The sequence below is a fragment of the Haliotis rubra genome, unplaced genomic scaffold, assembly GCF_003918875.1.
Source record: "Haliotis rubra isolate DU_JTF1 unplaced genomic scaffold, ASM391887v1 Scf18, whole genome shotgun sequence".
Lineage (NCBI taxonomy): Eukaryota > Metazoa > Mollusca > Gastropoda > Lepetellida > Haliotidae > Haliotis > Haliotis rubra.
Window position 1 is genome coordinate 229600 of NW_025765780.1, and position 72089 is coordinate 301688.

General features: G+C 40.8%; 2 protein-coding genes and 1 long non-coding RNA gene across 4 annotated transcripts; 1 reads left to right on the plus strand and 2 right to left on the minus strand.

The window, feature by feature from the left end:
- The first annotated feature begins 12356 nt into the window (after positions 1–12356).
- Positions 12357–23258, plus strand: LOC124273345. Its single transcript, XR_006897621.1, has 3 exons — positions 12357–12367; positions 14241–14245; positions 23153–23258. It is a non-coding gene; the product is annotated as an uncharacterized LOC124273345 (long non-coding RNA).
- On the minus strand, positions 13413–42595 carry LOC124273344. Of its 2 annotated transcripts, none has more exons than XM_046708577.1 (3): positions 42462–42595; positions 14630–14782; positions 13413–14197 (listed from the first exon to the last, which is right to left on the minus strand). In XM_046708577.1, the coding sequence occupies exons 2-3, from the start codon at positions 14723–14725 to the stop codon at positions 13874–13876; spliced, it is 420 nt and encodes a 139-aa protein (XP_046564533.1). In that variant the 5' UTR covers positions 14726–14782; positions 42462–42595; the 3' UTR covers positions 13413–13873. The 2 variants fall into 2 exon arrangements, with proteins under 2 accessions (XP_046564533.1, XP_046564532.1); XM_046708576.1 differs by lacking the exon at positions 42462–42595 and adding an exon at positions 27590–27697.
- A 19721-nt stretch (positions 42596–62316) lies between these two features.
- Positions 62317–62898, minus strand: LOC124273318 (guanine nucleotide exchange factor subunit RIC1-like; the record flags this gene model as incomplete). The annotated part of the gene is made up of 2 exons (XM_046708558.1): positions 62317–62601; positions 62830–62898. Coding segments are annotated over 2 exons (354 nt in total), but the record flags the coding sequence as incomplete, so codon positions are not given.
- Between the last annotated feature and the right edge of the window lie 9191 nt (positions 62899–72089).

A 72089-nucleotide genomic window follows, 5' to 3' on the forward strand; every position in this document is an offset into this window, starting at 1 on the left:
GTGTGTGTGTATCATGACAGAATGGTTGCACTTCTTTATCAATGTGCACACCAGGCCACTGGCCCTGTTTAACAGCCGCATTTCCAACATGCAGGAGGGCTGCAAAACAACCATGTATGTTTTAATCTTAATGAAACGTGTATTACCAGCTTCTACTTTGAGATAAAAGTGTGAATATGAATATGTCAAATGTATTTGTAGTTATTCTAACCTGTATAGTCATGTTTTGTATGCTCTGTAATTTGGTTCATTGTATTCTGAATGCGTATCTAAAACATTTAGGCTTGCATTTCCTTCTGTATTGTTGAGTGAGAAGGGCCTTGTTTGGTTCAGCCCATCGATAGTAATTACTTCTTATGGGTGATCTTCATACAGTATGCAAATAAACGACGTGTGTCGTACGAGCCCGTCCTTTGTCCTTGGGACTAGCCCGCGACACACAGAATGTTGTCAGAGTTTCAGTGTTAGTTCCAGAGGCTCTGAGTGTGGCTGGTGATCACAGTGATTATTGTACACATGTTGTTTGCTGGCAATGTGTTTATGAATCATGTTTTCGTGCTATAATTGCTTGGGCTACTTCTACAGATACACACCTTTTGACGTATTATCTTTATGGAGGTCGATCGTCAGCAATCTTTGTAATGAACTGTTTAGGACGCTAACCTCCTCCCATTAGCTGTGTATGTGTTGCATCCCGTCACCAGACTTCCGTCAGCTCTTACTTATACCCAAGAATCAAACAACCCAGACTGAGATCACCCAAACTTAAAATGGTGTTAGATAAAGAGGACTTTTTTAACTTTTGAGTAAGGTATTCAGAATATCTCCCCTGGATTCGTATTATTGGTAATTATGTAGTGAATGAAATAAGTCCCGTCCGACCGAATGAGACGGGCTAGAATTTTGGAGGACGATGTAAAGTTACAGCTAGCCAGCCCGATGGTCTGGTAACAAGTTTAGATAACATATTCCATCCCTTCGACTCTGGGTCTTTGAGTCGGATTTCTCTGAAAATGACTGTTGTGAGTAGACTGTTACAGTAAATACATGCCCCAGGCTCATTATTCATTGTAACCGAAAGTTGAGTTATTTTCTTTGGATTGTCTGGTCTGGTTAAGTCCATTTTGGGCTGGTAACATTTTGAAGTTACCAGCCCTGATGTCTGGCTGGGTATTTGGCTTATTTCATACAATGAATTATGCCTTTATGGTTCTACAAGTTAGAATGTTTTAACGCATTAGGAAGATAGTCTGAATTACGTTTGAAATTCGTCCCACGATTGCTTGTAGGTGTAAAATTAATTCCTCGATTTCGGAGAAAACACCGAGGCTCACGTTTTGTGTACAGTCGTTTTGATCTAGTCAAAGTGTGACTTACTGACGACACTCTTTCTGACAGTCTCAAAACTTTTGAATTTTCTGCTGATGAATCCATTTAATATCATCATTCATTTTTTTTCAAAAACTTGTGAACCAAACTTACCAATGTTATTAGACAAGCACTCGTTCCTTTTCTCTCCTAATCTAAGAAGCAACCGTACCCGCTCCCAGTCTACGTCAAGCAACTGTCGAGCGGCATTGCTGTCCCCGCTTTAACTTGTCCAAACATAGAGTAGTGCATCCAGTCACGTGCCATTTTGTGTCGGTCGTCTTAACTTCCTTTCGAACCCCCTAAGCCTATAACTGAATCTTTTTTTTAACATGAAAGTGTCGACTTACGTTTACAGCTTCTGATTTCTTGTCGAATCGACCATTTTTGGTCCGCGGTTAATTCTTAGTCATGGGGGTTGCCATATTGTTGTAGGCAGAGACGTGCGCTACGATAGTGATAAACGATCTCTTCGAGGAAATCTCCTCTTGCAAAAACATAATTTCCGGACAATGACTCTCTTTGGGTCTGCACCGGAACCATTAAAATAGCTAATAAGCTATATTCAGGAACCTCACTTATCTCAGTACAAGCACTAACAGGCGAAATTCCATTAGAACTAAGATGAGAACAGTTAACTATAAACCTCTGGGCATCGACCCAAACAAACCCCTTAATGAAACAACTTATAAATACCAGTATAAGCCCCAAACTGCAAGCGCTTGCTCGCAAACGCCTTTTTCTAACCCCAATATGGCAACCCATAAGAAACCTCAAAACAGTATCTTCACACCTAAACTAACAATTCCCAAAATAAACACAAAACTCTCCTCACAAACAAACAAACCGAAACATCGCAAAATAACCCAGGACTAGCTTACATTCATGAACGCTGGCCAAACGTACAAGTTTCGGTACCTACATATCACAACTCTTCAGACAAACTAAATCATACAGATTCCCTGACAGCCAATCAATATTCACGGCATAATTAACGGGCATAGTAACAGCACTCCATGACCCGCTCGTCAAATAACACAATACAATTTCAATTCTAACAGATTCACTCAGCGGGCTTCAAGCAAACAACAACAACAACAAACCCAAATTACCAGTTCATGTTGGATCCCTGCCAATGTTGGTGTGTTTAGCAACGAACATACTGACAAAGCAGCCAAAGCGGCACTTAAACTTCCAGAAGTTAACTTAAACATACTATTATCTAAAACCGAAATCAAAAGCCTATCAAAACAAATCAATCTTCCAAAAGTGGAAAAGTAAATACCAAAATTCAAATTCTAAACAAAAGAAATCAACTCCAAAAATAATTTTAAAATACCATCATCAATCTAAAAATATACTGAACATCACTGAAAACGCACCACTTATAAAAGTTCAGATTATTAAAGGCACGTGTAAGGAATTGATATTTTTTGAGTGGATAATAACAGATGGACGACTGACAAAAACAACAACACAGAAAAGACGCTAACTCACTGAAACGTTCCACAGTCAGAAAGGATCAAACACACGTGGGGTCAAATCGAGAAGTAAATACCGCGTGTGGGCGCCATTTGCATTGACACATGCAGTTCAACGTATCCTCATTGAGTCAATAAGCGTCCGAATAGAGTTCTTGAGGATGGCATTCCACTTCTGCAGTAGTGCAGCCTCAAGTTCCCGGATGTTTCGCATCTGTTGCCACGAAAGACTTTGACCAATTTCGTCCCACAAGTGCTCCAGTGATGTGTTGCTGGGCCATGCCAGATACTGCATGGAAAGTCTTCTTGTGTTGTGCGCGTGTGTTGTCCTGTTGAAAAGTATGGACATCTTGGTGGTGATTGAAGACAGATACGATGTGATTCTGAAGAATCTGCTCACGGTAATAAAGGACATTAACTCCCCCTTAACAGACAGGAAGACACTCCTGTGATTGTAATTTATTCCACCCCAGACCATGACACTCCCACCACCCAAAGGTCTGTCTGAACCACACACTCATCAGCATAACGTTCACCACGTCTACGCCAAACACGTAATCGGCCGTCAGCATTACGTAAATGAAGACGTGACTCGTCAGTGACTACCACACCATGCCATTGTTGTAACCTTTACTGGAAATGCCTGCTAGCCCATTGTATACGCTCATTACGGTGTCTGTCAGTCAGAATTGGTCCAACGTAAGGACGTCGAGCATGGAGCCCTGTAGCGTGTAGACGTACGACGTCGCATGGAGTCAGCGCTGATGACACCCACGTCAACCTTGAACCAGTGCAGCAGTGCTGGCAGTCGGCAGTGTTCAATCACTGATATGGACAAGGTCAATATGGCGATCCTGATGGAGCGTCGTAACACGTTGTTGCCAAGGTCATTGAAGGTCACGGGTGCTGCCTGTCTACTGATTTCGTCTATGAAGCCTAACGATGGTGGAGTGGCCAAGTCCTAGTTGTCGAGCAATATCCCTGCTGCTGGTGCCAGCCTGAATCATGCCTAGTGCACGTTCTTTCGTGAGGTGTTAACCTCGGCATCTCTGTCCTCGTTTCACAATCGTTAGTGAAGCAATGAGAATCGGTTCTCATACACCTGCTTTTAATGTCACAGTCAGTGTGACTTCAGAATGAATTTCTTCATTGCGTGGCTGCTTGTTGATGGATTTTGGAATTAAGAGTCATACTGTGGACAGGAATTTGTTTCTAAAGCATTTTTTCAACTGGACACGCCCTTCGACGTCATGTTAGTTATATTCATTGATCATTGTCATGCTGAAATCCATCTTGATGAAAATATGGACAATTTTAGACTGGTGCGTTTTCAGTGATGTTCAGTATATATATTAACAGGGCGATGACCAAATCACAAACAGGCAAACATTCCACACAAAATCACATTCCCATCTACATAAAACAAAAAACAACACCAGGAAACAGACAAATGCACACACTGCAACGAAACAGAAACGCCTGAACACGTCCTATTACACTGCAAACACTACCAACAACACAAAATAATGATGAAGAGTTTACTGGTCACGAAGACACATACAATAATACAAACACTCCTAATCCCACTAAAAAGCACCCCCACACTTCAAAGCCGGAGGTATATATCTTATCAAAACTGGCCTTCTCGGTCGCATATAATACCACATAGCGAAATTGTGCTATCATAAGAAAAACATACAAAAAGAAAACACCTAAACAATCAAAACAGGTACCAAACAAACCATCCCGTAGCACATCCTCCCTTAAACTTCTGGCAAATTTCCAAAAAAAAACTTCATACAGATTTAATCATGCAACCTTAACGCCCCATTCAGGTTACCATTTCTTTCGGTCAAATCGCCCCTCTTTCCATCAAACACTAAATGGCCTGGCGGGCCCGTGTCGGAAAGCGCACGCCAAATCTCCAAATCATCATCCTCACTGCAGAACTTCATTCTTGTGGTATAAGGTTCTACACTGATATGTGGCATCATAACTGAATAGAGAAGATGGCGTCCATAAAATATATCTGGGATTTTACTGTCATTTTGAGAATGATACCTCTCGCCAGTATCAGAATGATATGTTTCTTTTGAAGAAGTATTGTGAACTGCTCCAGCCTCTGTGCATCTGAACAAGTGGTGTCATTTTCCTTTCCATGATAGTTTTCTGTACATCAGTGGTGACCATGGCTTCATCCCTGCAGTCCCTGCAGAAGAGGACAACCTTACTGATCTATAACGCTGATGGCCCAGGTCACTAGAAATAATCACGGAAACACTCAGCTGAAACAACCAACTAATCAAGACAGTTTGAAACATTAAGCTCACAAATAGACTGAATAATTTTGTGGAAGCTGCGGTGTCCGAGTGGGTTACATGAATGACCAAGTGTTCTGGCGATTAGGCGCCTGAATCTGAGAGTGTGAGTTCGAATATACCGGATGGAACTCAACCCATCAACATTACTAGAATCTGTACTTTTCAGAGAAAGTGTAATCCCCAATATAGCTTGTGTTATAGATAATTCATATGTGTTCCCAATGTTCATTTATTTCTTCGTTTGCCGTCATGCCTTGTATATTTTTAAATACGAATTAGTGGAGCACGCAAACTATAAAACCTCCAGGCGATCACCGATCAGTTGATCTGGACACACGACTACACGCCAACAAACACACCCCTTCCCCAACACACATCCACACATTCGCATTGCACTATTAACCCCCACAACAGACACAGACAACCTGATCGATAGACAGACGTAATTACATGTCTTCAGTTAGCCACCTCAAGCATTTTGTGATATCACTACTATTGTTCCCCCACGATCCTGTAAACCCCGACCTGTGGATACGTCAATGAAACTTTGTGTTTGGATCTGTTGCTTCAGGAAAATATATAATCTTAAGTGACTGTTACAGGGCCCTTTGATATCTAATATATCAAGTCAAGCCCATTGACGTAGTGAAGTCGTCATGTCGAACACATGTCTGGATACTTCCAGGGTGATGTAAACAAGCAATTAGTCCCTGAGCCAGAACTTGAAAATATAGAGTTGACTACCAAATTGTGGGCAAACAGCCACTGTGATTTTCATATAGCTCAAGGTATGTAGTTTATGGAATTACGTGATGGGTACCCCCCATGCCCAGCTATGTGGGTTTTTGGGCGGCCATTTTTAAAGATGGCCGCCATTTTCTTGAATCCGACTATCTGTCTACAAAAGCTGTGCTACAGCTAAAACTGTAAGCATTAGACATATAAATGTGGGTGAAATATGATCAGTATTCAATTTCCCACAGTTTGATATGTGACCTGTGAGGGTTCGGCATGATTTTTCTTTTAAATTGGGAAAAATGTATGACAAAATACGATTTCCCCCTAAAAATGCAGATAATTTGTTAATTTCTGGAAAAATAATGATAACAGAGAGGAGAACTTACATAATTTAGAACGCCTATGCCTCTAAGTATACATTTGTTCCATTTCATATTTAAATCTAAATTAAACTAGAATGTTAATCAGGTTTAGAACGCAGGTCCCATTTTTCACTAAATAGTGTCCTTTCAGTACAAATTGACCATCACTCTCTGAAAACAATGACCAAGCTCAAATTGTAAGCTTGAAGTTAGGATAAAATATGTTCAGTATGGATTTTTTTGATATGTAGTTTGTGTGGTTCAGCATGATTATTTTTTTTTAAATTGGGGAAGGTGTATGAAAAAATACGATTTCCCCCTAAAATGCAGATGGTCTATTGCTCAAGATATCATCACAGGTGTCAGTATGGGGAAAACAGTTGACAGCAAAACACATACTACTTCCTGGGACTACCAAAACTCTCACAGGCAATATTGAATTAATGAAGATGAATAATTCTGGACATTCCAGTTCCTATTCAGCTTTAGAAGAAATTGATTAAGCATAAACAAACTCCAGCAAGTTTACTGTTTGGGCATTTGACAACATTGATAGACAAAAGGAAGTTCTATCTGGAGCAGGAACAACGCATCGTGTGAATGCAGTAATTGTCCAGCCACTAGCTATGTCATGCACACACCCAAGACCTGTACCAATCATTCAACAAGAGAGTGAACAGGCGTAATATTTAGCCTTCTAACAAGCTTCTACCCATCTACACTGTTGGGAAAAAAGAAGTGACCCCCTCCCGTGAAACCTGATTCCAATCTTTCTCAAACTCTCCATAACTCAACCATCTCAGCACAACAACACAATCTGCTATGGATCCTTGATAGAAACTTTGAACCGTCTGATCAGGTGTTAAAGCCATGGACTGGCTTCAATATATTGTGTAGAGAGGAACCTGATGTGACAGCTGACAATTAAGGCAATTTACCTACAATCAATGCTCCAGCAACAGAAATCTCGACAGTGCAAGAGATTCTTCGACAGTCCATTGCTATTCAGACTCCGCTTGAGTTGCAGAAACTTGCAGTGGTTTTGGATCAAGCTCTATTTGCAAAGGCTACTGAGACAGTATGGAGAGACAATGGACGCTTCAGAAAGGTTGTGCTAATGATGGGCAACTTTCACACAGTTTGGAATTTGATGTCAATTATTGGGAAGAAGTTTGGTGATGCTGGACCTTGCTGTAGAGTCAGAAATAGTTTCTGAAGGATCGATCAAGAAAGTATTGGAAGGCAAGCACTACAACCGAGCTGATGTGAAGATGTCTTCACAAACTTACTTATGAAGCAATGATGAGATATGATGAGATTGATTTGGCTGGTATTTGTGAAATTGCTTCAGCAAACATAGCCAAATATCCAACAACTTGACCTTTTCTTTGATGAGATATGTGAGCTCCATCAATGTTTAAGTCATGAAACCCAAAGAGAAATGCCTTGAGAGCAGTTCCCGGATGGAAATCTGCAAATTGTTTTGCGCCCTGAAAGGTGACACCTCGCAGCTTTTTTGATGACCTATTTAAGATTTGGTTGAAATCTTGCTTGGGCTCATATGTGCAGATAGAGAAGACAATTGTTACATCCACCTCGCTTGTATTCGTGACTTGATACCTTGGTGCTTTGCCACAAACTATGACAAACTATGCAAGATACCTTCCTGTTTAAAATACACAGATGACTCGGCTCCAAGAAGCATCTCCAGAATTGCACAACCATGTTCATAACAAAGGATTTTCAGTTCAGTTTAGCAATACAGATGCTTTAGGACAAATTGCTGTTGACCAAGCCACAGAGAAAACGGTAAACAAAGATACACAAATGGCCGGTGGATCTCCAGGCTTCAGCATGAAACCAGGAACCGTGTTTCGATACTACCTGACAGCAGAGCACAGAGCTACAGCCCTGCGGCAACGTCATCATGAAGTGTCTTTCAAATCGCTGTGCCATGCTGACCTGGATAAAACATGAACACAGGAGGACAAATGTGACGTCCAAACACTTGTTGACATTCTCTATAGTATTTGTTGGAAATCATATAGAACTGATATATATATATCATCAGGGATTGCGGATACATCTCACGTATCATTTGATCTTTTGACTGCACACCAGAAAGGACTAGACACATACAACAAATTCCAGGATAAACTAGAGAAGGGGGGGGGGGGGAGGCTTTCATGACACAATGAAGAAACACAACTTGAAAACATTCACTGAAATGAAGAACAAATCACCAAAAGTTCCTGACAAACACATCGTGTGGAAAGCAGACGAGATAATTTGGAAATATGGGGCTAATTGCCCAAGACCGAAATGGAACATGAGAAAAGTCCTCTGTCATCCTTTAGGACCATTGCAATGGTCAATGGCGAATGGTGATGAAACACTAAAAAGACCAACAAAGCCATGCTAGCAAGCCATCTTGAAAGCAAAGTATCTTCAGCTGAAACCACTCCAAAACAAAGAACTGCGCTTCTTGATGCCATGGCAATCCTCCAGAAGCTTCATGGCGACAACCATACTGTAGATGAGATCTCGGATGCTGCTCTGTCACACATGCTGCGTGCTGGTGTAGACTGTACATGTCAGATGTTGTGTTTGATATTTACAGAGAGAAAACAATTAGGTCTACAGAACGCAATATTCGCTGCTCAAGAGAAGGAATTTTGTTCACTAAAATAAAACCATAATCATTGTTTGTCACCTATGGCAATCATTGCATCAATCTGACAAAAGATGAGCACCAAGTTGTTGAAGATCTTGAATGCAGCCATGAGGAAGCTGATACTCGATTAGCTTTATACATTAAACATGCCGCTGAAGACAATTCCACACTTTTTGTGTGTAGTGGATGATACTGATGTCTTGATCATATTTCTCATTCTGGCAACAATCAGCAGCAGCAAAGCCTTCATCAGACGTGGAACCAGAGCTCGTATCAGACTGGTGGATGTAAGCAAATTTGCTCCTGCTCTAGGGGTTGAGGTGTGTTGTGTTCTAGTTGGATTGCATGCATGGACCGGTTGTGACCCAGTAAGTGCTTTGTCTGTATAAAGAAATCTCAAGGCTTTGAAAATGATTCTCCAGTATCAAAGGTTTATGAGAGTATGTGTGGAACTTGGAAGCACCTGGAATCTGACAATGGAAAACTTTGATGAAGTTCAAGCTTTTCGCATGCCAGCTGTACTGTAGAAACGCCAAAGTAAATAGAGTCAAAGAACTTCGCTATCTCATGTTTCATTATAGAGAAGGTGATGCTGATTCAGGACAGTTGCCATCTTGTGTTGATGCTGTCCTCCGTCCAAACTATCAAGCAGCCATTTGGAGAAACAGTCTCGAGAGGAATACAAGCGTTCCACATTCCACAGATGGACATGGCTAGGAGAAGGATACCAGTGGGAATTTACTGTTCAGCAGTTGGCAGACTGCTCCGATATGTCAAATTGTAATGACAACCATGATGACAACAACAATAATGATGATGATAACTGCAGTGATGATGATGATAATGATGATGATGATGATGATGATTATAGTCGTTAACCACTGGTGACAATCAGAAATATAAAATCAATGTGTAAGGCTTATTACATTGTAAACATCTCATTGACTCAAACCACTTGTTGTGATTTTGTGACGATTTGGTATTTAGAGAAAGGTATTTGGAAGGAAGCACAATCCATTGAAAAACATTTAAACTTTAAGACAGAACCATAATCATGTTTCTCTGTTCATCTCTCTAAACATAATGTTTGAATGTAATGTACAAAAATAAATTGTGTATGTCTAAGTTATTGGTATGTCTATTTTTGTAACATTTTTTCAAAATAAAAATATACAATGATGTACAAATCCTTGCAATTAGATATAAAAATGTGTGAAATTCAATACTGAACAGATTTTATCCTAACAGAACCTACTTCAAGCTTATAGTTTGACCTGGGTCATTGTTTTTAGAGGCTGATGGTCAAATTTGACTGAAAGGACGCCATTTAGTGAAGACTGGGACCTGCGTTATGAACCTGATAAAAAGTATGTTTTAAATTAGATTTAAATATCAAATGGAACCAAATGTATACTTAGGCTTTCTAAATTATTTTAGTTCTCTCTGTTATCAATGTTTTCCAAGAAATTAACAAATTATCTGCATTTTTAGGGGAAAATCGTATTTTGTCATACATTTTTCCCAATTTTAAAAACAATAATCATGCCGAACCCTCACAGATTACATATCAAAATATGGGAAATTGAATACTGATCATATTTCACCCCACATTTATATGTCTAATGCTTATAGTTTAAGCATAGATTTTTTACACAAATGGTCAGATTCAAGAAAAGGGCGGCTTTCTATAAAAATGGCCGCCCAATACCCATTTAGCTGGGCATGTGGGATGTCCATCACGTGATTCCATAAACTACATACCTTAAGCTATATGAAAACCATAGTGGCTGTTTGCCCCACAATTTGGTAGTGAAATCTCATCTGGCTCATTGACTAAATTAAAAATCACTGACTCCCGTGCTTGATGTTTGTCCCTACTCATCTAAGGTCTGTATTCCAGAAAGTGTTTAAGTAATATGAGATGCCTACACATTTGTTATTCTAAAGTTTTCTCAAATAACACGAAATTCCTACTAGGAAATCCCACAAAGAAAACTGAAGGAGAACCTTTGCAATAAGACCTCACCGGAATATGACAACATTCTCAAACCTTCTCTGGTTCATGTTTTATGGGCCGGTTACATCACGTGTGCGCTGTTTGAAGCATGGCAGAGAGTCTTGTACTGTGGTGTCGGGTAGTGGAATGACACACTGTATGACACATGTTTCTGGAACCTAAATTGCTGCAGATTGAACATTTTGGAATTGTAGTCCTATCTTCCCGAGGGACATATATTTGCTGCAGATTATCAGGCTATCTAAAGTTTAGACTTAGCTCACCATAACGTTTAGGCGCAATGACCTATTATATGTTATATACTCTGCAAAAAACGTAACGAAAAAGTAGTTTACAGATGTATAATTAATGTATGATATAATTAATAAACAGATCATTGTAAATTGTTCAGCTATCATGAGTTAAGTCATTTGCGAGTCCCCTGTTCTCAATATCAGAGTCAAGAACTGCCTGGTATAGTCGCCCTATGGAATCAGTCAGATTACGAATTGTGTGAAGGGGAATGATCAACCACTCTTCCTGCAACGCTTGTGCCAACTGGTGGAGGTTCCCAGATATGTTCGATGAGGTTTAGATCTGGAGACCTTAGTGCTTTCATTTTCGATTCCTTAGAAACGCCGTTGTCAGTCTTGCCTTGGGCGTCAAGTGTTGTGTTGAAGCATTATATGTGTTTGTTGCATAATGGGAAGGGCTTCTGGACGAAAAGCTTCATCTGTGCAACGTTGTGCCATTAATTTGCCCTGTACGTGTAGCACGCGTGTTCTACCTGTCGGTAAGATGGCGGCCCAAATCGTCACCAAATCTGAGACAGTTCTTGAATGCAGTTTTGAATATAACGTTCCCCACAACCACTGTAAACACACGACCCATAACTAAACAAAACAAGTCCCCGTCGCTGTTGTGGCCATACTCTGTGTCTTTGACACCATTGGCGTCAAAGACGACGATGCTGATCTGGATCCCGGATCTGGGTAGGTTGTTAACGTGATGGTGCTTGGCGATACGTGGAACAACCTGACTACGACCGCAACCAAGTCGCCTGTCTTCAGTCGACCGAAGGTGTTGTTGCATTGAGCTTCTGTCAGTTTTGGCATGCTTCCACTTTCGATTTGCGATACTGTGATGACAGACAAATACAAATAGAAATCTATCGTTTCCATAGCCCAACAATTCATGTTGCACGGGTTAACTGAGTCTCACGAATGTCTAAGGTGGTCGAAGTGAACTTCTTCAAAGATAACGCGTTGGGATACTTTATCAGTAACACGAAAGCATACGGTATACTATAAATGAAACATTGGATACTCTACTTTCAGGAACTCTACTTGTTACTACCGTTGCCCCTTTTGATGAACATATCAAAGAAATATAAAGAAGTTGCTAGGTGATACAAACGAACGGAACAAGTAACTTTGCTTCATGCAATTTAAGCATTCTCTTGAAAATGACAACATCATATCTGATCAATGGTATGATTAATGTTTTATCGTCCTGATGACAAGAACATGGACAAATCCCATAGCTAGTACCTGGAGACAGAGTTGCATGCCCTAAAATAAGTGTTACAAGCAAGTTGACTATATGACCATCATTTTCCCGTATTCGGGAGTCTCATCTCAGATGTGCAGTTAAACTAAGCAAGATGTGGCATAGGGGCAAAATAATACGTTCAGCTGGAAGTCAGATGTTGAACTGCCTCAATCGGCTAAGTACGGTTCTACCACTAACTGATAACTGTAGGTTTGAACCCATTTTCGCCGGATCAGAAGCTGCCGAATTTCCCCACTTTCCAAAATTGAAGAAAGAATTGTATGACAAACTTTTAAAAAATGATGCATTTTCTGCTTTGGATTTTTCTAACGCAAAGGTGGAAGCTTTCTACACCAGTGGGTCCCAGCATACGGGCGTACAGGCCCGATCAGTTGGGCTTATGTTGAACTATAATCAACACAGTCAAACTTCAGAACTCCAATATATGTGCAGCTGGTGCTTGATTTATCGAACGTACTGTTATGGTGAGTTGGTTCATGGCCAATATATGTTACAGACGGAGCTTAATGGCAAATGGTATCTCCCTTCTATGTATGTAATTTCCATTATTTAGCATATTGTATAAGAATGGGAAAAACATCGTGTCATCAGTCACGATCTCTGCTCAATGATCACCAAATGGACCACAACCCGTGTCCACGATATATATACACGTGGAACATTGATAATTATGTTCTGTTCATATTCGTCTCTCCGGTGTCAATGTTATGGTTGTTACAGTAGTTGGTTCTGTTTGGCTTCACCTTTCTACACATATCCGGATTAGAGGTAATCGATGTGATGACTCAGCGTATTAAACAACCACCTTATCTAATCGCTACAATCCTACATGACGCTGTTTGCTGCTCCTATTTGCTTTAGGTATCTTCAATGACTTGGAAAAATAATATGAGGGCATCAAACCTTACTAAAATAGTGCTTTATTGTTCACAACAATATGAGTGAATGTACAGTTTTCGAAGATCAGTTCCGACTGTTTAAAACTTTGAGAATGGTTAAAAGTCTACAATAAGTGCATTCAGCTGAGTAGATGAAGGTTTCACTAAGCGAAATTGATCACACATTAACCCCTTTTGTTACACGAAATACTTGTACAAACAAATGTTGTGCTTATGCATTATTATTTTCCTAACTACAAAATGAAATATACGGAGTCCTTATGTGATCAAATATCGACATTTGAATGGATGCTTGTATTGACAGTTCATGCACAGTGTTTTGTTGAATTTTGCATATTGCCATCAGTAAAACCTTTGGCAGGAAAAGGTGATATCTACAGAAAGTGGTACAAAATGAATTTTTCATTTTTTTCATTCCATTGTATCTCCTGCACAGTCTATTTCAAAGAAAGTCCATGATATCTAACCAAACCGGGCAAACATGCCATAACCTATGGGGTCAAACTGCCTCTTCTGTGCCTCTGGAACGCGTTTATATTGGCCTTGGCGAACCCTTGCCACAGCCAACACCTGTTTGAGAAGGTCCGCGATGTTGCCACCATCTATGGCCTTCTGAGCGTCCATTTGCCCTTTGTAACCCAATACACGGTACGGGTTGTATCGTTTTCCGAAACTGCCAAAGTTACTTGCAGCCTCGATGGGATCAAATATTCGTTTCGCGACAAGTTGATCTGACGATTCTTTGTCAGAAAGGCCCGAGTCTGAATCCGCAGAATATTCCTTGTCCTGTAAAGAACAACATATTATGTCATGTGTTTGTGTTATAAAGCAAGCGTCTTCGTAAAAGAAATTGACCCACAAACAATGTTTGCGAAACACACATAAGACCCAATCAGTGAGTATAGTGATTTCCTCACTTAATCAGACACTCGCCGTTACTTTCATATATATTTGTGTTACGCTGGATAGGTTAAGACGTGCACATTATCCGTGCTTGCCATATTCAATATCGGTCATTTACTGTCATCCATAACCTAGTCAACCAAGAAATGCAATCTAGCCATATTATTAAAATAGGACCGACAGGAATTGTGTGTCGCGGGCGGCTTTGGCTCGCTTATGGATCATCCGGGTTAGCAGTAGTCGAAAGTAGATTGACTTATATGATGTCTGGATGACTCCCCCAGCCATGAGAGCAGTTTATGCTTTATTACACACCTTTGCATCCAACATTGGGTATCCCGCCACAGTGTTCACTAAGCATAATGCCGCCGCGCCGACCATCAGAGATGAATAAATAAAACTGAGACCCATTTTACTTTCTTGCTTGCTTCTTTGAACCTTTTGTCGGTTGTTTCGGCAGCTATTTGTCTGAAACAGAAAAATAAAGAATCCAACAAAAGGTATTTAATAGCAAATCTTAAAGGCAATAGTATAATGCCATATAAACATCCATTGCGAAAACGAAGATGTTTTTGTCTTAAAGCTCTCAGAAATAATCTTTGTCATTTTCCGTTAGTTGAAAGATATGATCGGAAGTTTGGCGGTCGCTATAGTCTTAGCCACAGGCTTTTCATCTTTTTTTTGACCAACTGAGAGAGAGAAGTGCTAAAAGCAACTGATAACAACGATCTTTAGTTTCAAAGAGTACAATGACGTTTTGGCTATTCCACGTTTCAGGACACGACTTTGAAACGTGATACTTTTAAATGGCTGATTACATACGCTTAAAGCCTGATTACTATGATGAAGACCGTCTTTTGATGTGAAACTTCAAGTCCATTGGTGTGAATTTAATTTGGACTCATTGTATGTCTCATGAAAGATTGTTATGCAAGGCTCGTATCGTGCTGTGCGTCGTGCAAATCTTTTAGAATGGACAATTTTGATCTCATCCATTTCAAGCAGCACATGCTTCCTGGTTGCTTCATGATTATATATGCATTCATGCATGTTGTTTTAAATGCCAATAATATTAGAACTCTGGATTCGAAAAGGTGTCTAGCAGGTTCGGACAGACTGTATGTATCCTTTGTCTCCTTGTATACCAGCTGTGTGATCCAGTGAACAGAGCGTCTCTCCGGTGAGAGGAAGGTGGTAGGGTCGTCAACGTCCTCGCCTTATGGTACTTGTTGACAGCTCGGCTCGGAGTCAGAATACACTGTGTCTTAGTGGAATGTTCACATGAAAGCATGTTTTAATTGAGTGGGCTGGCTTTATAAAACTGGTAATAGTAGGGGCGAGTGCAACCACGCAGATGTATCAGAGCTAACTGTCAATCAGATCCTGTTCAAATCTTGGGTTGATTCAAATTGTTTAGTGCTAAACATGCTGCTTGTATTGTATATTCCCCTTACAGTAAAGACGATCGGGATATTGAAAGGGTATTTCCTAAATACAGCATCTCTGATCAGTACCATGATTCGGTTACGTACTCCAGGAATCCAAGTACTATGTTTTGTATAAAGGTAGTATGATAAGATCTTAGTTCTAAGGAACCTTCATATTCAGTGCAGCGTCAATCATGGAATAAGTGCATAAGCCACAGTGATAAAATAGAAGTGGGACCAATCATGTCCTTCCAGTGTCAAAAGATAAATAGATAAATGTTTACAATACGGACATATGCCAAGACACAAGACATCCATCAACGACATCCCCGCCATGTGGCTATAAAATACGACACTAGTGAACAGACAACAAGTTCTTTACCACAGAGCACACGTGAACAGACAGAACATACCTAAACAACAAGGCACACGTGAACAGACTATTACAATATAACTATGCTACAAGGTACACGTGTACAGACTATTGCAATATAACTATACTATAATCAATCAGTATCCTGACAACAGACGTTGACAAGAGTGTAACTCGTCACAGCAAGAACATAAACTAACTTCACGCTACAATGAACGTCAATCTAACTTGTGTGAACAAACTTTTAAGAGAAAGAAGCAGTCAGGTAAAAGAATGTGCCTGACAAAACCTTACTCTGTATGCAAAAACTGAACACAATTGGAAGTGTTGAAGTACCCAACTTTAATCTATGCAAGAACCAGTAAAACATCTTGAAAAACCGACGTTGTGATGAACCTTCGTATGGAACTAGTGACGAAGCAGACGTAAAAGAAAGAGGAAATAATACAAACATAACTGTCCAACTCTAGCTGTCCATATTGTTAGAAGTAATTACAGGGGTAAAGGCGTGATAGAAGTATGCCTCACACTATCGGCCCGTTTTTCAATTATTTTGTGTCAGCATCAAACCATAACATACTTGAATAGATACATGTACCGATGCCGGGACTAATTCAATTCTGCCAAGAAGCGGTAAGACTTAACCAACAGACACCACCTGCAGATTCTGCTAAACATCCCCCCGATGATCAACACCGAGACGTTTGTTCACAATAAGAAAAAGGGATGGTGATTACTGAAGTTACTGAATGGTGTTAAATTTTCCCTTCTCCCAAATATCTGACGGTCACGAAGCCCAATGGACTCTATATTCAATAACGTAAGGCAGCACCTGCGGCGACTTGTGGTTTAAGGCCAAGTTAAGACACGTTCTCTGTAACTACATGTAATTAGACACACGCTTATTAGACATTGTTATTGTCCTTTTAAAGCGATTATGTGAGTTCCGTTCTCACTGTAACTTAAGCTCTTAAGTGGTAAGAGGGATAATACGATTAGCTACGATTGGCTAACTCCCCTGTACTAAAATAGCCATGTCTACTGAGATGCTACACACTTTTGTTGTGCATGAACTTGATGTATCGACAGTCCGCCTTAATCTTCTCGTAGTTCACCAACATAGACCTTAAATGTTTGCACAATCTTTGTAATATTCAAACTCTCTAATCCATGTTGATTTAAGTTTTGTTTCTGTCCGAGTGTTCAGTGTTCAGCTCTTATGATCTTGTGTTAACACATTCCATGCTTGTTATTCTGAAGTATCTACGTTGTCCCATCAAAGGCAAACAATTGTTCCATATTTACTTTGCTGCACAATGATGAATTTCGACCGTATCACTTCAAACACAGTACCTCAGGGTAGCCTTTGGCGAGTTACAGCCAAGTGATATCACAATTTGGTTGGAGGAAGATTTCCTTCAAAATCACGCCGATTTAAAGTACACCTCCCACTGTCATTTACCCCAAGCTATATCAACTGTTGACTTGTATACTAGAGAATCGGCTGCTCAACCCAGCGGAACCCATCAAGAGACATTCACCGGTACACTACACACAGTCACTGTACACGGATTTGAAACTTTGTTTCTTCTTCACATATTTCTACATGAAAATCATTTCGATGAGTATTTGCCAAACAAATCCATCTGTGTATCACGTGACGGGATTATCATATTGTCCTTGTATCATACTTCACATCTGTTTTCTTCAGGGGGAGATGCCCATCGGGTATTACACAGATCTTAATTTGTTTAAATGATGTTGAAACAAACAACCGGAAAGATTTCTAGAGGAATTTAGAGATGCTATTGCTATTAGCAACACGACCTCCGGAATTACGCCCACAAGTGGAAGCAATAGAAAGCGAAGTTGAAACCATCAGCTCTAAATGCAACCATCTTGAACATGAATTGTGGCAATACGATCTGATTGTCGGACCGGTTAAGTCAGTGTCATATGAAGTGGTGTAATTCTTGTTACTGAAACTAAGAACACAACGTTTAGTCATTAGCCTGGTCAGTGTCACAACAAATTCATTGACGAAAAGCACTGGTACCTTTTAACAGGACAAAGAGAGACACGCCCTATAAGAGTGTCACAACTCAGGAATCTGTGTAACCGAGTGTGTGACCCCACCTGCCTTGTCCCAAGTGTCAGCCAAAGATTGGCACAACTAACTTTACCGTTGGTTCTGGTCCAGTGGTATGACTCGGCCAGTGTCACGCAAGACGTATAGGGGAGACGTGTGTAGACGAAACAGTCCCTGACAGTACCGTTACGGTGTGATGTTAGTTAGTATCTATCCCAACATGTATCGTTTGTGAGCAAGCGTTTATCTGGCTGCAAAGTGGCATTAAATCCTTGCGTTCCACAGATATTAGAACATTTACTTAAACGGCGACGTCCCTGTACCGCCCGTCATTTATATTGTCTTTTACTATTATCAGTTATGTTTTCCTGTGAGTTGTGAAGCCACGCAATACCGTTACACAAACGTCGCACAATGCTCACGTGGACGTGAGTGGACCCTTGCACGTCCACCAGAGCTGTCCAGGCGAAACCTTTACTTATCTGTGAACAGTGGACTGCCTAGGCTATGAAAATGCTATCTACACCAAGCTAGACTTGCCGAATCATGACGTTGACCTTAGCGTATCGATAAAGCCCAGGTGATGTGCTCCCTTACCCGGTCGCCTACAGTTCTTTGCCCAGTTGTGCCACGAGTCGGCGAACTATTAATTTGGTAGTTTACTATAGATTCCGTAGATGCACTAGTAGATGGTTGTGCTGCGTACATGGTGTCACGACCCCTGACAAATATAGATGGTGTTCACATGGTAGCACAGGGGCAGGTTTCATGCTCCCAACACACACACAAACGCCCCCGGGAATATTTATGTTTAAATAATAACATTATAGTCTGGGTAATGTCTTTATGAATATGTATTGATGGGTGCACAATTAGACATTAAGATCTATTTTATTGAACACCATATATAGCACAAATCTATTTTCCGTTCGTGCGAATGATATGAAACTTACGAACTGGATGCCGGTAATCAGGCCGACTGTGTGAGCGCCAGTGACAGGGGACATATCATAATTTACTTTGTTATGTTTCAATGTGACCACAAATGTTAAAGACAATGATTTAATTTCTTATCTAAGTCGACTGCAGCGTCATGTGCAACAACCTTGCAACAACACTCATCCCCTCCGTCCCATTACAACCCCCCTACTACAACATCCATCCCCTCCGCCCCATTACAACCCCCCTACAACACCGCCCACCCCGTCCGTCCCAATACAGTATCCCTAAAACACCACCCATCCCCTCCGCCCCATTACGACAACAATACTACACCAACCATCCAACAACCCAACAACAACACTCGTTCCCTCCGCCCCATCATGGCAACAACCCTTTAACACCACCCACCCCCTCTGTCCCATCACGGCAACAACCCTTTAACACAACACACCCCTCCGCCCCATCACGGCAACAACCTTTAACACAACACACCCCTCCGCCCCATCACGGCAACAACCTTTAACACAACACACACCCTCCGCCCCATCACGGCAACAACCTTTAACACCACACCCACCCTCCGCCCCATCACGGCAACAACCTTTTAACACCACCCCCCCTCCGCCCCATCACGGCAACAACCCTTTAACACAACACACCCTCCGCCCCATCACGGCAACAACCTTTAACACAACACACACCCTCCGCCCCATCACGGCAACAACCTTTAACACCACCCACCCCCTCCGCCCCATCACGGCAACAACCTTTTAACACCACCACCCCCTCCGCCCCATCACGGCAACAACCCTTTAACACAACACACACCCTCCGCCCCATCACGGCAACAACCTTTAACACAACACACCCTCTGTCCCATCACGGCAACAACCCTTTAACACAACACACCCCTCCGCCCCATCACGGCAACAACCTTTAACACCACCACCCCCCTCCGCCCCATCACGGCAACAACCTTTTAACACCACCACCCCCTCCGCCCCATCACGGCAACAACCCTTTAACACAACACACCCCTCCGCCCCATCACGGCAACAACCTTTAACACAACACACCCCTCTGTCCCATCACGGCAACAACCCTTTAACACAACACACCCCTCTGCCCCATCACGGCAACAACCTTTAACACAACACACCCCTCTGTCCCATCACGGCAACAACCTTTAACACCACCCACCCCTCCGCCCCATCACGGAAACAACCTTTAACATCCCCCTCCGCCCCATCACGGCAACAACCCTTTAACACCACCCACCCCTCCGTCCCATCACGGCAAAACCCCACAACAACACCCATTCCCTCCGCCCCATCATGGCAACAACCCTTTAACACCACCCACCCCCTCCGTCCCATCACGGCAACAACCCCACAACAACACCCATCCCCTCCGCCCATAACGGCAACAACCCCACAACAACATCACTCATCCTCTCTGCCCAATCACGGCATGTTCAGCCCTACAACGTATTCTGCTGTTGCTGATGACAGCTCGCAGACTGACTGAGCGACCTCCATATCGATCATGCGGTGCTTTGTTACACTACTTGTAGTGTTCTTGATCACACGAATAAGGTCTTCGAAGGAAGCTCGATGCGTCAGTGAATGTGGTCATGCTAACAGCGCATGTTTGTGAAGAGCAAACATCAACGTGCCATTCATGTAGCGATTACTTTATCGTGCACTTTTCAACATAATGCAACCAGCTGCTTCACTTGGCCACCAATGGGTGTTGGTTTTAAACGTCAACGCTTAACGATAATCTGTATTTTACACTTTAAGCTGCGATGCTATCTCAAGGCTTGCCTACCAGTGCAATTCCTTTGTCCGTTTGTCACACAGATCACTTAATTTGTCGCGACTTTTACACACCTCCGTGACTGACTGAGGTTCCCGGCTATGATGCACTACTGACATGATAGTTATGTGTAATAGAGCAACAGTGTCTTTCCTACAGTGCACTACATGCATATGTATGAGTGACAGACCCCCTCCCCTACACATCGATCTTTTTCCGTCTTACTACACTTGGACAACAGGGTATTTAAGCTGAAACAATGTATGTCTGTAATTACCATTTTTTATACACTGTTTTCTGTCTTCAGGCAGTAACAATGTAAACTTTACGTATAAGTACAACACAGGGATAGCACTTTCCAATTATCATCCATTCCGACCATTAGACTTGATTGCATCACAGGCAATCACTTTTTGTTATTTTTAAGAATATATAGTTAGTGATGTCAGTTTTGTTATAACGTTACTGCACATACTACGAAAGCTGTTGAACACTGATATCAACAGCTGCATTACGGTAAGTGTGGAAGAGTGTCTGTGAGATGGTAATTTGTCTTATATCATGTTGGCAAGTGTGAAGTTGAACTTCACTGAACATAGCACAGGAATATTTGTTGCAGCAAGCTGGACCATGATGTTTCTAACCTACAAATGGTTTACAATGAGCCAAATACACAATCAAATGGTGAGCGTGGCGAGGATGATTGTGACATCTGGATGGACAAAAGCCACATCACAGATATTCCCTCGATGATGACCTCTGGTCAGTGAAACCCTCCAGGATGACAAATCCAGAAATACCAGGTGATGTGGGAACAGAGGATGATGAATGGTGGCCAGGTTAAGTTAGATTCATTTAGTAGCATTCCTGCCATCATTCATCAACACTTATGTTGATCTAAGGTTCGAGCACGATTGGTTCTTGACCCTAAAACTATACCACCTCGACTGACGGGTGCACTGCACTCGGATGTAAGAACGTAATTATCACGATGCCAATAATGGGCGATGAAAGGCTGGTTTGTCAGAGAAGCCAAGAGGAGATATTTCGGACCCACCCCACAGCTGGGAGGACTAATATCGATTCGTTTACGTGGTAGATCATACCAAAATACTGGTATGGTGCAGGCAATGCACACAAAACGCAGCAGGATATTGAAAAAATGGCACACTGCTCTTGGAGCATAGTGTGCACAACTTGCTGTAAGGGTATGATGTTTCGAACAGTTAAGATATCCCTTTTCAGACCCAGACCCTCACCCCCATGTGACTATGTCGGCAACTCTGTTAGTGTGTGCTGCAGGGACAACGTTATGCAGATCTTGCTTTGAAATCTTCCTTTGAGGACTGGTTTGGGCACAGTCAGACTGCTGTGTTACAACCATTCCATATCCTTTTCAATGGAGGAGTACTTGAAAGATGCATGTCAGTTGATATTTATTTGAATCATTTTGTGTTTGCTTGAATATTAAAAAATGATGGTTCTCAGTATTGCAGTACGTCCAATGGTGGCTCTCAATATTACAGTGGGTTAGTATGTCTACAATTCCTCAGGACACAATACATTCAAATGTCTAATGAATCATTTAACATAAAGCGCGCCTTCGGGACATATAAGCTATAATAACCAGGCTTGGGACATTAAAAGTAGAGGCACTCATGCTCCAAACAACATGTCGCAAATATACTACTCACACTTTGCTAAGGATCACAAAATTCCCATCTTTACTTAAACATAGATTTATAATTTGAAATTGTATCCATTTAAACTAGATAAATAATTATATGGTAACTCCGCTTTAGGCAAACATCCACTTTAATCTAACCTTATGCACTTGATACATGAGTAACCATAAAAATGTTTTTTATGGCACCAATCAACCATTTTGTAAATGATGGAACGAGTCACTGGCAAGTACACAACACCTGTGAATAGCAGGTATATGATCCACAAGATGCAGTGACATATTGAAACCTAGGATTCATGCTTACAATAAGCTTAGATATTTAAACCAAATTAGACCCCACATCATAGTTTTCTGTTCAATCAATGATCCTTAGCAAAGTGCATATATAGAGCAAAGTCAATAGATTTCTGGAGAAATACCATAGGAAGTCTGAACATGTGTTTTATATGTTCGACGGATGTTCCAAAAGTTTCCGGCCTCACAATGAATGGATAGCAAGAAGTGAACAAAACTCGCCATGTTTCTAGAACAGTGTCTTAGCATGTGCTTGACATGCACAACATGAAATCCATGTGCTATAATGTGCTGTATATAGCTGTCAACCAGCATGTCCCTACTATTTGCTGGCAAAATGGAGAGAACCGAATGCAGGGGTTTTATGAAGTATCTCCGTTTAAAAAAGATTTACGCCAATTACATGACACAAACTTTAGGTGACAATGCTCCTTCATATAGCACGGTCAAACAGTGATGTGCTGACTACACAGGGGGTAGGCGCAGCACCGAAGACGAACCACGGTCTTGTCACCCTCGTGAATGACTACCAAAGATCCAATTGTTGTTGTTCTCGACACAGTAATGCAGGACAGGCGAGTAACTGTTAGACATTTAGCTACTGCACATGACGTTAGCAAAACATCAGTGGAACGTATAATCCATGAACATTTGCACATGAACAAGGTGTCTGCCCGTTGGGTGCCAAGACTGTTATCTGAAGAGAGTCATGATGTGTCGTCAGGTCTCGAGGACTACCGGAGAGATCCACGTGCTTTCATGGGTCATATTGTCACCTGGATTCATCACTTTAACCCAGAGACAGCGAATTATGCTGTGGAAGCACGTGACGTCACCAACGCCCAAATAGTTTAAATGAACGTCTTCCAGTGGAAAAGTCATGGCCTCCGTTTCCGGGACTTTGAGGACATTAATAATGATAGACTACTTAAAGAAGGGCTCCATCGTAAAAGGTGCATATTACGCCGATGTACTGTACAGGTTACGTGATCAGATCAGAGAAAACTTCAAGGTAAATTTCGTCGATTTGTCTGGCTTTAGTTCACAGTGACAGTGAGTGCTGCGCAGGGCTGTGGCTTCAAGATCCTCCCTTACCTAGCATATTCTCCAGATCTTGCCCCTTCTGACTCCTTCCTCTTCCCTCAACTCAAATCAGTCCCCAGGGGCCGCAGATTTGAGACGGATGAGGAAGTCATCACTGCTGTGGAGGAGTCGTTAGGGTCACGTGACAAACACTTTTTTTCAGAAGGGTTAAATATTCTGGATAAACGTTGGAACAAGTGCATTGAACTGAAGTGAGTGAGTGAGATTAGGTTTACGCCGCTTTAAGCAATATTCTAGCAATATCACGGCGGGGACACCATAAAATGGACTTCACAAATCGTACACATGTGGGGAATCGAACCCGGGTCTTCAGCGTGACGAGCGAACGCTTCAACCACTAGGTTACCCCAGTGAAGTGAAGGGGGATTTTGTTGAAAAATAAGCACAACAATTTTCATATAGATCGCATATTAGTTAGGGAGGCCGGAAACTTTTGGGACACCCCTCGTATAATATATATACGTGAGTGGCTGCATCTAGTAAACACATATTAATAGTTTCTTTGAAAGTGGAAATCATTAACTTGAGTTAAGACACCTCTAAATCAAACATGTTTTTCCAAGCGCCACAAGAATAAAGGTCTGAGGGTTGACACGCTTTTATTTAAAATGGGAGAAATTAGAAGGATTCCCAATCATACTTGTGTTGCTGTTGGTCGTGGGAGTAACTACACAACGCTCAAGAAAGATGACATATATGTGATCCTCTCATTAGCGGCTTAGACAGAGAGGTTGCTCCGATTTACTCAAATGAAATGTTCCATGGACCAAAAGGGTTTCCATCTGCGTGACTGATTAGAATTTTGAAATTCCTGATGTCCTATAACAAGGGAGTTGATTTACTGTTGGTGACCTGGAAGTTGGAGAAATATGTGCCTAATTATCACACGACATGGGCAGCTCTGGTGGTCAGCTATCATATCGATTGGTCATTGATTTGTAATAAGGTGAGTTAAAACTGTAACAGTTATCTATGGGATAGGTCAACACTTTTCTGAAAGTATAATACAGTGAATTTGCCATTATGAAGCTGCATTTCAAAAGATAATTACGAATACCCACGGTCCTAATTGAGACCCGTGGAGATCAGGGTTAGAACAGGTCTTCGGTAACCCATGTTTGTCGTAAGAGGCGACTAACGGGATCGGGTGGTCAGGCCGACATGGCTGACACATGTCATTGTATCCCATTTGCGAAGATCGATGCTCATGCTGTTGATTACTGGATTGTCTGATCCAGATTCGATTATTTACAGACCGCCACCATACAGCTTGAATATTAGTGGGTGCAACATTAAACAACCATGATTAAACATGAAATGCTCACAATCAATCTCCTGTCAAAAACGATTATTTTAGTAAAATCTGAAACAATCACTGGTGAAAGTACAGATCAATTCAAAATGGAATGTTTGATAATTATGTCATCTGGAACAAAATGTTCTCCCTGAAACACATCAATGTCCATGATCATAAAGTAGAGTGCCGAGTTAAGACATGACATCATGCTCGGTTTTAGGTTATTATTGTTATTCTTGATCTAATATAACTGATGAATCACAATCATTGACTTGTGCCCTTTGATTGTGCTTTTGCACCTGACAACGACAGATTGTAAATTAACAATTAACAATATGGCTTCAGCGGCCTTCGTCGACAGTTATGAACCAGGTCACGTATGCGATGACTAGGCTAACACTGCAGTGTTTTAGTGTATGTGTTTTTCTTTTTCCACTGGAAGTTCCAGCCTGGCATCTCATGTAGTGATGTGTAGATAGAATAGTCAAGGCATTGTATGTTAATACCCAAAAAGGCATCATAAAACATGGTCTTATGTCATCTGATATATATTTATTACAACGAAATAAAATGTTTGATGAAAACTGTGATTTACTTAATGTAGAATCGCTTCAGGTGCGCATGCTATTTGCGGCTCAGCATATTATACATATATTTGAGGTAAAATACTCAAGACATGACTATAAGGTGATTTTGACCAGTGGTTATTCGAGACACGTCAAATGCGACAAAGTCACGTGTACTGCCATACAATTGCCGTGCCTCCTTCTGTGGAACTGAAAGAGATTGTGGTATTAAATGCCATGCCATCATCACCCCACCCCTTGTATAGTTGAACGAGGTCTCCAACTGCCATACTATATCCGCGCCACGCCCCTATAACCGCTACTTAGCTAATGGCCTGTATATACCCTTATCATCTTTCCTGTGCACACCTTATTTGTTCAGAAGCTGCGGCAGATGTTTTGTATTTCCATGCTGTATCATGTCTGCAAATCTCATCCTATTCGGAAGTGAATTCTGTCAGAATAATATATTGTAGTTGGTGCTGGGAAGGGGATTATCGCTCTAAATTTAAGACACTGTATTGTCACTGTCAAAAGAATGAACAGAAAGCACATCGCGTTGCTGGGCTGGAGAATTCGTAGCTGAATGGTGGAGACCCGTTGGCTCTATAGCTGTCACAGCTGACTCCAAATTGAAAGTAGGCCGATAGTCAAAACTCATATTAAAGTTCGGAACGGGTGTTGACAATGTGTGATCTGACTGATTATGACTCATCGTGACGCCATGTACCTGGCGGAGACTATTATTTACATAGGACAGGAAGATTGCCGCACATCCACTCACTTATCTGTGTATACATGTAGGTTTAAAAAACAAGTGGCCGAGCTATAGAGAACAATTCATAATCATATGAACTTGTATTTCCTCACTTTTTAATGTCTTATTGGAGACGTATACAGGAGCACATCAGAAAGGTATCACAGCATAGCTACTGGATAGAATTTGAATTTCAAAACTGGATCTAAAATCTTGTGAAGACTAAAACGTTCATATTCAACCAAATCGAAAACTAGCACACATATTATATGTTGTACAATAACTGTTAAACTTTCTTTCTGTGGAATTCAAATATTCAGTTTAGATATCAGTGTCAGATATGTATTGCCTTCAAGTGGAAAGTGTAGTATTTAAGGACTCGTTAGAGGTTATACAAGTCAGTGACTGCGCCCAGTCCAGTCTGTTGGTTTAAGAAGGAGTGGAATAGCACATCCTTATTTAGGAAATCATCGGTACTTGTACTTGTCATTGTCTAAAATGGTAAAATGTTTTATTTCTTAATCACTAAATGAACTTAATAGTTTGATCTTTTTGGTTTGTATTATTCTAACAACAACATGTGAATCATAACCAAGAAATGGAAGACGTAATGACGGACCTGAATAACCATGACGTTTATCGCTACCTGAAAGTGGTTAGCATGATTGCCAATATAGCGAGTGTCAGTAATATCCGTGACAACACTCACCAAAATAAATAGTGAGAACATTAATGACATATGACGAATAACTAGCAGAGCATGAGGTTTACGTTTACAGATGTGAAGTTAACAGGCAACAATTTTGAAAACATCCAAAGACAAAAAACGATTAGAAAGCACCTGTAAAGGTACATGTAGAGCACATAACTGAAATATGTGAAGGCTCCCGTGGGCAATAATCTGAGAAAAACTCAACTTACTGATACCATGGGCTGGACTGCAAGAACCAGCGTTAACGATATTGGTTTCTCCTCTCGCGCTCAGTTGACAGATGAAACAAGGATTTACTGGCACTATATTGATTCTTAAATACTAAGCTCATATCAACTGAGCCCCATTAGTGAAAGACTTCTCTCTCCCCACTCCCCGCTGAAGAACCACGTCACTGATGGCGTTTTGATTAGCATTTCTGATCACTCATTTGAGACGTTGATGACATGGGTGCTTGTAATGGGAGGACGTTTGTGTGTGGGTAGGTCGCCCAGCACAGTGAATACATTACTAGCTCCGCCCAGAGCCCACAATCTTACAACACCCGTGTATTGGGGACGATACACTAACACAGTCACTGTATGCAATCACGACATGAATCGACCATGACTAATTGACTAAAGGAACGTCAGTTTGAGAATGTCAATTATCCCATAGAAAAAGATGACAGCACACGTACATTTTCCTTTTACGTGAATATTCATAGTTGAAATGGTCAAATTACCTAATAGTTTTATGGCCTCAATTGTATCATAATTTTACGAGAATTTTGCACGTGTAGGATATGCTTACAGAAAAAAATTGGTACTGCAACACCATTCATTTGCGAGGTTACATATGTGTAGTCAGTATCCATATTCTTGCACTCATTTGTTCAAGTTCATCAGTTTTGAAGCCGCTGCATATGCCACTGATAATTTGTCCGTATCCCGTAAATATGATTTATACCTTTTCCTAAAAGAGGCTATTACAACTGCCGACCGAAGCACATCCCCTCAAACAACTCGTCGCTGTGCGAGGAAATGTCTTCTCACAGGGCACGAAACACAAGACAGTACCAGTGTTGAGCCTCTTGACCAATCGTTCAGTTAGTGAGTTCTGTATGTCAGCACATGACTTCAATGAGAATCTTGCCGAAGAGGTAATCCGATTTTTTATTATCCAGGCAACTGTTGTTACGCGGTAGTACAGTAGCTTGGAATGTAACTATTTCATTTCTTTGAACCTGATTTCCTTTGTATAAGTCTGTCTCCAGGGCGTCATCAATATAGCGTCTGGCAGTAGAGGGGAAGGTACGTGGTTCAATCACTCACTAAAAGACTTTTTAAAATGCAACTTGTTCTTACCCTGCCTGACGGTCAGGAGGTAAAACTAAGACTAGGACTCTGAGTACATATAGTTGTCTATGTGAGGGGATAAAAATCCACGTGCACACACATAAACACACGGACGCGACGTTAAATCCCATTCGACCTCACATAACATTCCCAACAAGTAGCAAGAGACAGAACCATCAACCTCATTGCAAACAATCCCTCCCTCTCTCCCTCTCTCTCTCTCTCACTCTCTCTCTCACACACTCTCTCTCTCTCTCTCTCTCTCTCTCTTCCTCTCTCTCTCTCTCTCTCTCTCTCTCTCCATATATATATATATATATGTCCAAGTGTGTCAGACACACATCGGCCGTACGTCACTGCACGTGTATTGTCATGTTTGACAATCACATATCCGTCTAACTGTTGACAACTCACAGATATTGTCACGTGTGTTAATCACATACCACATACAAGTGGCTGTCACATATCAGTCTAGATGTCAGCACTGTACATTGTCAAGTGACTGTCACACATCAGTCTAGATGTCAACACTGTACATTGTCAAGTGACTGTCACACGTCAGTCTAGATGTCAACACTGTACATTGTCAAGTGACTGTCACACATCAGTCTAGATGTCAACACTGTACATTGTCAAGTGACTGTCACACATCAGTCTAGATGTCAACACTGTACATTGTCAAGTGACTCTCACCCGTCAGTCTAGATGTCAACACTGTACATTGTCAAGTGACTCTCACTCGTCAGTCTAGATGTCAACACTGTACATTGTCAAGTGACTGTCACACGTCAGTCTAGATGTCAACACTGTACATTGTCAAGTGACTGTCACACATCAGTCTAGATGTCAACACTGTACATTGTCAAGGGACTGTCACACGTCAGTCTAGATGTCAACACTTTACATTGTCAAGTGACTGTCACACATCAGTCTAGATGTCAACACTGTACATTGTCAAGTGACTGTCACACGTCAGTCTAGATGTCAACACTGTACATTGTCAAGTGACTGTCACACGTCAGTCTAGATGTCAATACTGTACATTGTCAAGTGACTGTCACACGTCAGTCTAGATGTCAACACTGTACATTGTCAAGTGACTGTCACACAGGTGCTGTCTCAACAGATAGTTTGCTTAAACCCAACGCTAAAGATTAGGGAAGCCTGTTGTGTTTAAAGATTGGCAATGTTTTGTTTGAACAGTTCACAGCCATAGAGATCACACTGTAACCCTCCAAAAGGACAGGAATGATAGTGAAATAAGTGAAATAAGTGTTTGTTGTCACGTGGATCGTAATGCGTCGATCAATATGTGTTTCCCTGAAAACATATGCTGTGATTACCTATCCCTGAGTCAATGAAGTCGTCGGCATCTAAAACCTGACATAAAAGTTTTGTCATGTGATATCTGCTACCAAAACTTAAAAAAATGAAGGTGTGAGTGAGCTTTGTGTTATGCCGTTTGGGTTTTATTACATGAACGCGTAGTATATGGGCTTTTCACATTATTCCCATGGTAATGTGAGGAGCCCACTCTTCAACCCCTAGGCAGTCCCTTCTTTAACAGGGTACGCGGAACTGCTATGGTTCTTAAACACAGAGCTATACGTGTGCAATATACTATGTGGAATTCGTCGACAAATCGTACTGAAGAAGCTTCACAAATGACAAAATTACAAAGCGTGTTCGAAGATTGTGGAATACATCAAACTGGTCCGGAAATTCTTTTAAGATGAATAGCAATATCAACCTTTTACAGACATTGGCTGATGTCTTTTAGACCATAACTTAGATGGTATTACATAATTGAATACAATATGAACTTCGGGATCAAAGCGCGTCTTTCAGGAAAACCGCCGCGTAAAATACGTGCGAGGATTTTCATTGAGCCTTTGATGTCGTGTGCAGTGAAGGAAACAAGATGCTAATTCTTGTTTATTCTTTTGCAACGGAAGTAATCAGATTTAAAAAATGCCAGGTACTTCACAGTATACCTTTCTATGTTTTTAACCACTTTATTCTTTGTCCCTTTGACCAAAGTTTGTGATCGGTATTTGAGTGTTTATTTAGTTTTCTTCTGAACTGGAGTTCAAGAAAAGTGTATATGATTTCTTAACAGTACCCTACGTGTCAAAGAAAAATTAATGTTGCACACCATTGTGCGAAGTTCAAGTAATATGTACGTCACTCACTTTGTATACTCTTATAAGCTACCAAGCTTGCGTAAATATGAGTGAGTGAGTCAGTGAGTGAGTCAGTGAGTGAGTGAGTGAGTGAGTGAGTGAGTATGTCGCTGGATAGGTAGGTAGATCTGAATTGTAAATTGTAACCTCCAGATACCGCAGCCTAGCAGCCTATTAGTCAGCCACCAAGCGCAAATTCACGGGGGAACCTAATATTAACTCCGACTGACTACTCTCCAGGGCTAACTTAAAGATTCTCACAGCGCCACATGTAGGTTCTTGTTTTAAGTGCTACGTTTGACGTCTGTGCGCTGCTAAGCTTAAGAGCCGGCATTTATGATGTCAAGTGATCGGTGTTCTGAAATCAGGGATGTTTACTTAGTCTTGTCACTGATAGGAAAATTACATTTCAAGGGAAACCTTTAAGGTTATGACTAAATTAAAACCGAATTCAAATCACTTGCGACAAATTCAACTTGCGGAAATGATCTCTCGACAAATGCTGTTTTCCTGAAGTATGCTTGTCAGTTTCACATCAATGCATTCAGTTTCTTTGATCATCTGCCAGTCAAACGTCAACATTGGTATGGAAGTTATAGGATTTTTTTCAACGTCTCCAGACCAGTTACGTTCTATTACAAAATTTATGTTTGTATTTAATGCTGTTGTGTAACCATTAATTCCCTGAAAGTACCTACATGCCAACATATTGGATGGTAGTGCCAATAATGCTGTCCACAATTAACATAAATGATAAATATCAGGTTCCATTTCTTGGATGGGTAGCTTGGCATTGTTTCCGGCAGTAGCTGGTGGAGTAGAACTATTTCAGCATGACATCACTACTCTGCTACATGGTGGCGTGATATGATTGCACTGTAACTACATCATCGGTTCAAAACGTGCATGAAGGAATGACGTCGACCTTCCAACTTCCCCTTTATGTCCAGCAACATTCAAGCAGTTTTAGACTTCGTTGTCTATATTTAACAACATTTTAGGATTAATCGAGCACGATTATCCCACGAAACTTTCAAAGAGAGTGATACGAATATTCCTGAAAAATGTTTGAACAAGTTTATCACGCCCAAGGCCTCAGTCTAGCTTCCATAATGCTTTATGGCAGACACGAGGCTGACATTTCCAAATTTGACAAAAATGTGCTGTCCGATTCAGTTCCCGTGTTTGATTTATAACATACGTTCTATGACTTTTCAGGTGTATATTGACATATGTTTGAATGTGCCTGTGAGCGGTGCAGCCGGCGGGCAGAATACCTTCACTTTTCACACATGTCACCACGATGGAAGCATTCTCATGGTATTTTCTCGGCTTTGCCAGAGATTCCTTATGAATATGCAAAGGGTTTGCATTGGTAGCTTTCATTTTTCCGTTAGCATAAAACATCTATAACTTGCATTTATGGAAGTTAATTTTCGTATTCCTTAGGGAACATAGGTTTGTTAAATTAGGCCAAGGCTGGATATCCAGGGTGCAAATAGCGACCTGTACAAATTGCTGGGCTTAATGTGTAATGTGAGATGACAAAAGCAAGTGCATGCCTATGTATATAGTCTAGCAACCATCTAGAAAGTTCTATCACATGCTTGATAACCTAGCTGTTCTAGCACCTTCCAGAATACTCTTCACTCCTAGTCTAAATACATTAATTGACTAGCACTGCTCCCTACTGAAACAATACAATACCAATACACAATAAATTACACTTCGTACTATGACGTTACTGCGAGCTCTACCTAGATTGGTGAACTTACGTTAAGTCGTTATGGCAATATTGGTTACAGAAAACAGGTGTTAGATAAGGCTCCACTGTAATAATGTTGATTCATTGATCTAATTTACGTCAAAGCTACACTGCGGTTGGGCATGAATTAACTTTTGCAATTTCCCTTAGAACTGAACTGTTTTTACTTTGCATGTATACACAAGACACATGTGGTGTTCGATGGCAGTGATCATGCCGTCTAATTATTATGCATTTCAGTTGCTGGAAGACATCGCTTTTTATCCTTTCCTTATATCTGTGTTCCTTATAGTGCATGTTGTTTCCTCGACACATCACAGCACCTTGGCTTGTTTGTGAATAATTCGGAAGTAGAGGGATAGTTTCAGTATAAAACCCGAGGCATGACCATGACTGTTTATGTTCACTCAGCGTGTTGGAAAGAAGCCATGTTGTTAATTTCCTGAATCTTATGGGGATGACATTAATGTTAGTTAATGTCCTCTAGCGTAAATAACAATGTTCTATCATTATTCATTTCTATGATACGCGTGGCTCTTTAGATTATATTTTTCCTAAATAGTCTCGGAAATAACAATATGGCTCAGTGTTGATAAAATGGCATAAACACGTATTGCATACCTGTGTAAGTGAGTCTGACTAATGTGCATTTCTAGATCATTTCAGTTGGAAGCACAACTGGATCAGCCTTATGAATGAATGAATATAAGCATCAGCTGTGCAAGTGCATATACTTCATCACCTATGTACACAAATGAGAAATATTGCGATGCAGCAGATGTAATGTGAAATTAATAGATAAGTAAAGGGTGATACGGTTTAGAAATGACAGAGGTTGTGATTGAACCAGGGAAACAGAACACAGACAAATCTGTAATATTCAATCATATATTGCACAAACAATAAACAAGGCTACAGTGAATGACAGGGCACATTTCTAATACAATACTATTGAAATATTGGGTCACAAAATATTAAATCAGCAAAGTATTGATATTCCGATATTCCCAGTTAAGAACCGATGTACTTATTGATGGTTGTTGACAGCTGGGAAAGTTCAATGTAGACGAGTGGTAGGTCTCTTGAGTGGAGAAACATATATGTTAGCAGGCAGATGAGCGTAAATCCAAAGCAGTAGTCCTTCATCTCATAGACCATCCCTCATATACCTATTATACCATTCTAGACTTTCTAGCGAAATTCACGCCACGCCACGCTACAACCATTTAGATCACACTACGACCATTTAGAAATTACAGGAACCCGACTGTCTTCCGCCGGACGTAAAACAAAGGGAAGTAACTCTAACTCACTCTTAACAGGTAAAACTACATAGCTTGAGTTCAAGATGCAAGGGCAAATCCATCAATATTAACTAAAAGTTAATTAGTGAGACATTTTAATTCACAAAAACACATCCTCGTAACAAAGGTAAGGTTTATTTACAGTTTTATATAAATGATGCGCTTTCCCACTTACTCTGATTGACAATTCCCGATTGTGTTTGATTTTGATCCTCAGAACAATGCAAGCATATCAGTTTCTTCCATAACTCTTTCAAATGTGAAGCATGATTGTTTATTGTTTGGTTTGATCTTTTTGAAGGTAGACCACAATGATGAGAGATTCAGCCTTGCAGACCGATGTCATACATTTTCCAGCTGATGGAAAAAACATTCCCTTCTTTGGTTCTCATGGCGTCAAATGTTTTACACAACAGTTTCGATTGCTGTCTGCACTCAAGTTAGAAGTGATGAACCTCGGGTTTCTTTCATAGTCACAAATCGTTGCAAGAACCATTCTGGATCAGCTTCAAGCAGAGCATTATTATCACGAGGCGTGTTCCTGATGCCGTAGATATCCGATGGTTTTGACACCAAAGAGCTGACACTTTCTTCAGTGCCATTGTAACTGCAATGTATTCTGCAAGGCTAATGGAATGTGCTCTCTATTGATAGAGACTACCTACACTAGCAATATGCCGTCATTCGCTAATTTTATCGTTGATTCAGTGGGGATATGATCTCAAGGAATTCCTGTTTGAGAGTTCGTATTCAACCCTCTCACTTCCACGCATACCGACTGCTGCCAACAGTCGTACGGTGGCATAGGAAAGGGCGTCCTTACGAAGTCTTGTTACGCCCCTTTGTAAGTACTTTATCAAAGGATATTCCCCACGTTTTTCAGCTTTCCAATGCGCACAGACATCTACCTATTAATCCATTTGGATACTTTCCCACAGAAGATGAAAACAGTCTGAAGTCTGGAAACAGCAGAAGACCAGTGTCGTTCCTGCTGAAGGCTGATCGTTGAGCCAAGTCTTCGTGACTTGAATATTGCCAAACTAAGTATCCTGGAGCAGGTTTCATAATGTAACTATCTACATCTTATCTTGACGCTGTGTCATATAGCGCACAGGAGCATAGTGATTAACGATGATGGCATTCCATTACTGTAAGGGTATGTGAGTGAAGCACCTACATTTACATACAGCAGTTCTTAGTGTTTTGCGATGATATGTATTCCAATAACAAGATATCTAATCAGATGAGTTATATTATAAACAAATTATGCGATAACCCTTTAACATGGTAGTGTTGGTTCGCGTGTTTTTCCCTTAATTCTATGTGTTTCTGTTTCTATTTTGCCAGGTAAAGATGGGAATTACATAGATAAATATGCTGATTTCTTTGCAGAATATCGTCAAATTTGATACATTTATAAAATCAAAATATATTAATGGACATAACTGAAATAACATTTTGGTTAACTTTATAAAGCAACAACATTATGTTTCACACAAACTACAGGCCTTGAGTTTTACTTTATCTGCACTTCACATACTGTTTATTGTAGAAATATACTTATGCAGATATAACGCTTGATTAAAGTCTTATTCGGTATTGTACAGAGTAGTAGCTAATAATGAGTAGATGTGTGAACAATATCGGGGATAATGTGTACGTTTCCCAGAGTGAAACTCAAACGCAATGAAAAATATACAAGTAGTTTAAACGTTGGCTCAAAAGAATATTCGCACTATGTACTGGAAGCATTAGAACTGATTCATAATCCTGAATGTTGTGCATAATAACAACTCCGTTTCGGACACTAGTGTACCACGTTCCTTCCATCAACACGTATTAGATGACGCTTTTTGCAGTTATTGCAAAATATGAAGCTTACCTAACCGCTACACGATATATATTTTAGATTTATACATCTCATATATTATGGCATGCTGTCTATGTAAGGTACGTTGCACTATTCTACGTGACAAATATTCGAGTAGTTGCAGATAGAGCACTGCAGGGTGTGTGTCCAAATCGGGCATTTTTCAAAATACTGTTTGAGCTACTAATATATCTTCCTGACGCAATGTATCTGCAAAAAGTAAAAGTAATAGATGAGCACATGGAGAACTGAAAACAAAATGACCTAAAGAGGTATTGTATAATGCAGTGAATTTGTGTCTGTAAATGCTAACAATAACGATCGTCAAAGAAACAGGATTGTGAGAACTTCGGATGTATTACAAAATGCAAGAATAGAAATCATGGTTACCCCATCGCTGGATTATAGTTAGTGAAATCTTACTGGACCATTCAAAATAACGTCGGTAAGAAACAATGACGCCCACCGTCAAAGAAAAGAGAGTGTTAAATCCACACCGAATGTGTAAACATGTCAAACGACTGACCAAATCATTGTGTGACAGGGCCATACATCAATCTTACCATTATTTTTATTTAACAAGTCATCCGTCAGTGGTCTCGAATCATTCCCCGCTCGAAACCGTGTTGACAGCACGCCGCTACAGTGCCACCAAGTTCTTTCAATTTCATTGATTTCAACTCGTTTCTTCTGGTGTAATGAATTAGCAATTGTTGGTCAGTGACAATTGGACACATCCACGGTACTTTATTTATATATTGCAGCTGTGGAATGAAGTCATGTCATCAGTTCTTGACGAAATCATCGCGATGTCGTGAAGAACAGTGAACCAATCGAAGGTTTGACAGAGCCGTTCCACCTCCCCGTCAAAGATCTCTCAAAATTACAGCCAAATTGTAATGTCATCACAATGAACGTGATATTGTATTGCTACATGTATGCTTACTTTACATGATGCATATTCATTATATTGTCACATGAGCATTATAATACTATCATTATACGTGTGGCGTTGTATTCATATTTTTGTTACTATTTTGTTCAAAAGTGTATTGCTTTGTTATGTGTTGTACTATCATTAGACATTCTGATTGTATTGCCTTTACACGTGATGGACTGTATTCTTATGTGTTGTACTGGCGTTGTACCTTTCGCATTGTAATGCTATTGGTAGTTCTATCATCAAACACGTCGCAGTGTAGTATTGCTTGAAGCTGCTATTGTCTGCCATGACATCTACGTTCTTCAATGTCCATAGTTAGCAAAACGAGCGCACAAAGTCATTATTGAGAACCATGGTGATTATTGTTATCTATCATACCTTAATAGTCGATTTCTATGATGAAAAATGTTTGCCCGAGCGAAGAGTGTTACCAACACACCACAAAACGTATTCTTTTACATCATCACCTGATAATGACTGATTAATGAAATTCCCATTTACGTGGTGACGTAAAGTCAGGGACCTAATAATTTCTTTACCAATTTAGCAATGTTGTTCTTTCACTGTTACAAACCTTAGCACAGTTTGCGCCTTGATGAGGCGGTGCAGTTTTTTAGAAGATCGATAAACCACGGTATCATCATTTACCTTGCGTCTTTGATGTTGTATTCAAAAGCTTGTGTCCGTGGGTAGAATGTATGGAGTGTTGTCGCGTGGTCTGTTGGAGTTTATCACTTGCAGACTGAGTACCATAAAATCAACTTGCCTTTGATAATGCACAAGCTAAATGGACGACCTGCACATTGTTCTAATTCCCTTCCTGTTTAGAATGAAACATGAATTTGTAAACGCCAAATGGTCTTTTGGCCGTATACTCTCCGTATCACAACGTCCAGATGTACTCATTGTCCCTCTGTTAGTCATGTCAACAAGTTGATGCGCTTATGGGGATGGAGTGCTGAGGATACATATAGATGGAACTACTTTCACAAAACAGGAGCATTGATCAAAGTCATGCATTCCCTTCTCTCTCTCCCTCATGCTTCTGTTTATGACCACGGTGACCACCACACAAAATCTGATCTAAGGTCATCTTCGTATTGTAACTATTGATACCACAATTCTTTCAATTAGCTCTGTCCATGTATCTGATTAATATCTCTTTTGGAAAATAGTCATTATTCACATTACGTTGACAAACAACAGACAAATGCTAGCATATTGTTCGACTTAATCCTCTGATTGAGATCAATGATGCTTTGCGGGCAGAGATTTAACGATAATTGTATAAATCGTTACTGGCAGATGAACTCAACAAGCCATTTGCTTCCGTAGCAAGATAAGACGAAGGTCCTAAAGCTGTCATTACAATCCTTGCATTATCCCGTACAGAGAGTACTGTAAATTACTGGGTCTTGTTGGATGAAGTAAAATGTCAGAATAATTGTATTGAGGGAGTCAGTGAGGTCGTTGTTGTCGCTTTAATGAATGAAACATCGTATCCATCATTTCCCATACAGCATGCATGGGATGTCGTTATGTAGGATGATGCAGAATTTGTAGTATCAGTGAAGACGTTCAGTGTATGGACATAACAACTGCGCATGTGATTGATTAACGGTACCGCTGTCTGAAACACCACATTAACATTAAGAATGTGACATCCGGAAGTAATACATCAGCGTGTGAAGTCTCACATGTTCGTAATTGGTAATGAGAACAATTGGTTTAACAAGGACTGGAAAGAAACAATAATGCGTAAATGAATATTCATTTCAGGCATCAGAATGTTTCCCTAACCTGAGGTTTAGTACGTTTTGAAAAGTCTCGGTTGCCCCACATATTTGTTGAAGTATATATGGCATGTGCTTTACATGCAGCCATATGCCCCGACGTGACGTCACTGAAAAAAAGGTCACTTCAAGGGTAGTGAAATATAGAGGCGACTTTGCTACACATGAAACTCGTCAACACCTCTTCCTTCCAGTGAGATCATCAGCAAATATTTAGAATATTATCTGTTTAATTGCTACACACAGCAGAGATAAATAACGATCTAAATGCGACCAACCATGTAGTCACTTAAATAATGGATCGCAGACTCTCGTAAAAGGACAACAAAGGTATTGCTTACCCCAAAGTTTTGCATTATCTGCATTAAGTTCATCGAATACATTATACTACTGATGCTTTATATGAAGATAATATTTGTAGTAGTGCACTCTCTCTAAAATACCTAGGGAGCACTTGAACTAATCGAATCGGTCGGTACATGCATGAAGTCATATGGTAAAGGGAAATGTGCTAATGAAGATCGTCTATATATCTATGCTACAAGAGATTATCATGATACATAACTATCGATAATAACGAATCCCGCAATATACAAGCTGCCAGTGTTGTGGGACACAAAAATGGTCTAATGGCAGCTGACGTAATATGCAAGATGCCAGTACTGTGGGATACAAAGATGGGTTACTGGCAGCTGACGTAATATGCAAGTTGCCAGTATTGTCGGACACAAAGATGGTTTACTGGCATCTGACGCAATATGCAAGTTGCCAGCATTGTGGGACACAGAAATGGTCTAATGGCAGCTGACGTAATATGCAAGTTGCTCGTATTGTGGGACACAAAGATGGTCTAATGCCATCTGACGCAATATGCAAGTTGCCAGTATTGTTGGACACAAAGATGGTCTAATGGCAGCTGACGTAATATGCAAGCTGCCAGTATTGTCGGACACAAAGATGGTCTAATGGCAGCTGACACAATGTGCAGGTTGCCAGTATTGTCGGACACAAAGATGGTCTAATGGCAGCTGACGTAATATGCAAGTTGCTAGTATTGAGGGATACAAAGATGGGTTACTGGCATCTGACGCAATATGCAAGTTGCCAGTCTTGTAGGACACAACGATGGTCTACTGGCAGCTGACGCCATTTGCAAGCTGCCAGTGTTGTGGGACACAAAAATGGTCTAATGGCAGCTGACGTAATATGCAAGCTGCCAGTATTCTCGGACACAAAGATGGTCTACTGGCAGCTGACACAATATGCAAGTTGCCAGTATTGTCGGACACAAAGATGGTCTACTGGCAGCTGACGTAAAATACAAGTTGCCAGTATTGTGGGACACAAAAATGGTCTAATGGCAGCTGACGTAATATGCAAGCTGCCAGTGTTGTGGGACACAACGATGGTCTAATGGCAGCTGACGTAATATGCAAGTTGCCAGTGTTGTTGGACACAAAGATGGGTTACTGGCAGCTGACGTAATATGCAAGCTGCCAGTATTGCGGGACACAAAGATGGTCTAATGGCAGCTGACGTAAAATACAAGTTGCCAGTATTGTGGGACACAAAAATGGTCTAATGGCAGCTGACGTAATATGCAAGTTGCCAGTGTTGTGGGACACAAAGATGGGTTACTGGCAGCTGACGTAATATGCAAGCTGCTCGTATTGTGGGACACAAAGATGGTCTAATGGCAGCTGACGCAATATGCAAGTTGTTAGTATTGTCGGACACAAAGATGGTTTACTGGCATCTGACGCAATATGCAAGCTGCTAGTATTGTGGGACACAAGAATGGGTTACTGGCAGCTGACGTAATATGCAAGTTTCCAGTATTGTGGGACACAAAGATGGTCTAATGGCAGCTGACGCAATATGCAAGTTGCCAGTATTGTGGGACACAAAGATGGTCTAATGGCAGCTGACGCAATATGCAAGTTGCCAGTATTGTGGGACACAAAGATGGTCTACTGGCAGCTGACGTAATATGCAAGTTGCCAGTACTGTGGGACACAAAGATGGGTCAACCCATGGGCGCGTATATATAGATGACGCTAGCACTGTGTCACACACATGTAACATCGAGTCGTCTGAAGAGTGAATACATGCTTGCCGCCTGCCATGGGTACACGAAAATATAATGCTTAAACTATGAAATCACTACCAATGCTGCCAGTACCATGGTACATAAACAAAGGTTAACCAAGTCCGTCATTATACCAATGCTGCCAGTACCATGAAACATAAATACATAAACATTGGTTAGCCCAATCCGTAATTATACCAATGCTGCCAGTACCTTGTTACATGAACATGGGTTAACCAAACCCGTATTCAGATCAATGTTGCCAGTACCATGGTATATAAACATTTGTTAACCCAGTCCGTAAAATTTATACCAATGCTGCCAGTACCTTGGTACATAAACATGGGTTACCCAAGTCCCTAATCAGATCAATGTTGGCAGTACCTTGGTATATAAAGATGGGTTAACTCAGTCCGTAATTATACCAATGCTGCCAGTACCATGGTACACGGACATGGGTTAACCCATCCCGTGTTTCTTTCTATGTTTTACTGTATCATGGAACACAAGGATGAACTAACCCAGATCGTCTGTATATGAATACTGACTGACTGTCAGTATAAAGGAGCAGGAACAGATTAATGACGGTTGTCTTGTATACGAAAACTTCTTTACCACCTTGGATCAATCAGTGTTGCCTCAATATACAAACTGTCAGAAACATGGCTAAATAGAGACGTTAATTACCACAGCCACGATCTCATTGACGAACATACGTCGCTATAGAGATATATGCGGCTAGAAAAAGATGGATGCTAATGGATTTCCCAGCACTCGTACCTCACATGGGCCATTCCAGCAGGTACAAAACAATCGCTGCGTCAACTTAACAGAGGAAATAGGTCGAACACATTGTCGCCTACTTAGTATACCATTCTAATTAGGGGAATTGGTGAACTATTGACAATGATCACGCTACTCAGCGCGTGTCCTAACAGGGATTGGTCCCTTCCTTCTTTTTAGTAGTCAGTAATGAGTCAATTTTCTTACTTTACACAGCCGGATTTCTTTTCAACCACACAGTTTTGTAACGATTCTAATGACAGAGTTATATATGAAACAGCTATCAAAACAAAACGAGCTTGATAATACAACGACAGTTTCATATTAAATACCCAGAGGTTAAATGGTTCAAAATGATTTCTCCTGTTTGTCCTATTTTAGCATTTAAGTAATGCGATGAGACAATATCTATATGAAGTCATCAGCGGACTTGAACAGAAGGTGAGCGTATTTCCGGTGTGTGTTCCATGTGCTTGGACGTCCTTTATACTCAGTGTTCAGACCACAAACTGTCAGATACAATGACCCCCGGATATCCCACCATCCCTAATTCCGCAGTACTGTGATGAAGTACAGACACGGTTACTGTGAATAGTACTGTAGAAGATGAAACCAAAAGATCAAACTTTATCAAATATACATAAGTAATCTTATCATTACTTATCCAGGCAGGTCAATATTTCAACGTTGATAAATAGTGTATCATAGGTACAAACATCCACATTCTTTACTCATGAACCGAACCACAAAAATATACTTCAGTTATGATAAAAGTGCGAATTGATCGATTTGTTATGCCAGGATTTGCGATTGATGAAAGTCAACCCGATATGAACTAAATGTAATATGAAAACTTTCCCACTTGTCTATGTTGCTTATCGCTACAGGTAAACAAGCCTGACCAAACTGCTTGACGAGATAACCATACGATATAACGATATAACAAGGGAGTAATGCCTCACACATCAACACAGTTCTCTAATACAACAGCGCGTAACAGTGAAAGTTTCTCACCTGGGTGCGTGCACAGATCTCGGCGTTAGAGACACTTGATTGGAGCAAAGGTTCGCTTGGAATGGTCGCAGCTAGAGAGGTTCTCAATTTAAGTCTTTGAATAATCAGCTTGTTCACGTCGGAGGTAGGCTAAAATCGATGATGCTAATTGGCTGTATATTAAACTAACCGACCATGTGTACGGGTGTTTAACTTCGACGGGCCTACGAGCACTTTCCATAAATGGGCATCATCTTCATGCGTAAGCAGGGAAGTCGCCAAGCCTTGTCGAGATAGCAATTCTCTGGGTTATCGTTTTGCATCAGATTGCTACCAATTCGCAGAGTGACAGCAGGTTGAGTGCCTGGAAACAACATTAATGGTTTGTGACGTGAGAGAGGTACTATATGATTTACCATGCAGGGGTGGTGTGTTAACACAGTGCCACGAGATATCGATAATGACAATTTTCTGGCTTATTAGCAACTACTCAAGCAACTGTTCGTCAGAAACTGATATCTGTCAGTACCTTTTCAATGTCTCAGCATTTTCTAGTTCATGTATTGCAGTACAACCAAAACCCCAACTATTCAGTACTTCAGCGACATGTGTGAGATGCCATGTAATAGTGTATCCATGACAGTTCTATTAATATTCTTCATTGTATGTTTGGATTATTTCTATTAAGTGTTTCACTGTACATTGTTATTTTTCATGCCCGCTGTAGTGTTAAACTATGGGAAACACAATGTCAATTCCAGTCATCTGATTGTTGTAGAAAGCAAACTCTTTGGTTGCCAATACAACACACGTAAAATTCCTCGACACGTGGTTCGAATGAGAATATTGTCTTTCCGTGATTCTGCTAATCTGGTCTGCTTGGAACTGAGCTATTGACACAGGACAGAAACACCCCAGGCGGCGGTACTCCGTGATCATGTTTTCTTCATTCACGTTTCTATACATGACAATATTCACAGTGCCTTGATGTTGAAGATGTTGTCCCTGAGCCATATACACTTTGCCATTCTGGTATGTCTTCAACTGTGCCAATTTGTTGAACCATAGTATAATAGGATATTATGATGTGAAAATGGGGGATGGTTATTTAAATGTGTAAAGATCAAATTGGAGCTGGGTTCCTATTGACACTTCGCCTAGTAGCCGTGGGGGTAAATCTATCTGTCCTGCAAATCAATACTAAAAGAGATTTAACGGATCAGATTCCTATCCAATATTTTCTTCACTTTCTTAACACTGAGTGAAGACAGGCGGAAAATACAGTAATTTTATCTCAGTTACACAAAATCAAATTTCTCCAAATAATAATGTTTTTTGGCTTGATGACATCATGATACGTTTTTTGTCTAATTATTTTCAAAGAACTCGGGAGAAAATCTGTAACTTCATGTGTTGGATTCAGTAATTGTCCGTAAGGGAAATCGATGTTTTGTATGCAGCAAGAAGACTGAAATTTACTTCGTGCTCTCAGGAAGGTGAAGCCAGCGACCTCTGTACAAACAGTACTGCACTGACGGTAGCCTGTATATATGTTTTACTACAAGCCGTGTCATAGCGGGTTTTCACTGGAACCGTATTGGATAAAACACACGAACCAACTTAGCTTAACAAACAAGGCATCCAGACCTAAATGTAGTGCCAACAAACCATCCCATCTAATCATGGCCTGATTCCTCATTCCGTATGGAGATATGTGATGGCCATGAGGCGTGATTAGCTAGGTCCCTATCACAGCGAGGGGTGTCATTCACTGACTCTCCCTTTAGAACTGTGCTATTACACTGCATCACAAATACCGCTTGTCGCTCGGGTAGGATCCCAGATTTGGTCAATTATGATCATCTAACGGTGATCACCATATCCGTCCTAGTCAGTTCCAAATTGAAAAAAGGGTATCTTGCAAAAACGTCGTTAATATCATCAGAACAGTTCATACAATTAACAAAAACTATTTTTTGTTTGCTTTAAAACTGTGTATTGTATTCACAAAACACGTGGGTTTAATCTTTACTACTTTATAACTATATCGAGGTGTAAAGATACCTCGTTTACCACTCACGAGAACTGAGTGGTTAGCACACGTTTTCTCCCTTCACTTTAGTCTTAAAGCTATACTATTATCTGCTAACTCGCAATCATTCTACAAATTTAGCTGCCTACACATTTTGGTTTAACGTTGCACGCTCAGGTTTACTGCCACAAACTGCTTACTGAATAGTGCATTTATATTCGAAGTGCGAGCATACATATCGATACATTTATCTGGTATCACAGTATCAACAGTGACTGTAAGCAACAAGATTGACAACAACAAAATACAAAGATGATGAAATGATTCCCTCTACTGAATCATATAGGATATTGGCATTTACACATGACCTCTAGCACATTGTACGTGTGGAACATATGTTCCTACATCAATCATGTTTGCTGTAGGGAAGCACATGGCATATGTTTGGGTTTTTTCAACGGTAGCATGAGCTTATGTTAATGAGGTTCTCGGTGAGGATATATTTATTCTGTTTTCAGGATTTCTTGAAATCATTACTTCAGCATCATTTGAACTTTCAGTTAGTATACTGCACCCACCTAAGATGAGAGGTACCAATCCGGTCGGGACTTAACAATCAATATACCGGGTTTTTATTGCGACCACCAGGCACTGTGGGATCCATAAATGCCTGTGGCATGTCTGCTGTGGGAGCATTAGTTAAGTACATCATAATTAATTAGGATTTCTCAGAACACCTGTCTTCACATTGCAGGACAATTGCAGCTACGTATGATAATTCGATATTTCACATTAATAACAACGTCGCCCATGTACAAATACGTAGTGAAATTCATCGCTTGCTGAAAAGTGCACATACTTCTAGTATACAGGAAAGCTAGGTACACAGTCATTTCGTGCTGGAGACGTGATCAATTGTTTCGAAAGGAATACCACTGATGTGAACGCAAGGCTTTTGTTCAAACGAATGCATACGTGAAAATTACCGTTGGAATGATCAGTTCTGTCATGACAGCAGGCTTATCGATAAGTGGAGTTTCACACTATCATTTGAAAGGACCATTGCCTGTCATAAGCACGTTATCAAACAACAAGATTCCATGCTAAACTTAATCTGTTTTGAGTCATTATGACAATACATATATATTTGACATTGTAAAGACAGTGTGATAAATTCGTCCAGCAAACTCTCCTTGGACCTGTTACCGTTATGGTATGAAACACGCAATGACACTGTCCTTAACAGTAAGAACAGTCGCGGTGTTCTACCAAACGTTCTATGCGCCGTAAAACATGGGTACTGTGTCTAAAATAGAAAAATAACTTAAAAACATTTCATGAAAGTTTCCGAGACAACATACATTACTAAACCACCAATTCTAAAACCGTACCTGAACTAAAGCCATCAAATGATGACACGAAAGTACTTGCCAGCAGAGCCTTTGTTATGACAATCTGCACACTTGACAACATTTATGGTAAAACTTCTTTGATGGGCATTCTTAGAAATTGTAGAGTCAGATAAAGACAAACCATATGGATAAACAACTTCTTTATTCAGGCGACGCGACGTTTCTATACAGATCACTGGATCATTGTCAAGCATTTATTCCAAACATAAACTCAAAGACGTTCTTAATACATCAAATCGAAAATTAGCTATCCTGCTGTTATAAAGTTAACCTTTAACTTCCAACTGTACACACCAATGTTCACAATGTTAGAAAGATGCTGTATGCAAGTCAGTCTGAACACGAAAGAAACCTTAAGTCTTAAACTGTAGAAAAACTTTTACAATACTGGGCATTCATATTGGATTCAATATCATTCAAATATAACTCAGATGAAACTGTTTTGTCCCAGCGGATCCCATTTGCATAGCCCATATGCCCTGAAATATCTAAACGTAAAACCGAACCTAACACAAACATTGCACGTGGACCATGTAAAGGTCGGTAGGGTTGAGGTCGTTGTTCATTTTCGGACCGGTGAAAGGTCGTGAAAGCGCTCTGAGCCATTGGTATTGTAGTTTTTCATTACCTATAGTAACACGTAAGCTCTCTCGTCTTGCTTTAATGTGGTATTTACCATCAGAATGGGAGAGCGTCGTCTACAACGTGGTGAACGCCTATGGGCTATTGGCGTGCTTCAGAATGAGGGGACTCGGCGTTCGGGAGGCAATATGTTCAATGTGTCTCAGTCTGTGATTTCCAGACTTTAGAACAGGTTTCTGTTGACACAAAATGTTAATGATCGGTCAATGACACAAGTCAAGAATCAATAATCAGAAACCAGTCTTTACGAAATCGACTAAAATCGCTTTTCACTTGCGCCAGGACGCTGGAGTTCACGTTACCGACCACAATGTTAGAAATTGTCTGCGTGACCGGTGACCATGTGTTGTACGGTTGTTCCACCGTTAACAAATCAACATGTTCTAGCCTGATGATAATGGCGTTTTAAGCATAGAAACTAAGGGACGGTCGGATGCATTTATACCTCTTAATTAAGTCATAACAAGCTTGAACGTCATATTGTTTGTCCCATCACCTGATGTTGGAGAGAATGGTATGCCTTCTGTTTCTTTTCTCAAATAAACACGTATCTGATATTCGCAGATAAGTACAAATATTATTTTTCCAAACTAATACTATCTTTACGTTGGTAAAGCAAGTATATGTATCGATTATACGTGATACATACCTAAAGGCTTTCCCTAATACAATGTCTATTAAGAAACAAACAGGAAACATCCCTCTTGGTTAAATATATTTTTGACCTTTATGCTCTTTTTAAAAAATACACATTCAACCGAATATGCTGGCTTTCTACGGTACATACTGATACATATGTGTGAAGTAAAACTAGTCACTTACATTTATTTGACCTCGGAAAGATTGGATAAAAAGAGATTGGACAGAAGGTGAGCGAAAAAAAAATAACACATACAGTAATGATTCATTTATCTATTTTCTCAACTTCAATCATTTGAGGCAGGTCGTCATCTCACCTGCGGAATGTCAAGCGGATTGTCAGTATGGAACAGCGTACTTTAGGGTTCATCTGTTATGTTAGTGCGTGGGAATGGCATTCTAATACTGTTACAAGACCAACAACAGCTAAGGTGTTACTGTGTGCGAGTGGTTGTAACTGAGGAATTGTCTGCTTCACGGTATGTTTCATGTGTGTTCTGTGTGACAGTAACATTCACAGACTCGGTCACAAGAATTCTCCCCCGTTTCGGTTATATCTAGCGACGTATCATCGTCTTGTCACCAATGCTGTTGCCTCCCGGACAGGTTAGAGTGAGTGAGTTAAGTTTTACGCCGCACTGAGCAATATTCTAGCTACATGGAGGCGGTCTGTAAATAATCGAGTCTGGACCTGACAATCCAGTGATCAACAGCATGAGCATCGATCTACGCAATTGGGAATCGATGACATGTGTCAACCAAGTCAGCAAGCCTGACCAACAGATCCCGTTAGTCGCCTCTTACGACAAACATAGGTTACTGAAGATCAGTTCTAACCCGGATATTCGCTGGTAGGCTAGAGTGAATCGTGAAGATACCCATGTATGTAACTCGCTTCCCCGCAGGAAAGAGCGTCATTTTCGGTCCTCAAGGTTGAAGGCTTACATGACTGGGGAGGGTCACATGTGTCTTTCTGTTATAGATGGATGTGACGGATAAATGTTAAAGTCCACACAGATAATAACACTGGATATTTAAAGGTATTCCAAGTGGGAGACGTGGCCGTATCGGGAACCTGTAGTCGACAGTTCCAATCCCACAGTTGACCTGAATATGCTGCATGAACTCTCCGCTTTTCACCCGCACATTCTGGCTTTACCAAAGTGTTAAACTTCTGTAACCGGCGTCACATTGAGAATTCATTATCCAACAAAATGACGCCCGTGATGTGATGAAAGACAAGGTAAATAATATCGATACTTTAAATATAGGCCCCACGCTCCAAACGAATATGTATACGTACATGTTCACGAAAAGTATGCTCTTATTTCAAGCATATAATGACATAGAATAGGAATCGAAATACTATTTTCAGCTGAAATGAGCAAATAATGACACTGAATCAATAAATAGCTAAAATATCTCACAGCGATGTCATCCATCACACTCCCCTGTACTGCTGTGCTGCTCTTGGGGTTTGCACAAACCACACTTTGACACACACAGATGTGTCTGTTGGGAAGAAAATAGTCTTTCCTTTTTTTTGTATTCTTAAAAAAGCCAGATCTTGCTCATCACTCAACACTGATTGGCAAGAACATATTGTGTTTATATAGGAGTAGGTTGTATCTAACTGTTTCGCAACATAAACATGGTAGCAGAAAATTTCAATTCTATTTAGAAAGGACATTTGTCCCAGATAGGTTGACACCGTGAGGTCAGAGGATTCACGACACTCTGCGTCTTGCTGTTGTATTCCAATGTTGATTTTAATGATGTCTCCGTGAGATTCCTCATTGTACAGTAATATGATGGACTGAATAACAAATACCATAATTCAATAGGTTGAGAAGTTGATTATTTACAACTAAGCTGGAAATAATAATATCTTAATGTATGTTTTATAAATGACCAAACGTTCCGTTCCATATATTTAGTATTTTCGACGACAGAAAAGAGCTTCATACAGTCTACCTTTCTGGGCATCGAACCCAGAACTACAACGTAAGGAACCGAGTAAATGATATCATGTCCTTAATAACACATGACCTTTAACGTGCGTGTGGAACAAAAGGTTAGCACATCTCACTATGTCTTAAGTGAACTCCTATGATTCAATTGTTAATACCATAACTCACTCGACAGAGTTACGTGAAATATACAAGCACCGTCAGGATCAGTGGAGGAGGAGTACCATCATAACGATATTAGAAAGCGTGAATGTCATGCCATTTATTCTGGGACATCGTTACATAATCACTTTGTAGTCATGTGTGCGAAGTACTTTGTGTGTACGAGTTTGAAATTTGTGCAATTACTGAAGGCGTTATTGTGGTGGCATCGTATGCCTGTCTGAATCAATCTTACGTACATTTTTTCCATCACAAGGGATAAACATTTTAATGTTACAACTGTGAAGGATCTTGTTAGTAAAATTAACTATCATTTAATCATTGAGTGTTTAAACGAAATAGAATTTATTGATAAATTTTGATTTAAATGTTTGTGAATAGATAAATGATATTTTATAATCGGTAGAATAAATTAGCAACTAAGATAGTTAGTGGCTGTATCCTCGAAGGGGGTTAAAGTACTGTAAAATTATTGTCCTCCTGAGAGGGTACGTAAGTCCCAAAACTTCCCAAGTCAATTTAGTTCTACACACCTTTTTAATCGTAGAATATTTGTTGTTTTATTATGGCTAAATATCAGTACAGTCGCCAGTGGCTGAAGGGATGGTATAAATCCAGCTTGGGTCCATGCAGGTAGCCAAAGTACTGTAAGTCCCCATTGTCCCTAGAGTGGTGATCTACCTTCAGTTGTTGACGATCCTCAGCCTTATTTTATATTGTATTGTCCTAATTTGAAATCCTATTTGAGAGACATACGCTGGTTTTATTTCCTATTACTGTGATATACTAATTGGTTTTACTGTCCTTCGTTGACAGGTTTTTAAAATTTGCGCATTTGTCATGAATTTATAACTGTCTTAAGTCATGATATGGCTGAAATACTGCCGCTGTGATTATAAACTTTAACTTACTCACTCACTCTTACGTACATCTTACCTGCCTTGGCTCATCGTGATAATGAAGTCATGACTATTCTGACAAAACATGTAACAAAAGGGTTACTTCGGTGTCGTATGATCGCTATACGATATGTCTGCAATATGAATAATATCATCGGAAGACGAACAGTCGGTATATCAGTTAGTCCGACACAGTGACATTGTGACATAACTCACTTGACGTACATAAAGGTGGTGTCCAAATACAGAGGCAGTGGCCCCGACAGGCCGCAGTAATACGTTACTGCACGTATCACCCCTGGTGAATACTGGCTGATACACGAGCCTTAGTCATTACCATGTGTGTATCCAGTAGGAGCTGAAAGTATCGGTACAGAGTATATATCTTGTGTATGTGCTATGCCATGGAAGAGAGTCGTGTATCTTGTGTATTGATTATATATTACACAGGCATAGGTACTCTCCAAGACATGTCTGCAGTGTAGGATCATGCCGTGCTTACTGTCTTCATGCATCCAACAGGGTGTTTGCTTTCAACTCGACGTTAATGTTGTAAACCGCATTCCCTCACGTAATTACGCCTGCACAAACTTTATACAGAGTTTATACAGAACTCTTACAACACTAGTAAGGTTTATATTGTTGATCTCAGTGGCATGAAATATATGGCTTTTACGACTGGTTGGTGTATCACTTCTCAGTTTGATGACAGCGACCACATCAGTGTCTGCACCTAATACCTCACCTCCACATCAACATGATTTATTACCACTGACGTCAAGTACGTTTTTCTCTATTTTGACAATACATCACCTTCAGTAATCCCCCAAACCAATCTAATCACAACTAATTTGCCAACGGCAGCTTAAGTGGGACTAAACACTGACCATTATCCAGGCTAATAAAATGAACAATATTTCTTCCGCGTTATTAGCCCTATGCGAAATTGACAAGTATAACTGACGGGTTGAGCACTGTCACGTAACACGGTCTCTAGGTAAATAGAGAAATTTACAACCAGTGATCAATAGACAGCAGTTAGATCAAACACAGACATACTTTAATACATTGTTTCCTTCTGTGACACAAGTACCATCCTGGTTAAGTGTTAGGTCCACCTAAGCCGGGACCACGTGTGGGCAATACTCAAATCAATAGCCCAGGGAATCCGGAGCAATTGCCTGTCAAATATGTTTGTTATAGCAAATAATGTGTCACTCATGTGGAATTGCATGTTAATCTTGTCGATAAATTGAGGTAATTTGGCTGGACACAACGTGGTGAACGTTTAATAAAATCACATCCTTTATCCAATACAGCAAAATTGTTTCATTAGTTCAAATTTGGATTTATTTTGTTTTTCTAATAGGGGGATTGTGTTTTATAGGTTTGTTTCAATAAACACTTACACGGGCACACATTCTTACACATCACACTATTTTTGTTTGAATCGAAATGTGCGTTTCAGCTGTTCGGCGGCGTTACGGACAAGCCAAAGGGTTATCTCGGAGGACAGTATTATGTTTCAAAATATACTTTGTGTTCAATTTATTTGAACTTTGAAGGTATATGACAATGAGTAATTTTAGACACATTTCATTCAGCACCTCAAAATATGAAAGTCCTTGCTCCTTCCCTTCGATAAGTGCAATATCTGCTTGTTGTGTTTGACCAGAGTAATTACTGCACTGGTCAAACATCGGTGAATTGATGAATATGGTTTAACCTGAAACTGAAAGAAAGTTCATGCATTACGCGGTTGTCTGAAAACGCGGGTTTGGAGTGGATAGAGAAGAGGAAGACCACACTAGAGAGAAGGTGAGAGTGAGAATATTCATTCATCGAACTAACGTAATTATATTGTGAAGGTACACATTTTACACGTATCTGTAATGAAACCATACAAATAGAAACTCTCATGCTCACATAATGATTTAATGGTGTTTCTGGTTTTACTTTGTTCGTTCCCAGTATCAAAGGCGCAGGGCACACATCATAGTTATTGTGCGGCCAAAAAGTCAAACACACCTCCTTAATTACGGAGCACGACTGTCAACACGTGTCAATAACACTCACAAACTTGTAAATAACACATATCCCCAAGAACACATCTTTGCACTCTATTTCGATTGGTATTCTTTTCACAACAGTCCGACGAGAGCAAATAGCACTGTTTGTTCGGAAATGAGTGAAAATAAAACCGCGTGTCAGACTCACACGGCGTGAGGCAAAGTCGCATGTTGATTCCAAAGGGATCCCGATATCCCTTTCAGACTCAATGGCATTAGCCTGATAAATCCGTTAGCTCTGCACGGTGGCAATGTTAATAAAAGCACAAGAGCACAGAGAGATAATCGGCATCTGAGGATCTGACCAAGGGTATATATTCAAGGATGTCAGTGTGAATGTTGTACAATGTGCATCTGCTTACCCAGCAATCTATTCAATGATGCCACTTTCTTCACATGTACATGTGGAGACATGTATAGCATGAACATAAAGACAAATGGTTTATTGATGGATTTTAGACACAAAACATGGCACGTCATTAGTCGGGTCAGTGTAGCAGCTTGTGGTCAATTAATTGATGTTGTTACAAAGTATAAAATAACTAAAGATTTACCACCCAACGTGGGGCTAGAACCCACGACCCTGAGATTACAGTCTCGTGCTCTACCGACTGTTAAATCAGTTCAGTACCACCTCAATGGTATTTACGTTAGAGATACTGACGCTGCAAGTGCTTGCAATCATTAAACTAACACCATGATATGGCGCTGATTTCCGTTCTCCTGCATTTTGTCACAAGATTCTTCCATAATTGAGGTTCAACGACATTCTTGGCAACGTGTTGTGAGTGTCATTACTGATATAGCGTCTTGATGGAAATAATTAGCGATACCTATATCAACTATCAAAGTTTTTGTAGGATGTTCTAAATGTGAAAATACAAATCGGTATGTTTCAGGAATTATCAAAACAATTTTACCAAGAAATTATGATAGCGAAAAATGATAGCCATGTAAATACTGAAGAGGTTTTTGTATGCTTTACATTAGCTGTATACTTTGTGGAAAATGACAATTTATCTGTGGTTCTCGATCTCGTGATAGAATGCTATTTGCCGGTATGGTTTTACACTGATAGACGACTCGGAGCCTCACTGTGAAGTAGCCCGTGACACTACAAAGCAATTTCTAATAGCATATTAAGAGTTATATGACTGTAGCGTCTCTAGAAGGGATTTATGTTATTTGGCAAATACGGTAACAAAGAATCTCGACTTATGTAAACACATGGCTTCGTTCTTAACTGGCTGAATGAGTTAACATTGAAAGTCGCGTCGGCAATGGTCCAGCCACGTCGCGACTCGAAACGTCATCCATTAATATCAATATGTTATAACCTGTTGTAATTGGCAATGGACAACACAATAACCAGGGTCTCACAAATTATACACCCTTAAAAATGTAGGGGATCATCAAATATGTTTTATACGATGTATGAGAAACAATATGATAAGAATTTATCTATATGCAAGAACGTTTACGTTCACACACACACGCACGCACGCACACACACACACCAAAACAAACATTGGATGCACGTGTCACTCGCAGTAGCGTTCACTTGTGACTTTTAAAGTCCACTTTCTAACATTGTCGAACTTGTTTGAGTGGCATTTAGAAGTTGGTGTGATGAACAACGAGGACAGTTCTATGGATATACAACTTCTGTAATATAATATTAGCGACGTTTCGGTGCAGCTACTAACACTGTTATCAAGCAAATGATGATCAACGGTGTGAGTAGCTACACCGAAACGTCGCTCACATTATATTAAAGAAGTTGTATATCCATAGAACTCTCCTCAGTGTTCATTGTCGAACTTGACGGGAATTTCGTAGCTCGATCGTAGCCACTATGGGACGAATACAATTAAACTCAATGTATTGATGATCGATCCATGGCGTGCCAGATCAACGGGACATGAGTACATGGTTGTTTGAAACGAAGAGACTCTTTCCAGATGATTCCCGATTCACTCTGTACTTCTTTGATAATCAAGATCGGAACTGGCAAAGCCGACATAAACGGTAAACCGAGGTCAACTTCAGACCTCGTGACAGATTTCACGGTGGATATGTTATGGTTGCATCATTATGACTCAGAGAGATGTGTCAGAGATGTGTCATTGTACAGTACTGTCGGAACAACATACCGGCAAGGTGGCTGGTGCCGTTTGTGAAGTGGATCTGCTTTTTGTCGTTAAGGACGCCAACACGTCTGCTCACCGTGCATAAAACGTCATTGGTCACTTACAGCAGCACAACATCCAAAGAATGTCGAGAAACCAGGCCTGTCCCTTCTTGAACACATCTTCGAAATGATGCGTGAACGTATGTGAAAGTCGTGGGCCGCCGAACACGTTGGTTGCAACCTGGCGAGGCGTATCAAGTTGAATGACAGAGACGTCCTCAAATCGCTAGAACAAGATTCATAGTAGTACACATTATTATTCGGAGTGTATACATTATCTGACAAATCGCTATTAAGCACTGCTGAGTTTTAAACGTCAACTTTGAAATTTCTTGTCTTTCCAAAATCAGACTTCAAGATCGCTGGAGGTCATACCATCTACTGCCATATTTCAAGAACACTTTTAATGAGTTTCCAGTAGGTACAATATTATCATACATCTATATTATTTGAAAACATGTCCTATAATTGAAGTTATTCCCGACTATCCCCTACCTTTAAGACTGTGCTTAAATTACTATTAGTGTTGAAATCCTACAGCACAATATGCAACCAATAGGTAGATGACCACACTAGCTGACACGGGGACGGGCTTCACCCGTGCTACTGTGTACCTGTAGATTCAGTGGGTGACGGTGCTGTGCTGTATCTAGACCTTGCCAGATTTAGACGGAATGATCTGGACATTGCTATAATCACCTTATTCCAGATTCATCTGCTTCAGTGTAGAATGTTCTAGCATCAGTTCATCAATAAAGGGGAGCTGGCTATTGCCTCTCATCTCACATTGCATATCAAGTGACAAGAACACAATCATTTTCTCTACCCTGATATTCTCTTGCCTGAGAAAAAGGATAACTGTTACTTAGAGGTGAATATTACCAGCAATGTCTTTATCGCTATAATCACTGCTCTTGCATTTTGTTACTTTTAAACCATTTATACTGCCATAGTGATACCTTTTATTTAGTTTGTATTGGTTAATTTTAGCATACACTTGTATGTCTTTGGTGTATGTTGGTTTCACAATTATGCTTTATAATGCTTTAAGAAAATTTACTGTACACGTTTACATATTAACATTGAAAATATACACTACAACAAAGGATCCATACACATAAGACCACAACAAAAAAACACCTATACATATGAGGTTCTTGAGAGGCATATAGAAGTTGGTATTCAAGTATAAGACAAAATGTTATGGATGTCAACTTCTTCTTTATTGTATACACAACGTTTCTGGGCTATTCCTTGCCCCTTCGTCAGGTGAATGCTAAATAACAGATGTACAGGATATATATACTAGTAATTTACAAGAAGCCAGAGTGATTTTAAGCATGTATATGTATACGGTTGATTAAGAGGTGATTGGTGAATATTTTGTCTTATACCCATACATACATACATACATACATACATAGCTGGCAACAACGCCCGATGTATGATGAGGATAAATGAGGAGTAAATAATGATATATTTAAGATTTAAAGCAATAGTGGCGACATAAATTTATTCTGTGGAACAGTACCACTAAATGTAATGTTAGCACCCTCCAACTCCGCTGCAGGAACTCCACCAAATTGTTCCGCAGATATGCAATGATCTTCCATTGGACATTCATTCGTTAAGAGGCCTTAATGAAGGCAAAGGCACCAGGCCTGCACCAATGTTAAGAAGATGTACACACTCGCCTCTCACTGTAAACTTGCCAGTGTAACCCTTCGTGTGCTGTGGCTCATTTGTTTAGGCCAGGCGTGCTGTTTTTATGGGTTGTTGATCAACACAATACCAGGTTGTTCGTGTGTCAGAATAATTGTGCTTTTGGATTGGATATCAACATCATAAGAATACGTATATCTGTTCCTATTGCATATTGTGAACACTGTCCTTGAGCGTTTGGGTAGCCTAGCAGTTAAAACGTCCTACAAGGCGTAATGACGAGGCCCCTGGTTCGATTTCCTACATTGGTACCATGTGTGACGCCATTGCTGGTGTCCGCCGCCGTCGAAATTCTGGGCGACTGCTGAAAGTGGTGGTACTGTCACAAGCACTCACTAGCTAAAACAACTCTAGCTGGTTATTAGTCTCTCATGTCAGGAGGCTGGCTACCGACACAACATTACAAAACATCCGACCAAGCAGGACCCGTCAATCAACCATCCTTGATAACATTCAACTAATGCATTAGGAAATTGTATTGGAATATGTTATTGTATTCTTTTGAATAAATAAGGACCCTGATAAGAAGTCGTCTTAAGTAGGTCTATCTCGAATATAGACTAATAGGTTATAATGTCATTGCACTTGATGACAGTCAGTTTATTCAAGTGCGTTGGTTCACCAGTATGTTGTTATATATGGAAGATCATTTAGATCTAGGACTATGTACCATTCCCACATAGGTGTATAATTTGCATATTTACTAGTCCAATTCTGAGGTGGTGTTACAGCTATCATATTTAGACAGATTTACGCTCATGCGTAAGGCTGAAATTTGTTTACATGGGCATCCCCACCAGTACAATCTTCAGTGGTTGGATGCTCTCCTTATTCTGACCCGGATTTTCATATGACCATCACCAAAACATTAATATCCTGTTTTGATGTATGATTTTGTTACTGTTTCATGTAACGGTAAGTGAATGTAGCGAACATACCTTGCACTTAAAGCTAGATTATGATGAACGGATTATGTTTGAAAATGAACACTGTGCAAGAAATGAGGTCGACAGGTATGGGTATATCTACAGAGATTAATTGTGGCCTTATATCAACACCAGGTGTTTACGAAAAGCATAAACATGCACTGTTTCACCACATAGGACATTCACAGGCATTTTACAGCTACCGAGTAACACTGGCTACTCCATTCGTAGTTAAAATATTAGTCAATTTATACAGCATATATAAGACCTATATGAGTGAGTTAAGTTTTACGCCGCACTCTATATGGAGATTGTCTGCAAATAATCGTGTTTGGACCTGATAACCCAGTGACCAACAGCATGAACATCGGTCTACACAATTGTAGACCAAGTCAGCGAGCCTGACCACCCGATCCCTTGAGTCACCTCTTACGGCAAGAATGGGTTACTGAAGATCTATTCTAACCCGGATCGTCACAGATCTATTTCGTTCCTGAATGCACCTGCTGACAAAAAATGCAATTAACGTTTAGGTTCGCAAAGTGCCACCACTTTGAACAGCTCTAATGACTGTATCGTCCAAAGTGTTTCCTTTGAAGCCATGGTCGGGCAAGGTGTGCAGGAGGAGTTCCTTTACCTAGCAAGAACTGTACTGATCACAAGGGCTGACTACAGATGGTGGTGGCTGATAACATTGTACTGGTTGTGACTTTTGTAGACTGTTATCTTGCACTACTGTTACCAGTAAAAGCAAGATAGTTTTATGGATTACAACATCATTCTAGTATCAACTGTTCTGCTCGATAAAGGCTTAATAAGTATTTATAGCGAAACGGTGCATCATAATTTATCCACAGGTCTGTTAACCATAAAAGTGTACAGAGACACGTAATCTTGTTATCGATTGTGTTACACACATACCATCTATATACTTCCTTTCAAAAGTTTAGACTTAATAGTGTAAATATAACCACTTACTTCAAGCAAGTGTTCTAAACTAAATTTTGCAAAACATTCCATACAGTTTAAGGGTACTGTTTACACTTGACCTGATGTGTTGTAAAACAAATTTGTAACGTTGAAAAGATTATTGTCTTGAGTTCAGTACATGATAACAATCAGTGAATATTGGCGAATTCTTAACAAAACTTTACACCAAAACGCAGCTGTTCACATGCACGATATTTGCACATGCTTTTCAGCAATTTGATGCATGATCCTCGTGCAATTCATCTGCATAAGGTTTGCCGTTAGTTCCCCCAAGTTAGTGGAGAAATCAATCTTCGATGTAACCATATCCATAACATATAGTGAGTGTTTTCAGTTAGTCTAAACTTTTGAAAGGAAGTATATATGCCAACCCAGTGTGAAGCCGAGGACACGTCTTCATGTGTTTAATGATATGACACCCACCAACTGATAATGAAGTTATGAAGTTGGTATATAATGGGCTTCCCCACAGCCCAACCCACAAGTTGTTTAGTGGAGCTCCACCTTCCAAATCTATTGAAGAAGCCAGCGGACTTGAATCCCAGCCTCCCTGGTCCCAAGTTTACAGATATTCTGCCGGAGGGTAGGCGATGAGATCAAATGGGTTTCTACAGTGGGTTTGGTGAAATGGCAGCACATTGTATGGCCAAATTCAACATTTACATTTTACAGCCAACCCTATTAAAATCGAATCAAGTCACGACTCTTGGTCAGACATGCACGAATACGTCGAGGCATGCTTAGGATGTGCCGACTAGTGTCACCCTAAGTCATTTTGTTCTATTGATAAGTGAGAGCAGCAACGGGGTCATTGAGAGTGATGGATATATTTTGACATTAGCGTACCCTGTCTGTCAGTATCGTCACACTCGTGGTCAGTGGGGGATAGGCTAGGGGTGAGAGCTGCTGGACGTGCAATTTGCTGTTGGAGGATTGAGGTGCCATCCTGACACTATAAGAACCTGCATTATCTCTAAAGACGAAACTTTGCCCAGCACGTTGTTTAAATGTCACGGCGAGTGGTGAAACGACGCTGTTGTCAAGTTATTGACTTGTACCTCTGCCATGTATAAGATGGAGCGCAGTTAAGCCAGCGATTGTGTTACACCCTCATGGATCCACCACCAAAACCATCATTCCGTTCGACGTAAACGTCCTTAAAACGCTCATTAGGACGCCTCCAAACGCATTTCTTTCGGTCATGGAAATCAAGAAGAATCTTAAATCGTTAGAATGGTGTTTGTACAGCTCTGTCGACTTCGATTAAAATGACATGCAGTAATTTGTGGAATGAAACGTATACGTTGTGTTTGTCGTATGTTAAGCCGTTTTTGTACAATCTGGGCATGTACTCACACGCCAGTTGCCTGTTTCAGCTGATCCTTCTCCGAGTGGCAGTTTATTAATGCCATTGCTCAGCCTAATCTGTCCAGGGTTGGAGTTATTGCCCTTGGGCGTCCAGATCATCAACCTTATGTGTTTGTTGTTTTCGGGTCCACAATCTGCTGTTGACAGGTTGAGAAACATGCAGCGTTTGGGCAACAATATTCAGTCCTGTGCAACCCACAATATGCCTATGGCACTTGAACGTCGATTACCTCGAATAGAGTGGTTTTGGTTTGCTTCCAAGAAAGTTATTATGCGTCCGTTCACGAGTCTGAGTGACAATGGTAAACCTGGCATACCCGAGGTCAATGTTGTGTTTCGATGCTTAATTTCTTCTGAAATATTCTTGCCTTCTTCATTTAATTTCCTGTGTGTTTCACCTCAAAACAATACACACCGTACTTGGTTTGGGCAGTAGATATTGGCACACTCAGTGACAAAAGAAGGTATACTAAACTTTAAGTTACAATTTGTGATAGTGAAAATAAAATCTTGTTTTATCACCAAAATGCACCCGATACGCAGGCTTCTGAAAGTCTCAATCATGCTGACGAAATACTGTACAACATTAGTGGAAGCTCTACGGTGTCCGGTCAGTTAGTGTGTGGAAGATGTGTACCTAACGTCTGTTATTCCCAAATCAGCCAAACAACGACCATGCCAAGACTGTCGAAAGAAGAGACGAGGCAATAAGCATGATACAGATGGGAGTTATACATGGCCACGTGACAGGATTTCTCGGGTCTAGAGCCACATTAAGGGCACACGGACCATATCCAGGACATCCCCAGGAGTGGTAGACTCTGTACGGACCTATAGATGAGAACCGGTATCCATACGTCATTCAGCTTGGTTATTCACGATCTCTCCTCTAGGAATCTGCTTGGAGAATGCGAAGTGCACGTTATGAATACACACAATGCCATTTAGAAAGTGGTCAAATGTAACATTTGGGATTACACTTTCTCAGAAAAGTACAGATTCTAGTTCTTGTGTTAGGTTGAGTCCCATTGGGATTCGAACCCACACACTGTGAAGCACTAGCGTCCGAATTGCGTCATATCTCAGGTCAAGTCCGTCGTGACTACCTGTGTTGATGCAAGGTGATGAAACACTGTTAACCGTCATGGCGTCATGACTGACCATAAACAGTGTTCTGATACAAATTGTAGACTGATCGAATACCAGAAATCCCACTCTCACAATTGTGCCGCATAGTGTACCGTATAGTGTACCGCATAGTGTACCGAACAGTGTGCCGCATAGTGTACCGCATAGTGTACAGAACAGTGTGCCGCATAGTGTACCGCATAGTGTACCGCACAGTGTACCGCACAGTGTACCGCATAGTGTACCGCACAGTGTACCGCATAGTGTACCGCACAGTGTACCTCATAGTGTGCCGCATAGTGTACCTCATAGTGTACCGCACAGAGTACCGCATAGTGTACCGCACAGTGTACCGCACAGTGTACCGCACAGTGTACCGCATAGTGTACCGCACAGTGTACCTCATAGTGTGCTGCATAGTGTACCGCATAGTGTACCGCATAGTGTACCGCACAGTGTACCGCATAGTGTACCGCACAGTGTACCGCACAGTGTACCGCATAGTGTACCGCACAGTGTACCGCATAGTGTACCGCACAGTGTACCTCATAGTGTGCCGCATAGTGTACCTCATAGTGTACCGCACAGTGTACCGCATAGTGTATCGCACAGTGTATCGCACAGTGTACCGCATAGTGTACCGCACAGTGTACCGCATAGTGTACCGCACAGTGTACCTCATAGTATACCGCACAGTGTACCGCATAGTGTATCGCACAGTGTACCGCACAGTGTACCGCATAGTGTGCCGCACAGTGTACCGCATAGTGTGCCGCACAGTGTACCTCATAGTGTACCGCACAGTGTACCGCATGGTGTACCGCAGCTTACCGCATAGTGTGCCGCACAGTGTACCGCATAGTGTACCGCACAGTGTACCGCAGAGTGTACCGCACAATGTACCGCATAGTGTGCCACACAGTGTACCGCATAGTGTACCGCAGTGTACCGCATAGTGTGCCGCACAGTGTGCCGCACAGTGTACCGTATAGTGTACCGCACAGTGTACCGCATAGTTTACTGCATAGTGTATCGCAGAGGGTACCGCACAGTGTACCGCACAGTGTACCGCACAGTGTACCGCAGAGTGCACCGCACAGTGTACCGCAGAGTGTACCTCATAGTGTACCGCATAGTGTGCCGCATAGTGTGCCGCATAGTGTACCGCACAGTGTACCGCACAGTGTACCGCATAGTGTGCCGCACAGTGTACCGCATAGTGTACCGCACAGTGTACCGCACAGTGTACCGCATAGTTTACCGCATAGTGTACCGCATAGTTTAGCGCATAGTGTACCGCATAGTGTACCGCATAGTTTACCGCATACTGTACCGCATAGTGTACCGCAGAGTGTACCGCATAGTGTACCGCACAGTGTACCGCATAGTGTACCGCACAGTGTACCGCATAGTGTACCGCACAGTGTACCGCATAGTGTACCGCATAGTGTACCGAACAGTGTGCCGCATAGTGTACCGCATAGTGTACCGCAAAGTGTACCGAACAGTGTGCCGCATAGTGTACCACATAGTGTACCGCACAGTGTACCGCATAGTGTACCGCATAGTGTACCGCACAGTGTACCGTATAGTGTACCGCATAGTGTACATAACAGTGTGCCGCATAGTGTACCGCATAGTGTACCGAACAGTGTGCCGCATAGTGTACCGCATAGTGTACCGCACAGTGTACCGCATAGTGTACCGCAGAGTGTACCGCATAGTGTACCGCACAGTGTACCGCATAGTGTACCGCATAGTGTACCGCACAGTGTACCGCATAGTGTACCGCACAGTGTACCGCATAGTGTACCGCATAGTGTACCGCACAGTGTACCGTATAGTGTACCGCATAGTGTACCGAACAGTGTGCCGTATAGTGTACCGCACAGTGTACCGCATAGTGTACCGCACAGTGTACCGCATAGTGTACCGCATAGTGTACCGCACAGTGTACCGCATAGTGTACCGCACAGTGTACCGCATAGTGTACCGCATAGTTTACCGCATAGTGTATCGCAGAGTGCACCGCACAGTGCACCGCACAGTGTACCGCATAGTGTACCGCACAGTGTACCGCAGAGTGTACCGCATAGTGTACCGCATAGTGTGCCGCATAGTGTGCCGCATAGTGTACCGCACGGTGTACCGCACAGTGTACCGCAGAGTGTACCGCATCGTGTACCGCACAGTGTGCCGCACAGTGTACCGCATAGTGTACCGCACAGTGTACTGCACAGTGTACCGCATAGTTTACCGCATAGTGTACCGCATAGTGTACCGCATAGTTTACCGCATAGTGTACCGCATAGTGTACCGCAGAGTGTACCGCATAGTGTACCGCACAGTGTACCGCATAGTGTACCGCACAGTGTACCGCATAGTGTATCGCACAGTGTACCGCACAGTGTACCGCACAGTGTACCGCATAGTTTACCGCACAGTGTACCGCATAGTTTACCGCACAGTGTACCCCAGAGTGTACCGAACAGTGTACCGCATAGTGTACCGCAGAGTGTACCGAACAATGTACCGCATAGTGTACCGCATAGTGTACCGCACAGTGTACCGCACAGTGTACCGCACAGTGTACCGCATAGTTTACCGCACAGTGTACCGCATAGTGTACCGCACAGTGTACCGCAGAGTGTACCGCACAGTGTACCGCATAGTGTACCGCACAGTGTACCGCACAGTGTACCGCATAGTGTACCGCATAGTGTGCCGCACAGTGTACCGCACAGTGTACCGAACAGTGTACCGCATAGTGTACCGCATAGTGTACCGCACAGTGTACCGCACAGTGTACCGCACAGTGTACCGCACAGTGTACCGCATAGTGTACCGCACAGTGTACCGCACAGTGTACCGCATAGTGTACCGCATAGTGTGCCGCACAGTGTACCGCACAGTGTATCGCACAGTGTACCGCACAGTGTACCGCACAGTGTACCGCAGAGTGTACCGCACAGTGTACCGCATAGTGTACCGCACAGTGTACCGCACAGTGTACCGCATAGTGTACCGCATAGTGTACCGCACAGTGTACCGCATAGTGTACCGCATAGTGTACCGCACAGTGTACCGCACAGTGTACCGCATAGTGTACCGCATAGTGTACCGCACAGTGTACCGCACAGTGTACCGCATAGTGTACCGCACAGTGTACCGCATAGTGTACCGCATAGGACTGTGTAATGTTCACTGTTCATGAAATATGAGGTACGTGGCAATTACGTCTAATAACTCGGTTGTCTCTCCCCATTGAATGAATGTCTTCTTTAGTCTTGCTCCGTTTATGAAAAAAAAAATATGCTTGTTGCATGTAAACACATACGAACAAAATCTCACTTACAAATGGAAATGAGTGTTTCATTTCGTTTACTCACGTACAAGTATACACTATAGTACGAACTATATGTATAACATCATCAAACACCTTGGGACGCGCAACATGACTTCGTGAAGTGCAGGCAAGAAAGATGATGATTTTCAATTTATGGAGTTTCAGGAAACTTTGGTGTGGTCAGTACAGATATTAATCATATATCATTTGCCTTGTTTCGCGTTACTCTACCTGCCTGAGGCAGAAATTGAACGTGCTATTGTACATCTAGCACGAGTACAACTATCTGGCACAACTATCTGGAGTACAAGTGGTTTTGTTATCGTTTGTTTGATTTCCATATTTTTAAGTAAAAACACATGAAACAATAATGGTAACGGAAGACGCACGTGTCCAGCAGATCGAGTTTTGACAATCGCTGTACTAACATCACAAACAGCCTGGAGGAAATGTCATTACGGGTCGGTGAAATCAGGCGTTAAGTTTAATCCCTATTGTGCCTTTTCCGCTCGAGGTAATGTAGTGTGTAAAGTAGTTGAGACTGACTGGCGTTTTATGTTTGACTTGCAGTCAGGTTTTTAGCATAAATTGTGAATAAAATGTAAAATTATAAGAATGTAAAGTGTATGGAGGGCACTTCGATCTTTGTGCCAGAAAAGCAATACAGTAGTGACATCTATAAGGATGGATCGACTAATATCCTCTACCGATTGCACCAACAACTATACCAAGAGGTGTTTGGGGGGCAGATTCAAGATGCTGCCAAGCCTCGATATAGAGGGTCCGCTTTTGGAATATACAACACAGGGCGGTGGGGTAGCCTAGTGGTTAAAGCGTTCGCTCGTCACGCCGAAGACCCGATTCCCCACATTATATGATATAATATTTATTCAGTATTTCGGCCTCATAGCCTAGAATACAATTGTATTTGATAGAACGCATGTCACGTGGTGAACAATACAGCAATATTTCTATTTCCCCACATTATATGATATGATATAATATTTATTCAGTATTTCGGCCTCATAGCCTAGAATACAATTGTATTTGATAGAACGCATGTCACGTGGTGAACAATACAGCAATATGTCTATTTCCCCACATGGGCACACTGTGTGAAACTCATTTCTGGTGTCCCCCTGCCGTGATATTGCTGGAATGTTGCTAAAAGCGGCGTAAAACCATACTCACTCACTCACTCAATCTAATTTCCAAACATGTTATCTGTCTTAAACTTAAGAAGGTGACTAAGACAAGAAAGTGTTAAGAAAACATAGCTGGTCTCAACACTGACCGACACGATGGGACTCCCAAATACGGTGCAGTCTGTGGTCAAACATTCGCCAGCTGGTGAAAAAATACTTATCAGCGCTTGACCATGGCATTTACGAGAGAATAAATGTCGCTGCTGAAATTGTTGTTTGCAGACTTGACAACTGTGTCCCGGGAACGTTTACCATTATCTGTATTATGCAATTATATGCTTGCACGTATGTTTGCTAAAGAAACTACAGCTGCGCGTGACGAGCGGCGATACTACAGGATATAAAAGGGGAAATCTAGGCTGGTTTCTATACGAAGAAAGGATTTTTTAATATTTAGACTGTTATAACTCTCTAGAGTAGGCTTAAATTGAGATCAGCAGTATGGTGATTAATATTTGACGAGACAGGCAACAATTTTATGCAAACGAAATACTCTAAACGTAACTGCTCCCAGCAAATGTGTGTATTATGGTACCTCGACACGGATGTGAATTGTAAAACCTGTGTTCATTCAACGACCGGGTTCGACTCAGCAGATAGGTAAATCCCTCACGGTTAAGTCACTAGAAACAAACTGACTATCTAATTCTTGTTATTTGCTTCATATTGTATTGAAAACAGAAAATATGTAAATATAAAACAAAGGTTATCAAAGATCAGCTGTCTTAATATGGAAGTATGTCACTAGTTTTTAAACGATCAAATCGTCTTGGGGAGTTCAGTTAGGAGGGGCGTTCAAAAAGAAGTCAGGCTCACCTAGCAAATGATACAAATGCAGCTGTTTTTATATTATATTTTTCTACATATTATCTGCCATCCTCAAGCAAATTGGTTTTGCTATGTTCCAGCCTCACGATCCCCATTTTATTTGACTTTATAACTTGGTACCCCCCAATCTGCAATAAATGCATCACACACCTTCAGCAAACAAAATATGTAAGAACCATTTTGTGTGTTTTAAATAGTTAGAAGTCCGCTAGAATCAAACTTAGATATTAAAGCGCGTAAACAAGCAATTTGATACAACAATCGCTTGTTAAAGTGATTCCCCGCTTCATGTTTGTTGAATGAGCTTGTTTTGGAGACAATACCCACCCCCTTTCAGATGACGTAATCATAAGGACATAACTTACTCTAATGTTTTCACTTGTTCATACATGATGCCAAGGGTTCAAGTTAAATACTGAATTGTCACACAAGCATCAGCACTCAATATATTTTAAACAGTGCCAGCTTGGACATCTCGACATAATGTTTTTGAAAAAATAAAATGGGGATGTCCTTAAAAAACAGCCCCGTCTAAGTATGAATCAAACAATCCAAATCTTTGAAATGTTGATTATGACGGGAAGCCATTCAATACTATACTGAACATATTTTATATGATATTATCTGTGGGCATACCATTATCCAAGAATTGTCAAATTTATTGACAGATCTTCTTTTTCATTTCCTGCGAATTATTTTTTGCGACATATTGTACCCCAATGTGTTGTGATGACTAATATCTCGATAACAATATTACCCACATATGCGAAGGTTTGTATATGTTTTTGCTAATGGAAATAAAACGGAAGCTTTTCAAACATTGGACATCGAGAATATAATAAGGCTGAGTACTTTTTGAACGCCCCTCGTACATATTATATACCGGGTTGACAGACTCGCTGACGTGGTTGACACATGCCATCGTGTCCCAGCTGTGTAGTTCGATGTTCATTCTTTGTTCACTGGATTGTCTGGTCCAAACTCGATTATTTACAGACCGCCGCCATGTAGCTGGAATATTGCTGAGTGCGGCATATAACAACAAACATAACACAACTGCCATATGTGAAGCTCAAGCGATAACATCCAGTTTTCTGATTATAATAGTTTTCATATTCCTACTGAAACCTCGTCTTACATTCAGCTTTTTCACACAACATCCATGAATACATTGATAGTCTACATACTGTACAACACAAAACCGGCTGCCGTTAACCCATCAAAACGGTATGGATATCGCCCTCAGTTAGACGTTTGGCCTCCAATACACACTGACCCACAAACGACGCTGAGACACCCGGGAGGAACTACGGCATATTTGTATTTGAATGATTTTGGCATCACAGCACTAAACAAAAGCTTACGTTTAGCATTCAAAACCTTATGTTTAAAGATAGTGTTTGTACTTACCTCACTGAGATGAACGTTAATAAAGCTTAAATATTACATATTATCATCTGTATATTTTCTTTGTTTTCTTTGTTTTGGTTTTTAAGAAAACTGCATTCATGACAACATAATGTTTAGAAATCTTTTTTAATCGAAGTTCATCGTCATCTCTGTCAACCGTCAACATCAGGATTTAGCAGGAAGTGGTTTGAAGGTACGCTGGCCAACTGCTCCTTTCCAAGGGCGGCGAGAAAACGCAATGAACTCAATTGTCCCGACATCACGGCATTGTCACTGCACGTGGACTAGGCCATAACAACTTACCAAACATGGTGAAATCCATTTCGTAACACACAAGACGATGACGCAATTCATATTATTTTCTGACTACCTTTCCTGCCTTCAAGTAATCAATAAAATATGCCTTACATAACTACCTTGCGGTATATTCTAAGATTCTAAATTTCCAGGCTACTTTATCCTAGCTATTCTTATTCGAAACGACCGCCATCTCCCAGTACATCCAATCAATGTGCTATGTGCCTGGAATAATAAATAATAATAATAATAATAATAATGTGGGTATTTATATAGCGCTACATCCAGGTACTAATACCCGCTCATGGCGCTACAATACCATAGGAGACAAGAAAATAGGTAAAACTATTTACAGAGAGAAAATTGAACATAGAAAGTCTAGTAATAGGCAAGACGAAAAAAGTGGGGTTTTAGAGACGATTTAAATGTGTCCAAAGATTCAGCATTCTTGATGTGAGTGGGCAAGTTGTTCCAGAGACTGGCGGCTGCGTGTTGGAATGATCTTTTCCCATAGGATGAGAGTCGAACTTTAGGAATGACAAATAGCTGGTGATTCTGGGATCGTAATGGTCGGGTTGGAATGTACTGACACAGAAGACGGGAGAGGTATTCAGGTGTTTGTCCATGTAGAGCTTTGAAAGTGATACACAGAATCTTGACGTTAATCCGGAATTTGACAGGCAACCAGTGTAGAGACATCAGTGAAGGTGTGATATGATCTTTCTTGGACTTGAGGCAGACGATGCGAGCTGCTGAGTTCTGTAATTTTTGAAGTTTCTGAAGTTGAGTTGAACTGGTGCCAAAGTGCAGACTGTTGCAATAGTCGCGTCGAGAGAGTATAATATGGACTGGTAAACTCTGTGCAATGAGGCAATTCGATTCAGTCATAAATGGCATAGCAGTTTCGTAAGAAAATGCAAGCAAGTAGCATATGGTGTTTATACTTTCTTATACTAAGTGTCCTCCCAAAGAGCTAAATATGTTAAACGATGCTTTAGCGCTTGCATGCCAGATTCATGTTGTCATCTGTGATGATCAGGGTGTGATAAAAGTAAAGAGGTTAAAACAAGGAACAAAATCCCAGTAATATTGACTCTTAGCCCTTCCATTTATCGATAGCCATGTCAATAACTGCACAAAATACTTGTCTAGTGTAGGGCGACACACCGTCAGATAAATGACAAATGGACGAATTTCATAATTCCTTTCCTATTTAGTTGAGTGTGTGTTTCCATTAGGAATATCACAGTGCACACATATTGAAGACAACTACACTCTAGCTTAATGGCTTTTATTAAGCTGCTTGTGTTTCAAAATAATCTCATTCATGCAAATGGACACGTTATTTATTTTGAACAATGTCTTCTCTCCGTATTCCTATTACAAAAAGCATTTATATTTTTTTCACATTAGCATGTAGGCTCACTTTTGAAAGGCCAACACTTTAATTCGCCGTCCTGCTACACAACTGTTTCTGTTAACTATCATTATAGCTACAGTTTTTATAAACAACTATAAACCACGCTGTTCCATTGTCTAGTTCCGACATTTGCACTTAACTATTGTGTGGATATGCATTTCCCTCTTTAGCCGACGTTTGTGTCAGTACTTATAATTATTCTCACTTCCATAGACCCGCCTCTTTCTTCGTGTATAATGGTGTTGATGTAATTTACCTTAACACGTGTTAACACGCACTTCCTTAGATCTTGACGGTGGTGTTATACCACACCAATGTATACTGTCGCATCCTACCTGTATATGTGCTAACACACACGTGGACATTTTGTGAGCGTGATTGTGAGCGTAGGTCTTATTAAATGTGTTTCCTGCAGACAGAATGCTAATGGTTCATAATCATGGGGAAATTGTACAGTAACATTGTGATTTAACCGGTTGCCCTTCTAATACTTAACCACTGTGCTCACATGGATTGTGGGTTTCGGACTTACCCAATAAGACGGGTATTACGTGTAATATACTATAAAACTGATGCGAACCATCCATCCTCTGAGACTCAGTCATTATATGTTGCCGGAACAGGGGACATATGTGCACACTCACATATCCGCACGTCGATAGGTGATGACAGTAAGCGAATTATGGTTGTAAGATCTTATGTGAATTGTTTGACGTCTATATCTTATCTTAACATATCTTGACATCGTCGCTTAAACGTTGACTCTAACAAGACTGAACGCTGTAAATCTAAAACATGTGCCACGTGGGGTACCGTGTCAGTATTTTTGTGAGGGAGTCTGCTGTCAGTCCCTGTTTTAAAGCAATTTCAATGTACCTGAACAGTAAACGATTCGGAATGTTTGGGAGCTAAAACTCGATACAAATGTGTCCCCAGTTTTCAAATTAGATGCTGCTCAAAATTCAAGTAAGTGTAACATTTACTCCTTCTGTGGCTAAAAAGATTATCTAATACTGATATATGAATAGATGGGTGAGTGAGTGAGTTAAGATTTACAGTTCGAGAATAAAACAAGTTTTAAATTCACCATATATATATGTAAATTATAAGACAACCTGTCAACGAAGGACAATAAAAACAACTAGAATATCACTCTTATGAATATAAAACTAGTATGTAAATTAAAAGTATGTTCGCTACAGAAGACAATATAATATAACAAAAGTCTGTAGATCGCCAACAACTGAAGGAAGATAACCGTACTAGGGTCCATGTAGTCTCACAGTACATAATAGCTTCCTGCTTGAACCCCAACTGGATTTACACCATCCGTTCAGCTGTTATCAAGTTTATACAATCTTGCCGTGAATAATAATAATTACAAATTTTACGATTAAAGATAGTAGTATGTTTAGATATACTTTAAATGTTTTGGGACTTACGTACCCCCACAGGAGGACAATAATGTTACAATGCAAAAGATAATGGGTGGAGTAAGAACGTATGTGAACACTTGTCAACTTTATAACATTCGCTTCCTCAAGTGTCAGTACTGCGCTTCAAATGCAACACGCAAAGTCTGAATTAATGTGAACTCACGTTCAAAGAATTCTGTCTTGAACAAAGACGCCAGCTGTAAGGTGTTGGGAAAATAAACCTCAGGTTAATGACATGTGTGTTGGCCTCTACGTGTTTAGTGATCGTTTTAAGTGCATGTGAGACACGTGTATTCAGTGATTGTAACACTGGGTGTTGTATCGGTGTCGTGTGGTGTTGTAATGAATTTCTGTTTGAATGTGATACTGTACACTGATCAGTTTCAGCTCATCACATATGTTCTGTTGTCTTTATTTGTAGTAAATATTGAACATTTTAGGTACTGTTCTCAGAAATAGTTCAACATGACTGTCAGAGCTCATTAGCGCGCTTCACCATAGAGAGATTATTAAGCTAGCCGATACATGTACACTGTTCATTCAAATTAATTCAGTAAGTTTACGTCCGTAACTGAAAAATAAAGATGTGCAAGGATGAAAACGTGTGCTTGAACCAACATTATAATTACATAAACCATTATCTGAAAAGTACCCATTTCAATTTGTTTGTAGTTGTACCACCCCAGGGTGTTTTGTGGTCTTTTAAATCAGCCATAATCATACAGAGTCTCGGGAGCTGGCCATAGAGAGCTTTCACAAAGCACTAAGGTGATCGTAAGACACTAAGGTAACCCTAGTGCAATGTTAAAGAATGGGAGGTAAGGTTAAGGTTGCTTCGTGAAAGGAGCCCCTGGTGTTTTGAAAGTTTGAAAAGTGAAAAATGTAACAGCAACTTGTAGACTAAGTCGCACAGCAACAGCCTGGAGATTGGTAGAAATAATGATATGGAGAACATTCTGCTTGACAAGGCAAGAAGATCCTTCAGTGACCCTATCATCCGGAAGTAACAGCAACTTGTAGACTAAGTCGCACAGCAACAGCCTGGAGATTGGTAGTAATAATGATATGGAAAACATTCTGCTTGACAAGGCAAGAAGATCCTTCAGTGACCCTATCATCCGGAAGTAACAGCAACTTGTAGACTAAGTCACACAGCAACAGCCTGGAGATTGGTAGTAATAATGATATGGAAAACATTCTGCTTGACAAGGCAAGAAGATCCTTCAGTGACCCTATCATCCCAACTTGTAGACTTAGTAACAGCAGCCTGGAGATTGGTAGTAATAATAATATGGAAAACATTCTGCTTGACAAGGCAAGGAGACTAAGTAACAGCAACTTGTAGACAGTCACACAGCAACAGCCTGGAGATTGGTAGTACTAATGATATGGAGAACATTCTGCTTGACAAGGAGAGAAGATCCTTCAGTGACCCTCCAGAAGTAACATGGAGATTGGTAGTAATATTGATATGGAGGTAAAAAATAATATGTACTGACATTGCATAGGTCTTATTAAATGTTTTCCTGCAGACAGAATGCTAACGGTTCATAATCA

What these genes read in the sequence shown, in the direction of transcription:
- LOC124273344 (XM_046708576.1), bottom strand. An exon ending in ACCCAATGTTGGATGCAAAG is followed by an intron (nt 14,198 to 14,629) that starts GTGTGTAATAAA and finishes TGTTCTTTACAG; the next exon opens with GACAAGGAATATTCTGCGGA.